This window comes from Cornus florida, unplaced genomic scaffold, assembly GCF_030987335.1.
Source record: "Cornus florida cultivar Cherokee Brave unplaced genomic scaffold, ASM3098733v1 CherokeeBrave_3.0.0_Hap2_Chr09, whole genome shotgun sequence".
Taxonomy (NCBI): Eukaryota; Viridiplantae; Streptophyta; class Magnoliopsida; order Cornales; family Cornaceae; genus Cornus; species Cornus florida.
Window position 1 is genome coordinate 47,941,281 of NW_026775579.1, and position 60,948 is coordinate 48,002,228.

Below are 60,948 nucleotides of genomic sequence, written 5' to 3' on the forward strand. Positions count from 1 at the left end.
CCTGTAGGCGTATAGAACAACTCCGAGACGACCGACCGGAGAGAGCCCATTCGCCATGGCATATAGTACTTAGGCAATAATACCAGTTGAGCACCAAGTTTGCATAGTTCGGAGCTTAGCATGGAATCAAGAGTAGAATGATCATGTGTTGAAATTCAACCTCAACCTGCTTGAAGAAAAGAGGAATACAGCAGCAATAAGGTTCGCATCATACCAGCAGACGCTTATGAACAGTCACAACAGAAAGGTGAGGTATAGGGGCTTTGCACCTGGTGATTTGGTTCTGAAAAGAAAAGTTGGAGTTATCAAGAAAATGGTGTCACCATGAGAAGGACCGTTTAGGGTTGTAGAAGTTATAGGAAAGGGGGCAAATGTTTTAGAAACCATGGCTGGAAGATTGGTTAACAAACCATGGAATGCAACCTCTCTAAAAAGGTACTACCAGTAGAAGTAGAATTTTATTTCGAGCAATGTTCGTTCTGACTTGCAGAATTCGAAAATGTATAAAATTTTTGAGATTCATGAAAAGAATTTGTTTTGTTAATTTTTTTTTATGATTAGCATTATTCTTACTAAGCAAAGTGAGTGGCAGCTGGCACTATGAGCCGAACACCAAACACTTGCTAAAAATAAAAAGCCAAGTGGCAAATGGCATTCAGCCAAGCGCTAGGCACGAAAGCGAAGTAAGTGGCAACTGGTACTATGAGCTGAACGCCAAACACTTGCTAAAAATAAAAAGCCAAGTGGCAAGTGGCATTCAGCCGAGCGCCAGACACTAAAGCGAAGTAAGTGGCAGCTGGCACTATGAGCCGAACGCCAAACACTTGCTAAAAATAAAAAGCCAAGTGGCAAATGGCATTCAGCCGAGCGCCAGGCATTGAAGCGAAGTAAGTGGCAGCTGGCACTATGAGCCGAACGCCAAACACTTATTAAAAATAAAAAGCTAAGTGGCAAGTGGCATTCAGCCGAGTGCCAGGCACTGAAGCGAAGTAAGTGGCAGTTGGCACTATGAGCCGACCGCTACTAAAAATAAAAAGCCAAGTGGCAAGTAGCACTCAGCCAAGCGCCAGGCACTTCAACTGAACGCCAAACACTTGTGATAAAAGGCAAATGATAACTCAGAAGCAACGATGAAGAAACTAACATGAGATATGAATTAGTCAAAAAATCTTCCATTCCATTAAATTCATATCCATTAAACATTTACAAAGATAGTTCTAGTGGAATGAGTAGAGTCTACAACGGAAGATGATACATTTGCAGGTAACTATCCAGTCCTATTCACACCCTCGGTCTCTTGCTCACGCTCGGCATTCCCCTTATCTTCATTAACTGCACCTCTCGGGGGGGAGAGTCAAGTTGGATGATCATTCCATCCAGCTGGGTTCTGCCCAGAGCAACAGGCGTAGGAGGAACCATGGTGGATAGAGGAGGAATATCCAGGGGTTGAACGACTGAAGGAACAGGAATAACACCTAAGGAAGTAATATCCTGGCACTCATAAAAAATATACTCGGTAGGAATGTAATCCGGATCAACATAAATTCTGGGGGGATCGATCTCCAGTTCCTTGTCGATATCTTTTGGATTGGTGCCTGAGCTGGTTTGACCTTCGGCAGAAAGACGCTCACTGTAGCCCTTCCTGTACCCCTCAGCATACCTAAGGGCTCCGATCTTAGAGAAGCGACTATGCAGAGCTGTCACTCTGCTATTGACCTTGCCGATGACGCCGAGTAAGGCATTGCGCTCATCTAGAGCCCTCTTCTTAAAGGCCATGCGCTCTGCCTATTCGTCATGAAGCAAGCGCTGAAGGTTGTCTCTTTCGGCCTTAAGCAACTCGCGTTCGGTCTGCCAGACACTCTTCTTAATCTGAAGGGCGTCCCTCTCATCTTGAAGGGAGTCTGTTTCCTTCTTCAGACTATCCCTTTCATTTTTTGCCTTGTTCAGCTGCACCATCAATTTAGCATTCTTAGTGCCAATGATATTATTCTCCTTGGTGGATGCATAAAGGCTGTTGGCGAACTTACGCACCTTAGCGTTGGCAGTCTCAACATGTTTTTGCAAGGCCATCATGCTAAACAGAGTCTGCAAAATAATATATGAGTACTAATTAAGCCGAACGTATGTCCAGAGGAATTGTAATATAAAGACATTTTTAAATGCAATCAGGAGGAGGGTAGGGAATTACCTCCATAGCAGCCAGAGGAAAGCGCCTGAAGACTTCCTTTTGAGACAGAGATTTGGCAACCTCAATGTCTTTGTGAGACCACATGTTCTTATAATAAGCTATGGCGGTTGGGCCTTCTCTGAACATGGTTTCGCTTGGCCTCACTACCGAGCCATCAGCTCGGACGATTCTGGGGGTCTACGGAGCCTCTCCAGAGGGGGAAGTGGTGGCTGTGCTGGACCCAAAAGGAGCAGTTATCTGACCTGAAAAGAGATGGGCAAGCCCGGCCCAAAAGTTCGAATCCTCCTTGTTAGAGGAACATTATCAAGGCTGCCTTCACTCTTAGGCTGAGGCCTTTTTCCTTGCTCTTTATCCTGAACGGATGCAGTGGGGGTAGAGGTATTCCGAACTTAAAGAGCAACATTCGGGTTGGCAGGTGGAACGGTGATGATCGGGCTGACAGTCACCACGTTCGGAGTGGTGTTGGAGGTGGTGGCAGATGAAGATGCCGAGGCTGGAGAAGAAGAAGCTGCGGAAGCAGCAACGACCCTAGGAAGATCCTTCTTTCTGCTGAAGGAAGGAATCCGAAGCTGACTCATGGTGGTGCCAAGGAGTGAAATATCTCTAAGATTCTTGGACGTAAGAAGTTCTGAACAAGAGGGGATTTCATTCAGAACGTGGTCCTTCAGATAAGTGAACCTATCCCTGCAAATGTTGAAACTGAGTTCATTATCTTGTGGGATACCCAAAGAATTGCAAAGAAACGAACAGAAGCGAGGGATGCAAGTTTCACAAGGGCAGTCCGTTTTATGGGTTCTGAATTTCTTGTAAGAAGATACAGAACATTCACCAAAGATGTTCAGGATAAGGTAGTCCTTGGCAGCCGGAGCGAACCAAGCCCCCTGAACCCCAACAATGCCCTTCTTCCACCCTTTCTCAGACTTAAGTTTGTCCGTACAGATGGATCTCTTCTCAATAGGGTAAAAGTGGTAATGTACATCCTCCAACCTGATCTTGCTGACCTTGTAACAGAGGAGAAGGTCAACTAAGTCAAGATCTAAGCCTCTGTCACGGTTCAGAAGCAGCAGAACGGATAGAACCCTAAGAAAATTGGGGTTAACTTGGAGAGGAGAAATATTTAGTCTATTGAACACATAACAGAAGAAAGGGTGTAGAGGGAATCTAATAATGTTGAGATGGTGAAGGGAAAACAAGGTTTCACCGGGAAGAAAGTCGGCACCAGTTTTAATATTTACATTTTTAGGGCATTCCCTAAGATGAATATCGGAAGTGAGATGGAGTTTCATGCGAAGAACATCCAAATCTATAGGAATGGTGAGAACGACTACGATCATTGGGGAAATATGCAAAGATTTAAAGAAGAAGAAAGAAGTGAAACTAAACTTGAGAGGATGGAGAGCTGCAAAGGATGTTGCAAGGAAACTGAAGATGAAGAACCTTTCATAGGATTCGTCGGAGAAGATTTGGTTTGACCAGAGAAGATTCGATTTGCCTACAGAGAATGGATTGTGCATGGATTGACAGCGAGATATGATAGGAACGACAAGGAAGGCTGTAGGTGTGAAGGAACGGTATATATAGAGAAAGTGGTCCCATCAACCGAGGTGTCAGGAAGTTAAAGAAATTTAAATTTCAAAAACATTGATTCTGAGGCTGATCGCTCGATGCCCCACATGATTGCCTAGAGCCGTTAAATCATCATTCATTCAGTAAATAATCACACCCTAATTAATGAGGGAGTGATTATGGGGGCAATTGAGGATACTAAAAGCGGCATGGGCTGGATCCAACTCACATGATGAATAATGGGCCAAGTAATTGACCCGGGCCCGAACCAAGCTTTCATAAGGCAGGCCCAATGTTGAAGAGTGAAGCTGAAGGCCCCTGAAGATGATCCAGCCCATTATTGCAAAAGCCTCGATGATGAGCCCAATGGAAGAAGTTAGTTAGGAATCTTCTAGGAAACTGTAAATAACCTATAAATAGAAGGAAAAGAGAGTGGAGAGGGGAGCAAAATTTCTTGAAGTGTAATGAAACTCTATCAAAATAGAGAGAGAGAATTCTTACATCTTCACATACCATAGGGAATGCACACCAGTAATCACAACAACAAGTATATAAATAAATGTCATCTAATCACAAATACACCAAATATGCTAATGAAATGCAATGTCATGCCAATGTCGCTCCCTATTTTCTAAAACAATTCCCTTTTTTCGTTCTAAACCGTTAATGCAATCCGGCCCATAGCACCTCTATGACACCAAGAGGGGAGGGTTGGCCAGCTTTCCCTGACCGCATGGCACCTCCATGGCGTCGTCTGGGCCTAGGTAGCTCAACCCCACTAGAGTCTCTCTCTAACTCCCACTAGATCACATTAACACCACGAACCACTAGGCGCCTTCTAGGCGTCCGGTTTACACAACCACTTTTAGAAAACACTTTTCCCAAAATAATTTCATTTGTTTTAAAACACTTTTCCCCTTTTTTTCTCAATAGATGCATGAATGTTTCATGCTTCTAATTATCAATTGAACTATAGGCTTTCACATATTACATTTACATCATCACCACAATTTAATAAGAATTTCTAAACATTCATTTGTTTTATTTATTCATAACCATAGCATCAATTTTTTAAAGTAATAAATAATAAATAAAAAATCATAGGAAATACAATATGTCAACACTAAACATGCTCATTCACCGTAATGAAAATAGTTATGTATATGAAATCAAATAACACATGGAACACATTTATTATTTTGATTACACATACTTACAACAACCACAAACTAGGTAATCAAAATTAGCATGCTTAGGATCAAATTTAAAGAAAAAATTCACAAAGGACCCAAGTAGTTATAGATTAGAACACCTCTACCTCAATGGAAGTGAAAACCTCCAAAATCCCTAAATCCAAACCCAAATTTTGAAATCCCTAGGCTTGGCTAAATGGTGCTTGGCTCCTATCAAATTGACGGCCTCGACGAGCTCTGCGACTTTGCTTCACAAGGTTCTACCAAATTCCAATTGGTATGAGAAAGATCAAGTCTTGAAATTGTAGAAGAAAAAAAATGGAAGCTACTGGACGAGAGAGAGATACGCAGAGAGAGAAAACTGATCTGGTCAATGGCCATTAGGCCTTTTGTGATGTTTAATATATTGGTGGGGCCCACTTACTTTTTGAAAAAGAAATATCTTATTATAACTTTAATATATATATATATATATATATATATATATATATATATATATAATCATAACCATTACAGAAGAGACTGGGCTTAGGAATGGTGGAATTGATCTTTGGGCTTGGTGGGTCCTTCTGAAAGTGGATTGACAGTCCAACAATGCTCTGGTCTAAGTAGGCCAGCCATGATGAAGCCCGGTTCACTTTCTACTCCTTCAATGGGGAAACTAAAATTTGTTGTACAATTCATCTTTTTCACAATTAAGCTATTAGTTGAATATTTTTTCCATACTTCATATATATATATTAGGAAAAGTCACGTACAATGCACGTGGCAAATGTTTATAACTTATAGAATTTTTGTTTTCATATATATATTTTTTAATTGTTAATTTGAAGCTTGTAACAATAAACTTTACAAAAAATTGCAATTTTATAAAAGTTGAGGGGCACAATGCAATAAAAAAATTTAAGGCAAGGCAAATTTAAGATTTTAAAGGAATTTTCGATCGTGATTGCATTAGCCATAAATAGTGGGCAATATTTGACAGCTGTCCTTTTTTTTTCCCCCTTTTTTTTGGAGACGAGAGAGTTTCTTACCTCTCAAAAACCCTAGTATATAATTACTAAGAAAATAAATTTTCGGAATTAACCAAAAAGAGAGAGAGATTTGAACAGCTGGCCAGTTTGAAATGTATTTAGTTTCCTAATTGATATCCAAAATGGAAACACTATTACCATTACGAAGAAGGAAACATGAAAATACTAAGCCAATCCCTACTCCAGTTCTTATAAGGAAAGTGTTAGGATTGTTATATATATGTGTGTCGCCCCTACTCATGAAAACACACACACACACACACACATTCTTTATCACAAGACTTTGCCAGAGGAAAGGAAAGAAAATAGAAGATGGAGATGGCCGTGATGGAGGCCAAGCCATTTCGACTGTTCGGAAAGGATATCCATGATGTACCTACGTCACTGCTAACCCAAATGTTCCTACCACTGTTCCGACTATTCAGAAGGGATATCTATAATGTATCTCCATCATTGCCAACCCCAACATCCCTACCACTATCACTGCCAACCCCAACATTCCGACCACCATCACTGCCAACCCTAACATTAATCCTACCACCATCACTGCCAACGTTAATCCTACCACCATCACTGCCAACCCCAATTCGGCAAGCCATTCATTCTACTAATGGCACCGACCTAGTTTTCTTGGTCAACAAGAAACTCACCCAATCCGACATCAAGAAGGATCTCAACAGGCTTTTTATCACGGAAGGCAAAAATAAATTGGATTTGAAATTCTTAAGTGAAGAGGAGAAAATGATAACAAAGATAAAGGGAAAAGATGGCGCTGTTAAGGTCACTGTGGTTAATCCAGAAGGTAAACATTATAACATGACATTGAAGAGGTGGACACATTTTCCTTTCGTTCTTATTAATGAGTGGAAAGATTTGGTTCGGAATAACCAACTTGAAGCAGAACGTGACTACATTGAATTATGGAGCTTTCGAGTAAATTCTCAGTTGCGTTTCGCTGTTAATATCAAGTGATCGAATATTATCATCATGCCCATGTATATATATATATATATATATATATATATATATATATATATTAGGAAAAGGCACGTGCGATGCACGTAGCGAATGTTTTTTTTTCTTTTCGTAAATGTGGTTGTATAAAAAGAAAAGAAAAATATGTACTGGAGCACATAGGGCATTCCCCCAGAATGAAAGCACACCTAAGTAGGAAAAGATACATACATCCACCCCGGAATAGACAAACAAAACAAGGAATCAATGGAAAATAATCCACTGCCCAAGCACATTAAATCAAAAAGAATCTAAAGCAAAATGTTTGAAATTGAGGTATTGTGTATATCCAACACCTCTAGTAATAGACTCCTAGGAACAACTTCTGGATCCGTAGGATTTCCATGTAACCTTGCATTTCTCTCATGCCAGACACCCCACATAGTAGCAGTAAACAAGGTTTTATGATAGCTCGCAGAACTAAGATCCTTATACTAATGAAATAAATCCTTGAGTGACACAAGAGTATCAAACTGGAGCATGTTCCACTGCAACCACTCACCTAACCATCTCCAGAATCTCTGTGAGAAGCAGCATCCAATAAACAAGTGATCAATTGTATCCAAGGCACTATGACATAATGTACATCTAGCCACCAAACAGAGTTTTCTTTTTTGAAGATTCACCATAGATGGTACTGTATTAAGTAAAACAAAAATTGCAGTTATGGACCATCTCGGTCTAGCTTTTCCCTAGCAAAACTGATACCAGTCCACTTTAGCTGAATGATTTTTAATAGCCAACCAAGCTTTCTTATAAGAAAATTTGCCATTATCCCATAGAAGTTTATCCGTATCAGTATATGTCACCACTGAACCTAGAAATTCTTTAAGCTGCTGTAAATCATGGTCTTGCAATCTGTTCAAATCCCAACCACCATTCCTCATTAAAATGTTCAAAACAGCTGTTTGAGGAACATTTAAAGACCTTAGCACTCTATGGCCCAACCTCTGAGCAACTGTCAAACCATTACACCAGGGATCTTGAAAAGAAAAAACTGAACCAGTTCCAATACAGAAACTAACATGTTCCAACATAATATCTCTCTTCTCCACCACAGATTTCCAAATAACTGAATGAGAGACTTTCAGAATAACAGTCCAATAATTTGAGTGAGGAATGTATTTTATAACTTATAGAATTTTTGTTTTCATATATATATTTTTTAATTGTTGATTTGAAGCTTGTAACAATAAACCTTACAAAAAATTACAGTTTTATAAAAGTTAAGGGGGCACAATGCAATAAATTTTTTTTAAGGCAAGGTAAATTTAAAATTTTAAAGGAATTTTCGATCGTTATTGCATTAGCCATAAACAATGGGCAACATTTGACAGTTGTCCTTTTTTTTTTCCCCTCTTTTTTTCGGAGATAAGAGTGAGTGTCTTACCTCTCAAAGACCCTAGTATAGAATTACTAAGAAAATAAATTTTCGGAATTACCCAAAAAAAAGAAAAAGAAAAAAGATTTGAACAGCTGGCCAGTTTGAAGTATATTTAGTTTCCTAATTGATGTCCAAAATGGACACACTATTACCATTACGAAGAAGGAAACGCGGAAATACTAAGCCAATCCCTACTCTAGTTCTTATAAGGAAAGTGTTAGCATTATTATATATATGTGCTCCGCCCATACTCATGAAAACACATACTCATACACACACGCATTCTATATCACAAGAACTTGCCAAAGGAAAGGAAAGAAAAAAGAAAATAGAGATGGCCGTGATGGAGGCTAAGCAGTTCCGACTATTCGGAAGGGACATCTAGGGCTGCAACTTGCGCGGGTTGGGCGGGTTGGACACTTAACTCGGGCTTAACCCAACGTATAAATCTTTAACCCAAGCCCAGCCCAAGCCCAGGTATAATTTCACCTAGTGAGCCCAAGCCTAGCCCATACTTAATTTTTAAAACACGGGCTAAACTCGGGTTCTTTATTCGGGTTATATTTTTGGGTTTTCTTGGGCTTTTAAATCAGACTCTCAATTTTATTAGTGCTTGGAGTTAGAGTAGTTGCATGAGTTTCAAAGTTACAATACATTACAAAACAAACCGAGTTCTCTCTTATCTTATATACGCACCATTCTTTTCTCAAAACAAAACTAAAAAAAACAATTTCTTTAGCCCTTCTATATGGTGGTAAAGATATCTATTTGATATTGAATTTTCTGATACTGTTAATGACATAAATAAATAAAAAAACAAATGTGAAGAATGTGAAGATAGTATCGCAAATTAAATTAAATTAAAAACTTTAAAAAATATATGAAAAAAAGTTGGTGATACATAGTCACAACATTCACTGAAGATGTTAATGGTAAAGATATCTGATTGATGTTCGGGTTCTTTCAGCACGTTGAACGGGCTTTAGCATTTCGGGCGGGTTCAGGTTGGGCTTCGGGCTTCAAAACAAATCTACCCGAGCCCATCCCGAATTAAATTCGGGCTCAATAAATTCAGCCCAGGCCTAGCCCATAACAAAAAATCATTGTCCAAGCCCATAAAAATGCGGGCTAGGCTCGGGTAAATTCGGGTTGGGCTAGCCTGAGTTATAGCCCTAGGGACATCCATAATGTACCTCCGTCATTGCCAACCCCAACATCCCTACCACCATCACTGCTAACCCTAACATTCCAACCACCATCACTGCCAACCCTAACATTCCAACCACCATCACTGCCAACCCCAACATTAATCCTACCACCATTGTAATACTTTTGATTTTCATCATTTTCTATTTTTAGAATTTTTCGTTTTTGGCAAGGGTATTTTCGTCTTTTCACGTTTTACGTGTTAGACACCGTTGGGTATGCCAGGTGTGTCAAAGAGTTGGTTGGGGCATTCCACTAAGTTTAGGACTCTTGGAAATGCGAGGGTTGCCATTTTGACATTTTTTTATTTTTCAGGTCGGACGGTCCCACGTGGGACCCGCCACCGGAATTGTCGCACATGAGGGTGTCGGTTGAGTCCATTTGCATTTCATTTATCTTATTTAATGTGTTTTATGTAGTATTTGTATGGTTTGTGTGCGCATGTGAGTGTGTGGTGGAAAAAGAAAAGAAAAGTCAAATAGAAAATGAGATTTTTGGTGGTGGGACCCATCACTTATACAATTTGTGGCCAAGAGACCATTTTGGTCTCATTCTTTCTCTCTCCCCGGCTATCTCCTTCTCTCACTCTTTTCTTTTGCTTTTTCTTTTATTTTCCTTCAATCTTCAATCCTTGATTTCTCCTTGACCGTTAGGAGTTTTTGGGTGCCGTTTGTGGCAAATCGAAGAGCTCGTCGAGATCTTCAAATTGATATAAGCAATTTCCGCTTTGATGCACCCTAGGGATTTCGAATTCTAGGGCATAAATCAGGGGTTTTTGCGTTCTTTGAGGTAGGGGTGTTTAATTCATACATTCTTACTCCTTTTTTGAATTTTTCTCGTATGTATTGTATTTTAACATGCCTATCTTGGATGAATTCTTGCGATAATTGTTTAATGATGTATATGAAATTGTGGGAGTATGTGTTAATGGATGTGCTACGATAATGCATGCTTATATGAAATTAATTCCATGTTGTACATGTTTATCATGTTAAATTATGGTTGACTGAAGGCATGTTATGTTTCTTTGGAATTTCTAGTAAAACATGCTATGTGGTTTAATTTTGAACTAGTGTAAAATGACAAATGTTGACATGATGCATCCATGCACCTCATCGGGAAGAAATGGGGAATGATGTTTTGAGAAAAATGAAATGGGGTTTTCAGGAAGAAGTTTTCGAATAAGGTTTTATGAAAAACCCGGTCGCCTAGGGGTTACCGAAGGGCCGTGGGGTTAGTGAGGCCTAGAAGGGACTACGAAAATTCTCTTTAGTTCAGTTGAGTTATCTGGGCCCTAAATGATGCCACGGGGTTACCATGGCCAAGGGATAGTGACCAATCCTCCTCTCGTGTCGCCAGGGGGTCACCGTGGGACGGGTTTAACTAACGGTTTGAAAATGAAGACGGATATGGTTTCGGAAAATGGGGAGAGACAGTGCACGACATTGCATCTCATTTCACGGCATCTTCTTTCATGACTTGGGTTATTGATGTGATTTTGTGATTATTTTCCCGGTATAGCATGATCCCGACTTCTTTATTGCTATTCATCGTGTGGATTCACGGGGTCTCAAGAGGTATGCCTTAAGCACTACCTACTGAGCAATTTGTTCACCCCTTATACTAACATTTTTCAGGACACGGCAAGGAATTGGCGGATGACAATCCACCACAGGCATAAAAGGACTTGAAGTGTATTTTGAAAGTATTTTGGAAACTTGAGCTTATTTTTGTATAATACCATGACATGGAATGTATTAAATTTGCTTAGCATGGTTTTGTGGTGGAACTTTGAGCTTGACTCCACTTTGTTGTAAATTGAGCCAATTATGAAAACTATGTATAGAACTTATGTAAATAAAGCAAATGATGTTATAATGTGATCAATTGTTGATGTTTTTATCCATGAATGTAGCATGATACATTTTATAATGTTTTAGGATAGGTTTAGATCATTTTCAGAGTTCCTATTACAACTAATCCTCATTTCCACAATGTCCAGCAACTTAGTAACAGGTCCAAGGCTTATTAGAGCCATTTCAGTCGACCGAAATGGCACTTCGGTCGACCGATTCTTTTTCAAGTCTCGAGACTTTCCATTTCGGCCGACTGAAATGGTACTTCGGTCGACCTGTCCAGAGGCCATTCCTGAAGCCTTTTCGGCCGACCGAAGCCCCACTTCGGCCGACTGAAATAATTACTTCTCTTCCGCAACTGGTACCATAACTGGTAGTTTAGGTAGAGGAGACGACGGCACAGAAGCGTCTCAAGCTGATTACTTGGTTTTCAAAGTTGATGCCAATAATGTTTGAGGGTGGTACGAACTGATGTGTGTTTTTATTTATCAATAATAAAATACCACTCGCAATAGAACGAATCCTTGTAGGATAGGGCTATGTTGATGGTGTCGAACCTCAAGGACTGTGGTGGTTTATCGAGTTTTCAATTAATTGCTATTTTAATTTAGAAAGAGGATTTGATTTGTTGTGGTGCAATAGCATAAACAGAAAATAAATAAAGTAAAAAGAAAAGATCAAGGGTAGATATACTTAGGGATTGACTTCACCACGATCCTCCTACTATGGTCAACTGTTCAATTTTGGGATTTCAACAATTTATATACCATATGAATTAAACTCAATAACATTTATTTAATTCGGTTTTAAAAAAAGATGTTTCATGAATCTCAATTAATTATAACTTATCTGCGGTTAGCATGGACTATCCATCTATCTACTTGTAATTAATTTTGTAGTATAATCCATCTTTCCTAAGCATAGCCTATGAAAATATTCATTCACAAAAAATGTTTGAACACCATTACATGATCTCCATTCTTATGTCCGGCAAGGCTCCGCCAGATACCATCCAATAAGAATGGGTTGAGAATAGTTTATAAATAGTTATATCTAAGACAAGGTAATAACTATTTAGAAACTATTAATTCATTAAAACACCAATTGAGTTGGCTCAATTGCTCAAAATCATATAATCAAAGTATTTGAATTATTAAATTCCCAAAGTATAAACAATCAAACCATAGTTATCGGATCGGGTTACATCAATGCCCTAAGAGAGGAATTAGCTACTCACGACGATGCCAGATATTATCTGTGTTGGTGCAGTCTTCATCGTCAAAGTCTGCACTTCTCTCTTGGGGACTTCCCTTCAAAACCCTAAAAGCCGCCGTGAGAGAGAGATTAATAACTATAAAAGAGATTATTTTCTGTGGCCTTCTCCTCTTCTTTTATAGTGGAGAACAAGTCCCAATCCCCTTTGGATTGGTTTTACAGCTTTTGGTAACAATTGGGCCCATAAGAAAATAAAGAGAGGTGAAAATATATAATTCCCGCATGTATTTTTAACTTTCAGGATGTCAAGGCTCGAGCCCTAGAGTCCCAGGCTCGAGCTTCAGGTACAAGGCTCGAGCTTTCAAGAACATACCTCGAGCCTAAGCGATTTTGACCCATTTAGAGTACGAATCACAAGATGGCTATTAGAGACAAAAATATTAGGCTTCGAGTCTTCTTTCCAGAGCCACTGAGTTTGCTCAATTTGGAGTTCTGAGTCAAAACTTATGCCCAAAATACTAAAGCGGGTTCAAAGTTTTCAGCAATGCTCAAGCCATGAGTGGTTGTGCTCGAGCTTTCTGAGTTGGGGCTCGAGCTTTGAAGCTTGGGCTTGAGCTCTAGGAGCAAAATTTGTCCACAACATCTTTTATTGATGGTGCTCGATCCCTCCTTCATGGTGCTCGATCCCAAGGTGTTGGGCTCGAGCTTTAGGGCTGTGGGCTTGAGCTCTAGGTGTTAGTGCTCGATCCCTGAGGCTTAGCACGAGGTCCTGGGAGCTTGAATCAACTTTTCACATTCCGACGCATCATGTGCTAGAGCTCTTAGGCAAGTGCTCGAGCACCCTGTGGTTAGGCTCGAGCTTTGAGAGTCAGGGCTCGAGCTTTCTTACCTTTGAAATTTCTTGTCTTTTTCTGCTGTGCTTGAGCCATAGAATTGAGCCTCGAGCTTCTGAACTTGAACTTTTCCAAAATTCACTATTTTGGCTCCCGGCTTTCTTCGGATGATCGGCAATTACGCGGTAAATTTCGTTATCATTCTTTTCATCATAAAAGCTCGGTTTTAACTGCTTCTTTGGGAAAACACCTAAAACATGAAATAAACATAAATTAGTATAAAACAAGATAGATGTATCACTTTAGGTCTTAACATACGTATATTTAGGGGCTCGAATATGTAATATTTAGCGCTAATCACGGACCCAGTAGAAGCTGATGATTACATGGATCAAGTGAAAAATCACTTGACTTCAATGGATGTGACGGATGATCACTTGAAAATCATCTTGGCTACCTATAAGTTTTCTAAGGACGCCAAGCTTTGGTGGAAGTCGGTCACCAATCAGCACAAGGTTAAAGAGATGAGTTGGGATGATGAGCGCTGGAAAGTGCGCATTTAAACCCCTTAAGCTTAAATATTCTAGGACCTTTATCTATCTTACTTTTCTGTTTTAGACTAATTTCGTGTTATTGCCCTTTTTAGGTGCTTATCCCCAAAATAAGCTAATTCAGCCAAATAAGGGCTTAAAAGAAGCTAACTCAAGCTGGATGGAAGAAAGGAGTAAAGTGGAAGCAGATTAAAGCAAAGTGTGAAAATTCAGCCGGTTCGATCAATCATAAGGATACTTCGATCGATCGAAAGTTCATCGATCTAGACTCTCCAATATGGATCCAAGCTCTTTTATCCTTATCCAAAGATCCCACAAAATTTGATCGATCCAATAATTCTCAGATCGATCGAAAAGATTTCATTTTATCCTGTTATACCACCCTACCTACCACTTTTGTCTCATTCCCCAAAATATCTCAGATTTGTCCTTATCCAAAAAGGCGCCGCCATTGGAGGATCAATCCAGCCAAAGTTTGATAGATCTCAGCCATGTTCAATCGATCACAGAACAGGTTTGATCGATCGAACCTTCTCAAATCCGAAAAAAATATATCTCCAGCCCATTAAAAGTTGTCTTAGTGTGCAATCATTGGAGGAGCCCTTGTGTACGAGCCTAGACCATTGGGTGTGACATTTGAGCTACCTATATAAGGAATATGAGCCACTTTTACATATATGCTTAGATAGATAGTTTTTAAGAGTCTTAGATACAATTCTTAGAGAGGAAGAAAATAGAAGATGAGGCTAGAGACATTCTTGAGAGGTTTTCCATCTTCCCCAAGAAGAAGAGCCCTTAAGGGTTGGAGGACACCATTCATGAGTGGCTAGACATCCTTTTGGGGCTAGAGTTAGCCCTAAGCATGCTTTCTTTACCTTGATTTATGTATTTTTGAGGGGATTTGTGTTGTAATACATGTTTTGACATATTTATATATATAGATCTTGTTTATTCAACGATTTGTGTGGTTTAATTCTTCCAATTGATCATTTTATTCTATCCATATGTCTATGTATGCTAGAATAGATGTTCATGTGTTTATCTCTATCTCTTGTGTTGTTGATGTATGTCTATGTGTGTTGATGCTATAGATCTAGAGATTGTCAAGACATAGTGCTTAATAGAATGCTCTTGTGGTTTTTTTGATGGTTCATACTCATTTTTTTGATAGATTGTGCCTCTCCCTTAGTCTAATTAGTTTAATTTCCATGTCATTATCTTAGATATAGTGTAGTTACCCTAGTTGTTAAATGGGAGGACAATCTATGCGTGTTGTTTGATGTTCCATACTTATGAATGCAAGTAGTATATTTCTCTAATTTTATGATATGTGTGGATTGTGAACTTAAGGGAAGGATTAATGGCTTAATTTGATTTATTGTGCTATTCATTGTGTTGTTTAGACAATATACACTTAATTGGTCATCTATGCTTATTAAAACAACCACACACACTCACTATTATTGCAACATATGTTTTCCCCCTCATTAATTGTGAATTGAATGTATAGAAAGGTGATGCTTAGTGGTGATCTCTAAATCCCAAGATCTCTCTCTCTTGTTTTCTCTATCCTTTAATTACTTGTTTATTATTGATCTTGTTTAATCTTAATTGTAGCTTAATCAACCAAACAACCTACCTTTGATCACTCGACCTACTAACCCTAAGCATTGTTCCATTACTAGTAGCCCTTCAATCCCTTGGGACGATCCCTACTCACCCTTGCAATATTTTTAGTTAATAGTAGTAGTGACATTTATAAATGTAAAACTTGTCTACATTGCACATTCACTATCTTTTGCACATCTTTAAGTGTTGGTGCGGCGACAATAGTTTGATGATTTTATCAAGGGCAACATGTCGGTAACAGAATATGAGAACAAGTTCACGTCTCTTTCTCGCTTTGCTCCAGAAATAGTGAGAAATGAGGTTGATAAGACAAGGAAGTTTATTTCTGGTCTTCATTACCAAATGGGGCCATTGATCAGAACACAATATTTCAAGGTTTATGCGGAGGTAGTGGAAAGGGCATTGATGTTAGAAGCAGAAGCAAAAGATAGAAATGTGGGAAGAGAACAGTGGAAGCAAAAGAGAAATGCAGGATCATTTTCAGAGGGGCCATCATGGAAGAAGAATAAGGGCGGTCCATCTCAGTCTCAAGGACAGCAGTTTGCACGATCCGCTCCTATTACCACTATGTTAACAGGGTCTACTAGGAGTGGTGTCATCTGTTATCGCTGCAATCAGCTGGGTCACTACAAGACAGAGTGTCTACAGACATCTGTTAATTTAGGGGTTTGCTTTGGTTATGGCCAATAGGGCCATAGGGTTAAGGATTGTCCGAATCGGGGAGCAAGCACAGGTAATGGCAGTGGGTCACAGTAGAGGCCATTACAGTCAGCTACAGCTCAGTCAAGTTTCAGACCACCGCCACCACCACAGCCTGTCATGTCTTCTCAGGGTTCATGGCCAGTTAAGAGGGATACTCCTACTATGTCAACGCAACAGTCAGGTGTTCAGATTGGCGGTTCACAGGTACAGGCACCACAGAGGCCTGTCTGTGCAGTTTTTCAGGCCGATACGCCTTCTGGTCCCTCAGTTCTCCGAGGTATCTTCCCAGTTTGGTTTTTGGGCTCGTGTTTTGTTTGATTCTGGTGCATCTCATTCCTTCGTAGCATCATCATTTGCACTTGTATTGAGGTTAGAGGTAAATTTCTTAGATCGCGCGTTATGTGTTGATACGCTAGTTGGGGTTTCAGTGTCCTTGAGCAGAGTTGTGAGGGATTGTTCCATCGTGATAGCCGGACGGATTTTTGGGTTTGACCTCATCCTCCTAGAGATAACTAACTTTGATGTCATTCTCGGGATAGATTGGTTAGCTTTATTTCGGGCTAAGATTGATTGTTTCAGAGGCAGAATCACAGTTTGCACTCCTGAGGGAGATTGTTTATTTTTCATGGGAGATTGGAGTGATTCCCAACTTTCATCGCTTTACGGAGTTCGTGGAAGAAGTCATGGTGATTACTTCTTGGCTAGTCTTTTAGTCGAAGAAGATGATGTTGTGGGAAAGGATTATCCGGCAGTTGTTTGTGACTTTTTGGATGTTTTTCCGGAAGACTTGACAGAGTTGCCTCCACATCGAGAAGTGGAGTTTGCTATTGATTTGATACCCGATACCGCGCTGATTTCTATGGCACCATTTCGTATAGCATTAGTTGAGTTAAAAAAATTAAAGAAACAACTCGATGATTTGAGGATGAAAGGTTTTATCCGATATAGTGTGTCACCGTGAGGCGTACCGATCTTGTTTGCTAAGAAGAAAAATAGTTCTTTGAGGTTGTGTATTGATTACCAGAAGTTGAATCATGCCACCATCAAGAATAAATATCATTTGCCAATGATAGATGATTTGTTTGACCAGTTGAAGGGAGCCAGTTGCTTTTCAAAGATTGACTTGAGGTCAGACTATTATCAGTTGCTGGTTAGGGATGAGGATATCCAGAAGACGACTTTCCGTACTTGGTATGGACATTATGAGTTCTTTGTTATGCCTTTTGGCTTGACTAATACGCCAACGACATTCATAGACCTAATGAATCGCGTCTTTCACGATTGCGTGGATCGGTTTGTGGTAATTTTCATGGATGACATCTTTGTGTACTCACGATCTCAGGAAGAGTATGAGATCCATTTGAGTACTATATTATAAATTTTGCGGGAGCACCGATTGTACGCCAAATATGAGAAGTGTGAATTTTGGCTACAAGTGGTGAAGTTTTTAGGACACGTTGTTTCGAAAGGTGGAGTATCAGTGGATCCATTGAAGATAGAAGCAGTTTTGAATTGGGAGCCTCCCAAGAATGTATTTGAGATCCGGAGTTTCCTCGGTCTAGCGGGTTATTACCGTAGATTTGTGAAGGACTTTCCCGTTTGGCAGCGCCTATGACTCGCTTGACCCGGAAAGGGATCAAGTTTAATTGGAATGAAGCCCGTGAATCTTCTTTTCAAGAGTTGAAGACAAGGTTGACTACAGCTCCAATATTGGTGATACCCGAGCGTGGCTTGGGTTATGTAATCTATTGTGATGCTTCACGTGACGGTATGGGTTGTGTACTAATGCAGGATGGTAGAGTAGTGGCTCATGGGTCTTGACAGTTAAAGACTCATGAGTACAACTACCCTACTCACGACTTGGAATTGGCAGCAGTTGTTTTTGCTTTGAAGTGTTGGAGACACTACTTGTATGGTGAGAGATTCGAGGTGTTTTCGGATCACAAAAGTCTCAAGTACCTTTTCTCCCAAAAGGACTTGAACAACAGACAGAGGCGATGGGTTGAGTTCTTGGAAGATTATAACTTTGATTTGTACTATCATCCGAGTAAGGCAAATGTGGTAGCTAATGCCTTAAACTGGAAGTCTCGTGGAACTTTAGCTGGATAAGCCATTCGGAAGTGGAAGATACTTGAGGATCTGGCAGAAATGGGATTGCATTATTTTTATGATGATGTTTGCAGTGAGTCGGCATTTTTGTTTAGTCTTGTGGCTTAGCCTACTCTTGTCGGACGAGTGATTGAGTCACAGAGACAGAATCTGGATTTAGATGCCATTCATGTTTTGATCTCCAGTGGTGAGACAGTGAAAGATTGGACTTTGCATGCCGATGGAGATCTACGGTTCAAGGGTTTGTTGGTTGTTCCCACAGTTTGTCGTAAGGACGTCCTACGGGAGTTTTACACTTTCCGCTTTGCAGTTCATCCAGGTGGTACTAAAATGTATCATAATTTGAGACATCAGTATTGGTGGAATGGAATGAAGAAAGATGTTGCACAGTTTATGGCTAAATGCCTTACCTGTCAGCAGGTGAAGGTCGAACATCAAAGACCAGCGGGCTTGTTGCAACCATTGCCTGTAGCGTAGTGGAAATGGGAGCAGATTGCCATGGATTTTGTAACAGGTCTTCCAAAGTCCCAGAAGGACACTGAAACTGTATGGGTCATCATTGATAGATTGACCAAGATGGCCCATTTTTTGCCTATTAAGGCAACAGATGATGCAGACGCACTTGGTGTGTTATATGTGAAGGAGATTGTAAGGTTGAAGTACTAGTTGCTATTATTTTAGATATGGATGCCAAGTTTACTTTGAAGTTCTGGGAAGGACTTCAAGTAGTGTTTGGCTTAGCATTGCACCTTTATACAACATTTTATCCACAGACGGACGGCTAGTCAGAATGTACCATCCAGATTTTGGAGGATATGCTTCATGCTTGTGTACTTGATTTGGGAGGTAATTGGGAGGATCACCTTCCACTTATTGAGTTTGCCTATAACAATAGTTATCAGGCGAGCATTGAGATGGCTCCATTTGAGGCGTTGTATAGCGGACCTTGTAGGTATCCAGTTTATTAGACTGAGGTAGGCGAGACAACCGCCTTAGGACCCGACATTGTACTTGAGACTACTGAGAAGATCATATTGATTAGACAGAGATTGCTTATAGCTCAGAGCTGACAGAAGAGTTATGCGGATAAGCGGAGACGACTTTTATCTTTTGAGGTGGGAGACCACATCTTTCTACGGGTTTTTCCAGGTTTGTTGAAGTTTGGGAAGAGTGGCAAGCTATCGCCACGATTCATTGGACCTTTTGAGATCTTGGACCGTGTAGGAGAGATTGCCTGCAGACTTGCATTGCCACCACAGTTGGATAGGGTTCACAATATTTTTCATGTGTCGATGCTACGAAAGTATGAGCCGGATCTATCTTACATTTTGAGTTGGTTTGATGTGGATATCGATGAGGATGTTTCCTATGAAGAAGGACCAGTTTAGATCATTGACACACGACAGAAGGTGTTAAGGGACAAGACGATACCGTTAGTAAAAGTTCTTTGGAAACACCACGGAGTCAAGGAGGTTACTCGGGAGCTTGAACAAGGGTATTTTTAAGTATCCAGCATTGTTTTCCCCGATAGGTATGATTTCGGGGATGAAATCCTTTTAAGTTAGGGAGATTGTAATATTTCTGATTTTCATCATTTTTCATTTTTTGAATTTTCCCTTTTTAGCAAGGGTATTTTCTTCTTTTCACGTTTTGCGTGTCGGACACCGTGGGGCGTGTCGGGTGTGTCAGAGAGTTGGTTGGGGCATTCCACTGAATTTATGACTCTTGGAAGTTTGAGGGTTGCCATTTCGGCATTTTTCCATTTTTTGGCCGAACGGTTCCGTGTGGGACCCGCCAACGGAATTGTCGCGTACGGGGGTGTCGGTTGAGTCCATTTGCATTTTATTTATCTTATTTAATGTGTTTTATGTAGTATTTGTATGGTTTGTATGCATGTGTGTGTGTGTGTGGTGGAAAAAGAAAAGAAAAGTCAAATAGAAAATGTGATTTTTGGTGGTGGGACCCACCACTTATACAATTTGTAGCCAAGAGACCATTTCGGTCTCATTCTTTCTCTCTCCCCGGCTATCTCATTCTCTTACTCTTTTCTTTTCTTTTGTTTTTTCTTTTCTTTTCTTTTAATTTTCAATCCTTGAGTTTTCCTTAACCGTTAGGAGTTTTTGGGTGCCGTTTGCGGCAAATCGAAGAGCTTGGCGAGATCTTTAAGTTGATATAAGCAATTTCGGCTTTGGTGCACCCTAGGGATTTCGAATTCTAGGGCATAAATAAGGGGTTTTTGCGTTTTTTAAGGTAGGGGTGTTTAATTCATACATTCTTGCTCCTTTTGTGAATTTTTCTTGTATATATTGTATTTTAACATGCCTATCTTGGATGAATTCTTGCAATACTTGTTTAATGATGTATAAGAAATTATGGGAGTATGTGTTGATGGATGTGCTACGATGATGCATGCTTATATGAAATTAATTCCATGTTGTATATGCTTATCATGTTAAATTATGGTTGAATGAAGGCTGTTATGTTTCTTTGGAATTTCTTGTAAAGCATACTATGTGGTTTAATTTTGAACTAGTGTAAAATGACAAATGTTGACATGATGCATCCACGCACCTCATCGGGAAGGAATAGGAAATGATGTTTTGAGAAAAAAATGAAATGAGGTTTTCGAGAAGAAGCTTTCGAATAAGGTTTTATGCAAACCCGGTCGCTTAGGGGTTACCGAAGGGCCGTCGTGTTAGTGAGGCCTAGAGGGGACTAGGGAAATTTTTCTTAGTGCGGTTAAGTTATCTGGGCCCCATATGACGCCACGGGATTACCATGGGTTAGGGACAGTAGCCAATTCTCTTCTCATGTCACCAGGGGGTCACCATGGGACAAGTTTCACTAACTGTGACGGCCTAAGTTTTTTAACCCGGTGCGTCAGTGATGAACCGAAAGTGATCCGATAACGAATCCGAATAGCGGAAGCTAAAGGTAAACCAAGGTCTCTAGAGATAGGAGTCACTCCTAAGACACAAATGTGACCCTCCATGAGGTCACGGAACTTAAAGAGGACAAAAACGGAAACAAAGGTCAAAAAGGACAAAATTTGCTATCAAAGGGGCAAAAAAGTCAATTCACTATTAAAAGGAGAAACTTGACTCTAAACAAGTCAAACACGGTTAATATAACCTAATCTAATCATTTTGAAACATTCCAAGAGGTTCCATAGACTTTGGCTAAGAATCCCACAAAATGCCCCGTCCCGGTTGAAGTGAAACTGACACTGCTTCACTAAAACATACATAACTCCAACTTTGTTTGGAATTTGAGAATGAGATTGGTACCATTGGAAAGCTAACTCAAAATCCTTCAGTTTAGGGTTAAGAATCACCCCATTTGGATTAGAAACGAAGAAGTTATGACACGTTGAAGTCGGATGATCAGTGTTGAAACTCAACAGAGGCAAGGCTCGGGTTTTAGCTATTTCGGTCAACCAAAATGAAGTTTCGGATGACCGAATTGAAGATGCTGAGACCTAAAATCATGAAGAAAAGGTTCCAATTGCTTCGGTAGACTAAAATAAAGGTTCGGTCAACCGAAATGACCCTTGAATAGTGTTTTTGGCAACTGAAATTTGATGTTACTGTGCAAACACGAAACCATTTGACATCGGTAGACCGAAATGAAGTTTCGGTCTTCTGAAACACTTCGAAAACCTGTTGCTAAACCTGCTATGTGTCCAAGATACTAAGGTCTAAACTCTACTTTGAATCCCTTCATGAATTGGTTCAAAATGCATGTGAAAAACTGATTTTTTCATGAAGTTTGAGTGTGTGAACATACTAACATCTTTGATATGGATCCTTGAATGCAAATTAATGGCCCATGGCCTCATACACAACATTTACAAGATTTTCACATGTCAAACCTCAAAATTTGATTAAGAGATATTTGAAGCAAAACTTTGTTACCAAAGGTGTCTAAGTACAAAAGTAGGCATGCTTGGCCCTTGGCCTATTTACATACATATTTAAAATTTCAAAAGCAAATATTTGAGTGTTATTACATATCAAGAAAGATACTAAAGCTCCAAAAGTACTATACACCCATGGTATTCAAAATATGATATCAAAAGTCAAGTCATGCTAAACACTTGCATGTTAATATACAAAAATGCTTCAAATAGCTCAAAAGCTTCTAAGGATGATGAGTATCCATGAACATGGTCTCCTTACCTGAAAAATAACCCAAACCACTAGGGTGAGTAATCAAGTTACTCGTAGGAGAAGCATATGCGTATACCCTAAAGTTTCAATATCATTGCATGATCAATATAGACGAATACAAGGGATCATTCCACTTAACGTCTATGTTCGAGGTGTTCTAAGGAATCATCTTAAACTAACTTAAATGATTCTTGAGCAACACAAATAATTATCAATGTACTCAACAACATCAATTCGCCAATAACAAGAATTTCAAGCTACAATTAAGCATTGGTTGTCAACTTGAAATTTAATGCGAAAACAAGTAATGGAAGACTTGGATATCACATCTCGGGCTTAACCAAGATCAATACGGTTATTCCGGGTATTAACCCACTTGGAAGACTACCCTGGTGCACACTATCTCAATTGGGGAGAACTCATACCTCCCGCACTAAAGCCAAACTTTAGCCATGTCACATGTAACAATGTCCCAAGAGATTCCAAAATATATATCAAGTTCAAAACTTATATATATATAATAAGGCATACAAACCACCTTCCATGCACAAGTATTTTGAAACCATACAAACCATGTCTTAGGGTTCCAAATTTAGAATAGCATGCCAAATGACAAATTCACCTCATGATATTATGCACAATACAATATCACAAATTTATTAATTCAAGTCATGCCTCAATAACAAGCTCTATTTACTAATTATCAACATTTAGCAATAGGCTCATCAATTAATCACAATTTGTAATTTATAAGAATATAGAATTATTATCACAAAAATATAGCAATTCAAGTCAATAAGAATTGCATATAATACTAATAATTCTACTAGAATTCTATATTACTACCACATGTGAATTTACTAGAAATTAGCATCTACTAAATTATATAATCCTTCTACACGTGGTTTACACATATCATACATGCTTAAATCAATAAACCCTAAGTCAAGAAGTGAGGGTTTCCTACAATATACAATACTATTATATCAAAAGCATGTACACAGTATATATTAAACCACTAAGACTATAAAACACTTAGAATATAAACATATTACCACCCCTACCTCAATAGAGAATTGAATCTCTATAATCCAAACTACCAAGCACAAAATGGAAAACAAGGTTAGGATTCTTGAAGAGGAGAGTGATGGGAATCTTTTCTCTTCTAAGGTCAAAAGTCTAGGGTGAGTGGAATAGTGCCAAATGTGAAGTCAAAGCTCTATACTAAGCTTTCCTCTAATGGAGTCTTTGCTAGGGTTCATGAGAGATAATGAAATGAAGAAGGTAAAGTGTAAAAATGGTGAGTGGAAGGGCTAGAAATCCTCCACTCTCTATGTGTTCTTGCACTACCTCTCTCACACACACAATGCAAGACTAAATGGTGAACCTACACTTGTCACTAATCCAATGCCCCTTCCAAGACTTAATCCTAGACCCACACTTGTCAACAATCAATGGTTACATGTGCACCAATCTAAGTCCAACATATGGATGAATCTCCACCCACCAAATGTCAAGAAGTCATGGTGCCAAGTCTCTTCACCTAAATGCCAACAAATGGCTCCATGAGAGTGTGACACTTGTCACACCTTCCAAAAATTACAAAATGGTCTTTTTTCAAAATATCTTCCAAAATAAATTACAAAAAGGTCCCCAGAACAAAAAATAATTATTCTACATAATTACACTAAAACCCTAAAAGTTATAAATAATTACACTAAAGTATGCATTCATGCCCTTTACAAGAAAAGTACTAATCTAGCATGCTTTTCAAGAAAAGTAAAAATACCAATGTCATGGAAATCAAATATCATGAATGCATGCAAAATCGGAATCAAATCCGAGCACAACAAGTGAGGTTATGTAAGGAAAAATGAAAAGCGACTAAAAGACGAAATAAGGAAAAGACAAAATAGGAAAAAGACGAAAAAAGAAAATCATCGAAAATGGAAAAGAAGGAAAAAGACCGGGTCATTACAACCTACCCTCCTTAAAAGGATTTCGTTCCCAAAATCGAGTCGTACCTGAAAGAGAGAACAAATGGGGATACCGAGAGCGAACCTTCTGTTTGAGCTCTCAGGTAGCCTCCTCAACGCCGTGATGTCTCCACACGACCTTAACCATTAGAATGGTTTTGGTCCGCAAAACCTACTCCCGTGAATCAAGAATCTGGAATGGACCCTCCTCGTAGGTCACGTCCTCATCAACAACAACATCTGTCCACCGTAAAACATGCGATGGATCCAGCTCATACTTCTGTAACATAGAAACATGGAAAACGTCGTGAACCCTATCCAGGTCCAGCGGCAATGCCAAATGATAAGCAACTTCACTGACGCTCTCCAAAATTTAAAATAGTCCAACGAACCTAGGAGAGAACTTGCCTGTCTGTCTAAATCTCAAAAGTCCCTTCCATGGAGAAATCTTGAGAAAGACGTGGTCCCCTACCTCAAAAGACATGGATTTCCTCCTCTTATCAGCATAACTCTTCTGTCTGCTCTGAGCTGTGGCCAACCGCTGTCGAATCAACTTAATCTTCTCTGTAGTCTCAAAGACAATATCGGGACCTAAGGCGACTGTATTACCTATCTCGGTCCAACAAATTGGAGATCTGCAAGGTCTGCCATACAACGCCTCAAAAAGGTGCCATGCCAATATTGGTCTGGTAACTGTTGTTGTAGGCAAACTCAACCAAGGGTAAGTAGTCTTCCCAACTACCCCCAAAATGTAAGCTCGTAGCATATCCTCCAATATCTGAATGGTACGTTCTGACTGACCATCAGTCTGAGGATGGAATGTCGTGCAGAAATGAAGCCCCGTGTCAAGAGCCTCCTGAAAACTCTGCCAAAAGTGAGATATGAATTTGGGATCCCTATCCGAAACAATGGATACTGGAACCCCATGAAGCCTGACAATCTGCCCCTCATATAGTCCACTAAGTCTCTCTGCGTCATCTGTCACTGCCATAGGCAAAAAGTGAGCCGTCATAGTCAATCTATCAACAATGACCCAAACGGCATCATTCCCTGCCTTGGATCTCGGGAGTCCCATCACAAAATCCATAGTGATGTGCTTCCACTTCCACTCTGCCACTGGTAGTGGTTGCAACAAACCTGCCAGTCTCTGATGCTTTGCCTTCACTAGTTGACAAGTAAGGCATTTAGTCACGAACTGAGAAACGTCCCGTTTCATACCTTTCCACCAAAACTGTCTCCGCAAATTGTGATACATTTTCGTACCACTAGGATGAACTGCGAGTCGAGAATGGTGAAAATCCCGAAAAACAACGTCATGACAAGACAAAGGGAAAAACATCCTCCCTCTGTACCTGAGACCACTGTCTGAATGTAAGGTCTAACACTTTACATTCCCGCCGCCTGAAATCTGCTCGTGGATGGACTTCATCTCCTCATTCTCCTGCTGTGCCTCAATAACTCTGCTAACAAGAGCCGGTTGGGACACAATGCTAAACAAAATAGCCGGTAAAACATCCTCATACAATTGCAAACCAAGATCTGCAAGCTCTTCTAGCATCTTCCATCTATGAATGGAAATGCTAGCAAGAGTACGCCGTAACTTCCTACTTAATGCATCAGCCACCACGTTGGCCTTCCTCGGATGATACTGCAACACAAAGTCATAGTCCTCCATGAACTCAACCCATCTGTGCTGTCTCAAATTCAAATCCTTCTGAAAGAAGAGATATTTGAGACTCTTGTGATCGGAGAAAACTTCGAACTTCTCCCCATACAAATAGTGTCTCCACCCCTTAAGGGCAAAGATAACAGCTGCCAACTCTAAATTATGTGTTGGATAGTTCAACTCATGAGTCTTCAACTGTCAAGACCCATAAGCTACCACCCGTTCAGTCTGCATTAGAACACAACCCAAACCTTCTCGCGAAGCATCACAATAAATCACGTAACCCAAACCACGTTCAGGTATGATCAAAACTGGAGCTGATGTCAACCTGACCTTCAACTCCTAAAAAACAAAATCACAAGCCTCATTCCATATGAACTTGACCCCCTTGCAAGTAAGTTGAGTCATAGGTGCAGCTAAACGAGAGAAATCCCGAACAAATCTCCTGTAATAGCCGGCTAGGCCAAGAAAGCTCCGAATCTCAAACACTATCTTCGGACGCTCCCAATCCATTATAGACTCAATCTTCGACGGATCCACAACAACATCACCCCCTGACACAACGTGTCCAAGGAACTTCACCTCTGGTAGCCAAAATTCGCATTTCTCGAACTTGGCATACAATTGGTTATCCCTAAGGATCTGTAAAACTGCTCTCAAGTGATACTCATGCTTCTCTCTTGAAGCTGAGTATACGAGAATGTCATCAATGAACACCACCATAAATTTGTCAAGATAGTCACTGAATACACGGTTCATCAAATCCATAAAAGCTGTTGGAACATTGGTTAAACCAAATGGCATCACCAGAAACTCATAATGGCCATCCCGTGTACGAAAAGCGGTCTTGGATATATCCTTATCCTTAACCCTCAACTGATAGTAACCTGATCTTAAATCAATCTTCGAAAAGCATGTCGCTCCCTTCAACTGATCAAACAAGTCATCAATCCTAGGCAAAGGATATCTGTTCTTGATCGTAGCTTGATTTAACTTGCGATAATCGATGCAAAGTCTCAAAGACCTATCCTTCTTCTTCGCAAAAAGAACTGGTGCTCCCTATGGTGAAGCACTAAGATGAATAAAGCCCTTAGCTTTCAAATCATCTAGCTGACCTTTCAACTCATCAAGCTCTACCGGTGCCATACGGTACGGTGCCATAGAGATGGGTGTCGTGCCAGGAATGACATCAATGGCAAAAACCACTTCCCTTAAAGGAGGTAACTCCATTAGCTTCTCTGGAAAGACATCAACAAAATCTTCAACAATTGCCGAAAAAACACGGCCCAAACTGCTATCCTCGTCAACTAGCAAACTAGCCAAGTAGGATCTATGGCGCCTCCAGTCACCAATGCTGAAAACCATAGCCGGGTGGAAATCACTTCGATCTCCCATAAAATGGAAACAATCTCCCTTGGGAGTGCAAACAATCACCCTCCCACGGAAGCAATCGATTATAGCCCGAAATAATGACAACCAATCCATCCCAAGAATGACATCAAAACCCATCATGTCGAGAACAACAAAATCGAACTCCAAGGTCTGCCCAGCTATCTCAATAGCACAACCCCGACAAACATGATCCAAAGACACTGGACCCCCTACTGGTGTGTCGACACAGAGAAAACTGTCCCGAAGTGTGACCTCCAGACCCAATGAATGTGCAAATGATGCAGAAATGAAAGAATGCGATGCACCCGTGTCAACAAGAACCCGTGCCCAAGAACTGAAAACTGGAAAGATACCTCGAACTAAAATGGTGCCTGTGGAAGCATCCGCCTGTGGAAGAGCATAGGCTCGTCCCTAAGTCCCTGAGCCCTGCTGTGAACTGCCATGATAGCCTGACTGATGTGTAAAAATAGTAGGTGTAGAACCCCTGGCTGGATAAGTCCTAACCGGCGCCACTGACTGTGGTGCCTGAGGAATTCTGAAACCAGACTGAACCCCTGCAGATTGTGCCGGTACCATCTGTGAATCTGTGCCACTACGTGGCTTATTTAACAATCTTGGACAATCCTTCTTGAAATGACCTGGTTTCTTGCAATAGAAGCAAGTTCCCTGCCCTGTCTTCGTAGAAACTGAAGTCTGACTGGCCTGTGGATGAAGCTGTGGGCAGCGAGGCTTGATGTGCCCCAGCTGCTGACAATGGTAACAAACCACTCCCTGATCTGATCCCATAGATACAAGAATTGTGGGTGCAGAACGGTTCTGCTGTGATGCCCCCTGTGAGTGAGTATTGTTCCCTGCCCTGGCCTTCTTCCACTGACTCCCGGAAGATGATGGATTATCTCCGCGAGGCTGCTTGTGTGAACCCCTGATCCGTAACTGATCATGTTCCTCTGCCTCAGCTAGCATAGCCTCTGAACCACCTCCCTGTAAGTCCTCAAATCAAGAATGGAGACCTGTGGCCTGATGTTAAGATGTAGTCCATCCTAAAACTTCATTGCCCTAGCCTCGTCTGTCGCTACCACATCCTCGGCATAATGAGAGAGAGAAGTAAACCGTGTCTCATACTCAATGACACTCATAGTGCCCTGATAAAGACCTGCAAACTGTGCCCTCATCTCCCGCCTCATAGCCCTCGGAAAAAAGCGCTCGAAAAATAGATCTCTGAACTCATTCCAAGTCATCAACTCAACATTGTGGAGATTGGACATAGACCTCCACCAAATATCTGCATCACCTATGAACAAAGAAACAGTCAAGGAAATCCTCAACCTGTCCGTGGGTACCGCCATACTGTCTAACTTGCGAACCATAAGGTCTAACCAAGCTTCTGAGACTAGCGGATCTAAACTCTCTGCAAATGGATCAATCTTGACCCTCTGTAATCACATACCAGTGCCTCATTGACTATCAGTGCTGGTGCTGAAATCTGTACCCCTGCCACCTGCCTGCGTATCAACTTCTGTAGAGATTCAACAATCCCCTAATTGATTCCCTGAGCCACTCGCTCCTCATAAGTCAGTGCTCGTGGCGGATTAGCATCTACGTCACGAACTGGAATCCTGGGCCTCCCCAGACCCCGTGTGAACTCGGTGTCAGCCACCTGCTCCTCAATGCCATGACGTGAAGACTCTCCACGTGTGACAACCATGATGCTAAATGCACGAAGGAAATGTGGTCAACAATAACACAAGTTATTATGACCAAGTGCAACTCACACTATGAATGCACTGAACACAAAGCAAGACAAGATATGCAATATATTGTCATGCTAAAATAATTAATGAAATTTCTTAAACAGTTAAGCACTTAAGCAGATAAGCATACATGTCAAACAAATGTGCTCTTAACTATATAGGCATATATGCATAAAGACATGTCATACTATTAAGCATGTTATCACGAAACACCTAAATATGTTATAAAGTCAAAACATGTTATCAAAAGCATGTGAATGCATCAAAGTACATCAACAAAAGCATGATATGAACCCAAAACCTGTCGTCCTAAGGTGTTCAAACCTAGGAGCTCTGATACCACTTGTGACGGCCCAAGTTTTTCAACCCAGTGCGTCAGTGACGAACCGAAAGTGATCCGATAACAAATCCGAATTGCGGAAGCTAATGGTAAACCAAGGTCTCTAGAGATAGGATTCACTCCAAAGACACAAATGTGACCCTCTATGAGGTCACGGAACTTAAAGAGGACAAAAACGGAAACAAAGGTCAAAAAGGACAAAATTTACTACCCAATGGGCAAAAAGGTCAATTCACTATTAAAAGGAGAAACTTGACTCTAAATAAGTCAAAAAAGGTTAATACAACCTAATCTAATCATTTTGAAACATTCTAAGAGGTTCCATAGACTTTGGCTAAGAATCCCACAAAATGCCCCGTCCCGGTTGAAGTGAAAACTGACACTGCTTCACTAAAACATACATAACTCCAACTTTGTTTGGAATTTGAGAATGGGATTGGTACCATTGGAAATCGGACTCAAAATCCTTGAGTTTAAGCTCAAGAATTACCCCATTTGGATTAGAAACGAAGAAGTTATGACCCGTTGAAGTCGGATGATTAGTGCTGAAACTCAACAAAGGCAAGGCTCGGGTTCTAACTATTTCGGTCAACCGAAATGAAGATGTTGAGACCTAAAATCATGAAGAAAAGGTTCCAATTGCTTCGGTAGACCGAAATAAAGGTTCGGTCGACCAAAATGACCCTTGAACAATGTTTTTGGCTACTAGAATTTGATGTTACTGTGCAAACACGAAACCATTTGACATCGGTCGACCGAAATGGAGTTTTGGTCGACCGAAACACTTCGAAAACCTGCTGCTGAACCTACTATGAGTCCAAGATACTAAGGTCTAAACTCTACTTTGAATCCCTTCATGAATTGGTTCAAAATGCATGTGAAAAACTGATTTTTTTATGAAGTTTGAGTGTGTGAACATACTAACATCTTTGATATGGATCCTTGAATGCAAATTGTTGGCCCATGGCCTCGTACACAACATTTACAAGATTTTCACATGTCAAACCTCAAAATTTGATTAAGAGATATTTGAAGCAAAACTTTGTTACCAAAGGTGTCTAAGTACAAAAGTAGGCATGTTTGGCCCTTGGCCTCTTTACATACATACTTAAAATGTCAAAAGCAAATATTTGAGTGTTATTACATATCATGAAAGCTACTAAAGCTTCAAAAGTACCATACACCCATGGCATTCAAAATATGATATCAAAAGTCAAGTCATGCTAAACACTTGCATATTAATATACAAAAATGCTTCAAATAGCTCAAAAGCTTCTAAGGATGATGAGCATCCATGAACATGGTCTCCTTACCTGAAAAACAACCCAAACCACTAGGGTGAGTAATCAAGTTACTCGTAGGAGAAGCATATGTGTATACCCTAAAGTTTCAATATCATTGCAAGATCAATATAGACGAATACAAGGGATCATTCCACTTAACGTCTATGTTCGAGGTGTTCTAAGGGATCATCTTAAACTAACTTAAATGATTCTTGAGCAACACAAATAATTATCAATGTACTCAACAACATCAATTCACCAATAACAAGAATTTCAAGCTACAATTAAGCATTGGTTGTCAACTTGAAATTTAATGCGAAAACAAGTAATGGAAGACTTGGACATCACGTCTCGGACTTAACTAAGATCAATACGGTTATTCCGGGCATTAACCCGCTGGGAAGACCACCCTAGTGTGCACTATCTCAATTGGAGAAAACTCATACCTCCCGCACTAAAGCCAAACTTTAACCATGTCACATGTAACAATGTCCCAAGAGATTCCAAAATATATATCAAGTTCAAAACTTATATATATATAATAAGGCATACAAACCACCTTCCATGCACAAGTATTTTGAAACCATACAAACCATGTCTTAGGGTTCCAAATTTAGAATGGCATGCCAAATGACAAATTCACCTCATGATATTATGCATAATACAATATCACAAATTTATCAATTTAAGTCATGCCTCAATAACAAACTCTATTTAGTAATTATCAACATTTAGTAATAGGCTCATAAATTAATCACAATTTGTAATTTATAAGAATATAGAATTATTATCACAAAAATATAGCAATTTAAGTCAATAAGAATTGCATATAATACTAATAATTCTATTAGAATTCTATATTACTACCACATATGAATTTACTAGAATTTAGCATCTACTAAATTATATAATCCTTCTACACATGGTTTACATATATCATACATGCTTAAATCAATAAACCCTAAGTCAAGAAGTGAGGGTTTCCTATAATATGCAATATTATCATATCAAAAGCATGTACACAATATATATTAAACCACTATGACTATAAAACACTTAGAATATAAACATACTACCACCCCTACCTCAATAGAGAATTGAATCTCTATAATCCAAGCTACCAAGCACAAAATGGAAAACAAGGTTAGGATTCTTGAAGAGGAGAGTGATAGGAATCTTTTCTCTTCTAAGGTCAAAAGTCTAGGGTGAGTGGAAAAGTGCCAAATGTGAAGTCAAAGCTCTATACTAAGCTTTCCTCTAATGGAGTCTTTGCTAGGGTTCATGAGAGATAATGAAATGAAGAAGGTAAAGTGTAAAAATGGTGAGTGGAAGGGCTAGAAATCCTCTACTCACTATCACTATGTGTTCTTGCACTACCTCTCTCACACACACAATGCAAGACTAAATGGTGAACCTACACTTGTCACTAATCCAATGCCCCTTCCAAGACTTAATCCTAGACCCACATTTGTCAACAATCAATGGTTACATGTGCACCAATCTAAGGCCAACATATGGATGAATCTCCACCCACCAAATGTCAAGAAGTCATGGTGCCAAGTCTCTTCACCTAAATGCCAACAAATGGCTCCATGAGAGTGTGACACTTGTCACACTTTCCAAAAATTGCAAAATGGTCATTTTTCAAAATATCTTCCAAAATAAATTGCAAAAAGGTCCCCAGAATGAAAAATAATTATTTTACATAATTACACTAAAACCCCAAAAGTTATAAATAATTACACTAAAGTATGCATTCATACCCTTTACAAGAAAAGTACTAATCTAGCATGCTTTTCAAGAAAAGTAAAAATACCAATGTCATGGAAATCAAATATCATGAATGCATGCAAAATCGGAATCAAATCCGAGCACAACAAGTGAGGTTATGCATGGAAAAATGAAAAACGACTAAAAGACGAAATAAGGAAAAGACAAAATAGGAAAAAGACGAAAAAAGAAAATCACCGAAAATGAAAAAGGAGGAAAAAGACCGGGTCATTACAATCTACCCTCCTTAAAAGGATTTCATCCCCGAAATCAAGTCGTACCTGAAAGAGAGAACAAATGGGGTTACTGAGAGCGAACCTCCTGTTTGAGCTCCCAGGTAGCCTCCTCAACACCGTGATGTCTCCATAAGACCTTAACCAATGGAATGGTCTTGGTCAGCAAAACCTGATCCCGTGAATCAAGAATCTGGAATGGACTCTCCTCGTAGGTCGCGTCTCATCAACAACATCTATCCACCGTAAAATATGCGATGGATCCAACTCATACTTCCTCAACATGGATACACGGAAAACGTCGTGAACCCTATCCAGGTCCGGCGGCAATGCCAAACGATAAGCAACTTCACTGACGCGCTCTAAAATTTGAAATGGTCCAATGAACCTAGGAGACAACTTGCTTGTCTGTCTAAATCTCAGAAGTCCCTTCCATGGAGAAATCTTGAGAAAGACGTGGTCCTCTATCTGAAAAGACAAGGATCTCATCCTCTTATCAGCATAACTCTTCTGTCTGCTCTGAGCTATAGCCAACCGTTGCCGAATCAACTTAATCTTCTTTGTAGTCTCAAAGATAATATCAGGACCTAAGGCGACTGTATCACCAACCTCGGTCCAACAAATTGGAGATCTGCAAGGTCTGCCATACAACACTTCAAAAGGTGCTATGCCAATACTGGTCTGGTAACTGTTGTTGTAGGCAAACTCAACCAAGGGTAAGTAGTCTTCCCAACTACCCCGAAAATGCAAAATGCAAGCCCGTAGCATATCCTCCAATATCTGAATGGTACGCTCTGACTGACCATCAGTCTGAGGATGGAATACCGTGCTGAAATGAAGCCCCGTGTCAAGAGCCTCCTGAAAACTCTGCCAAAAGTGAGATGTGAACCTGGGATCCCTATCCGAAACAATGGATACTGGAACCCCATGAAGCCTGACAATCTGCCCCACATACAGTCCACTAAGTCTCTCTGCGTCATCTGTCACTGCTATAGGTAAAAAGTGAGCCGTCTTAGTCAATCTATCAACAATGACCCAAACGGCATCATTCCCTGCCTTGGATCTCGGGAGTCCCGTCACGAAATCCATAGTGATGTGCTCCCACTTCCACTCTGCCACTGGTAGTGGTTGCAACAAACCTGCCGGTCTCTGATGCTCTGCTTTCACTTGTTGACAAGTAAAGCATTTAGTCACGAACTGAGAAACGTCCCGTTTCATACCTTTCCACCAAAACTGTCTCCGCAAATTGTGATACATTTTCGTACCACCAGGATGAACTGCGAGTCGAGAATGGTGAAAATCCCGAATAACAACGTTACGACAAGACAAAGGGACAAACATCCACGCTCTGTACCTGAGACCACTGTCTAAATGCAAGGTCTAACCCTCTACATTCCCGCCGCCTGAAATCTGCTCGTGGATGGACTTCATCTCCCCATCCTCCTGCTGTGCCTCAATAACTCTGCTAACAAGAGCCGGTTGAGCCACAAGGCTAAACAAAATAGCCGGTGAAACATCCTCATACAACTGCAAACCAAGATCTGCAAGCTCTTCTAGCATCTTCTATCTATGAATAGAAATGCTAGCAAGAGTACCCCGTGACTTCCTACTCAATGCATCAGCCACCACGTTGGCCTTCCCCGGATGATACTGCAACACAAAGTCATAGTCTTCCATGAACTCAACCCATCTACGCTGTCTCAAATTCAAATCCTTCTGAGAGAAGAGATATTTGAGACTCTTATGATCGGAGAAAACTTCGAACTTCTCCCCATACAAATAGTGTCTCCACCCCTTAAGGGCAAAGATAACTACTGCCAACTCCAAATCATGTGTCGGATAGTTCAACTCGTGAGTCTTCAACTGTCAAGACCCATAAGCTACCACCCGTTCAGTCTGCATCAGAACATAACCCAAACCTTCTCGCGAAGCATCACAATAAATCACGTAACCCAAACCATGTTCAGGTATGATCAAAACTGGAGCTGGTGTCAACCTGACCTTCAACTCCTGAAAAGCAAAATCACAAGCCTCATTCCATATGAACTTGACCCCCTTGCGAGTATGTCGAGTCATAGGTGCCGCTAAACGAGAGAAATCCCGAACAAATCTCCTGTAATAACCGGCTAGGCCAAGAAAGCTCCGAATCTCAAACACTGTCTTCGGACGCTCCCAATCCATCACAGACTCAATCTTCGACGGATCCACTGTAACACCACCCCCTGACACAACGTGTCCAAGGAACTTCAACTCTGGTAACCAAAATTCGCATTTCTTGAACTTGGAATACAATTGGTTATCCCTAAGGATCTGTAAAACTGCTCTCAGGTGATACTCATGTTCCTATCTCGAAGCTGAGTATACGAGAATGTCATCAACGAACACCACCACAAATTTGTCAAGATAGTCACTGAATACACGGTTCATCAAATCCATAAAAGCTGCTGGAGCATTGGTCAAACCAAATGGCATCACCAGAAACTCATAATGGCCATACTGTGTACGAAAAGCGGTCTTGGATATATCCTCATCCTTAACCCTCAACTGATAGTAACCTGATCTCAAATCAATCTTCGAAAAGCATGTCGCTCCCTTCAACTGATCAAACAAGTCATCAATCCTAGGCAAAGGATATCTGTTCTTGATCGTAGCTTGATTTAACTTGCGATAATCGATACAAAGTTTCAAAGACCCATCATTCTTCTTTGCAAAAAGAACTGGTGCTCCCCATGGTGAAGCACTAGGACGAATAAAGCCCTTAGCTTTCAAATCATCCAGCTGACCTTTCAACTCATCAAGCTCTACCGGTGCCATACGGTACGGTGCCATAGAGATGGGTGCCGTGCCGGGAATGACATCAATGGCAAAAACCATTTCCCTTAAAGGAGGTAACTCCATTAGCTCCTCTGGAAAGACATCAACAAAATCCTCAACAACTGTCGGAAAAACACGGCCCAAACTACTATCCTCGTCAACCTGCAAACTAGCCAAGTAGGATCTGTGGCGACTCCAGTCACCAATGCTGAAAACCATAGCCAGGTGGGAATCACTCCGATCTCCCACAAAATGGAAACAATCTCCCTTGGGAGTGCAAATGGTCACCCTCCCGCGGAAGCAATTGATTGTAGCCCGAAAGAATGACAACCAATCTATCCCAAGAATAACATCAAAACCCGTTATGTCGAGAACAACAAAATCGAACTCCAAGGTCCGCCCAGCTATCTCAATAGTACAACCCTGACAAACACGATCCAAAGACACTGGACCCCCTACTGGTGTGTCAATACAGAGAAAACTATCCCGAAGTGTGACCTCCAGACCCAATGAATGTGCAAATGATGCAGAAATGAAAGAATGAGATGCACCCGTGTCAACAAGAACCCATGCCCGATCCGCCACAGGCATAAAAGGACTTGAAGTGTATTTTGAAAGTATCTTGGAAACTTGAGCTCATTTTTGTATAGTACCATGACATGGAATGTATTAAATTTGTTTAGCATGGTTTTGTAGTGGAACTTTAAGCTTGACTCCACTTTGTTGTGAATTGAGCCAATTATGAAAACTATGTATAAAACTTATGTAAATAAAGCAAATGATGTTGTAATGTGATCAATTGTTGATGTTTTTGCCCATGAATGTAGCATGATACATTTTATAATGTTTTGGGACAGGTTTAGATCATTTTCAGAGTTTCTATTACAACTAATCCTCATTTCCACAAAGTACAGCAACTTAGTAACAGGTCCAGGGCTCATCAAAACCATTTCGGTCGACCGATTCTTTTTCATGTCTCGGGACTTTCCATTTCGGCCGACCGAAATGGTACTTCAGTCGACCGGTTCAGAGGTCATTCCTGAAGCCTTTTCGGCCGACCAAAGCCTCACTTTGGCCGACCGAAACAAGGCTGCCTTTTCACCTTTGATCCTTCTTGGTTTTGAATTATCCCCAAGCCTCATAATGTTATTTTTAAAGCCTTCTTGAAGCTCATTTAAGATGTAATGTTGATGTGTTAACCTTAGACATGACGGAATTTGGCTTAGGTGACCTCGGGTTCGGGTAAGGACCCGGTTAATAGTTCAAACCTACGGGTTCGGGTTGTTACAACCATCACTGCCAACCCCAATCCGACAAGCCATTCAATCTGCTAATGGCACCAACCTAGTTTTCTTGGTCAACAAGAAACTCACCCAATTCGACATCAAGAAGGATCTCAACAGGCTTTTTATCACAGAGGGCAAAAATAAATTGGATTTGTAATTCTTAAGTGAAGAGGAGAAAAGGATGACAAAGATGAAGGGAAAATATGGCGGTGTTAATGTCGCTGTAATTGATCCAGAAGGTAAACATTATAACATGACATTGAAAAGGTGGACACATTGTCCTTACATTCTTATTAATGAGTGGAAAGATTCGGTTCGAAATAACCAACTTGAAGCAGAACGTGACTGCATTGAATTATAGAGCTTTTGAGTTAATTCTCAGTTGCGTTTCGCTGTTAATATCAAGTGATCGATCATCATCATGCACATGTATATATATATATATCCTAGGAAAAGGCACGTGCGATGCACGTGGTGATTGTTTGTAACTTATAGAATTTTTGTTTATATATATATATTTTTTAGTTGTTGCTTTAAACCTTGTAACAATAAACCTTACAAAAAATTGCAATTTTATAAAAGTTGAGGGGGCATAATGTAACAAAAAAAAAAAATTTTAAGGCAGGGTAAATTTAAAATTTTAAAGGAATTTCCGATTGTTATTGTATTATCCATAAACAGTGGGCAACATTTGACAGCTGGCTTTTTTTTTTTTATTTTTTCCCCCATTTTTTTTCGGAGATAAGAGTGAATGTCTTACTTCTTAAAGACCCTAGTATACAATTACTAAGAAAATAAATTTTTAGAATTACCCAAAAAAAGAAAAAAGAAAAACATTTGAACAGCTGGCCAGTTTGAAGTGTATTTAGTTTCCTAATTAATATCCAAAATGGACACACTATTACCATTACGAAGAAGGAAACGTGGAAATAGTAAGTCAATCCTTACTCTAGTTCTTATAAGGAAAGTGTTAGGATTGTTATATATATGTGCGTCACCCCTACGCACAAAAACACATACTCACACACACACGCATTCTCTATCACAAGACTCTACTAAAGGAAAGGAAAGAAAAAAGAAAATGGAGATAGACATGATAGAGGCCAAGCCGTTTCGACTGTTCGGAAGGGACATCCATGGTGTACTTCCGTCACTGCCAACCTAAATATTCCTACCACCGTTTTAATTGTTGGGAAGGGACATCTATAATGTACTTCCGTTACTGCCAACCATAATATCCCTACCACCATCACTGCTAACCCCAATCGGTAGGTCATTCAATCTGCTAATGGCACCGATCTAGTTTTCTTGGTCAACAAGAAACTCACCCAATCCGACGTCAAGAAGGATCTCAACAGGCTTTTTATCATGGAGGACAAAAATAAATTGGATTTGACATTCTTAAGTGAAAAGGAGAAAAGGATGACTGAGATGAAGGGAAAAGATGGCGGTGTTAAGGTCATTGTGGTTGATCCAGAGGGTAAACATTATAACATGACATTGAAGAGGTGGACGCATTGTCCTCTCGTTCTTATTAAGGGTGGAAATATTTGGTTCGGAATAACCAACTTGAAGCAGAACGTGACTACATTGAATTATAGAGCTTTCGAGTTAATTCTCAGTTGCGTTTTGCTGTTAATATCAAGTGATCGATCATCATCATGCACATGTCACACACACACACACACACACACACACACACACACACACACACACACATATATATATATATATATATATATATATATATTAGGAAAAGGCATGTGTGATGCATGTGGTGAATGTTTGTAACTTATAAAATTTTTGTTTTCATATATATATTTTTTAATTGTTGATTTGAAGCTTGTAACAATAAACTGTAAAAGAAATTGTAATTTTTTATAACTCTTTTCATATTAATTAATAAATATTATATATATATATATATATATATATATATTAATAAATAAATACTGAAATATTTTGAAATTGATAAAATAGATAATTTCTGGTAGAGTTTTATAAAAATTATTTAATTTTCTGTAAAAATATTCATAATAAATAGATAAATACACGTTATATGTGATAGAGTTTTATTGAAAATAAAATAGCTAATTTATAGTACAGTTTTATAGAAATTATTTTATTTTGTTTAAATATATTCTTGTCTGATAAAATTTTATTTTATTAAAAAACTTATAACAAATAGATGATGTGATAGTTTTATAGAAAATAAAATAGCTAATTTGTGATTGATTTTATAGAATTTTTTATTTTCTTTAAATATATATACTTGTTTAATTATATTTTCTTTTATCAAAAAAACTAATAATAAATAGATAAATAAGTAATATGTGTTAGCGTTTTCTAGAAAATCTTTTAAAAACTCTTTTTATATGAATTAATAAAAAAATTATATATTAATAATTCTTGCCTAATTATATTACCTTTTATTATAAAATAAAAAAAAAAACTCATAATAAATGGTAATTTGAAGTAGAGTTTTAGAAAATATATTTTATTTTTTTATATCAATTAATAATTAATTTTTATACTAACAATTCTTGTCTAACTAGATTTTCTTTTATTTAAAACTCAAAATAAATAAATAAATAGATAATTTGTGTTAGAGTTTAATTGAAACTATTTTAAAAACTCTTTCTTTATAAATTAATAAATGTTTTTTATATTAATAATTCTCATCTAAGTAGATTTCCTTTTTATTAAAAAAACTCATAATAAATAGATAAATAGGTAATTTTGTTAAGAGTTTTATAGAAATTCTTTTAAAACCTCTTTTTATAGCAATTAATAAATAATTTTTTATATTAATTATACTTGTCTAATTAGATTTCCTATTATTAAAAAAAATCCTAATAAATAGATAAATAGGTAATTTGTGTTAGAGTTTTATAAAAACTCTTTAAATATATCTTTGTTTAATGTGATATTGTTTTATTGAAAATAAAATAGGTAATTTGTTATAAAATTTTGTAAAAATTATTTTATTTTCATAAAATATATCTTCGTCTAATTAAATTTCATTTTATTATGAAACTAATAATAAAAGCTAATTTGTAGTAAAGTTTTAGAAAAATTATTTTATTTTATATATCAATTAATAAATATTTTTTATATTAATAACTCTTGTCTAATTAGATTTTCTTTGATTAAAAAATTCATAATAATAAATAGAGAAATAGGTTAATCTGAATTTTATTAGGTAGATTTTAGAGATTTATAGAGATTTTTATTTAATAAAAACTTTTTCAGATCAATTAATAAATATTTTTTTATATAAATAAATAAATACTGAAACTCTTTGGTAGAACTTCTGAAATTCTGGACTTTTGAGTCTATGCCCCTCTGAATTTCTCTCTGAAATTCTGAATTTTTAGAATTCTCAATTTCTGTACCCTTCCTCCTTCCTCTATGTCTCGATTTATAGGCTTCTTGGATTAATAGGATGATGACACGTATCCTCTCCTGTTAATGACATAATAATAACTGCCAGGCCGGTTATTTTGTGATAATTATCCATAAAAAATAACTATATTTTTTATATCAATTAATCAAAATTTTGTTGTGATTGATTTTATTAGGTAATTTTTAGAGTTTTACAGAAATTATTTTTATAAAAATCTTTTTATATCAATTAATAAATATTTTATTGTGATTGATTTTATTAAGTAATTTTTAGAGTTTTATACAAACTATTTTTATAAAAAATATTTTTATATCGATTAATAAATATTTTTTAAAATAAATAAATAAATACTGAAATATTGAAACTCATAATAAAAACTAATTTGTAATATGTGATGTGATAGAGTTTTAAAGAAAATAAAATAGTTAATTTGTGGTAGAATTTAGGTAATTTGTATTAGTGTTTTATATAAATTCTTTAAATATATCATTGTCTAATGTGGTAGAGTTTTATTGAAAATAAAATAGGTAATTTATGTAGAATTTTATATAAATTATTTATTTTCTTTAAATATATATACACCCATGTTTAATTAGATTTTTTATTTATTTATTAAAAAACTCAAAATAAAAGGTAATTTGTGGTAGAGTTTTAAAATTTTTTTTTTATATATTTTATATCAATTATTAAATATTTTTTATATTAATGATTTTTATCTAGTTATATTTTCTTTTATTAAAAAACTCATAATAAATAGATAAATAGGTAATTTGTGTTAGAGTTTTATATAAATTCTTTTAAAAAATTATTTTATTTTTTGAAATATATATTTTTGTCTAATTAGATTTCTTTTTATTAAAAAATTCATAATAAATAGATAAATACAGGTTATATGTGTTGGGGTTTTAATTAAAATAAAATAGATAATTTGTGGTAGAGTTTTACAGAAATTATTTTATTTCTTATAAAAATATTCATAATAAATAGATAAATACAAGTTATATGCCATAAAGTTTTATAGTTTATAAAATAGCTAATTTTTGGTATAGTTTTATAGAAATTATTTTATTTTGTTTAAATATATTCTTCTCTAATTAGATTTTATTTTATTTAAAACTTATAATAAATTGATAATGTGATAGAGTTTTATAGAAAATAAAAAAGCAAATTTGTGGTAGATTTTATAAACTTTTTTATTTTCTTTAATTATATTCTTGTTTAATTCTATTTTCTTTTATTACAAAACTTATAATAAATAGATAAATAGGTAATATGTGTTAGAGTTTTATAGTAAATCTTTTAAAAAGTCTTTTTATAAGAATTAATAAATATTTTTATATATCAATAATTCTTTACTAATTAGATTATCTTTTATTAAAAAGAAAAACTCATAATAAAAGGTAATTTGTGGTAAAGTTTTAGAAAAATTATTTTATTTTTTATATCAATTAAAAAATATTTTTATATTAATAGTTCTTGTCTAATTAGATTTTATTTTATTAAAATACTCATAATAAATAAATAAATAGGTAATTTGTGTTAGAGCTTAATAGAAACTCTTTTAAAAACTCTTTTTATATCAATTAATAAATATTTTTTATATTAATAATTCTTGTCTTATTAGATTTCATTTTGTTAAAAAAACTCGTAATACATATTTAAATAGGTAATTTGTGTTACAGTTTTATAGAAATTCTTTTAAAACCTCTTTTTATATCAATTAATATATAATTTTTTATATTAATAACCCTTGTCTAATTAGATTTCTTTTTATTAAAAAACTCCTAATAAATAGATAAATAGGTAATTTGTGTTAGAGTTTTATAGAAACTTTTTAAATATATTTTTGTCTCGTATGATTGAGTTTTATTGGAAATAAAGTAGGTAATTTGTGGTAGAGTTTTATAGAGATTATTTTATTTTCTTTAAATATATCATTGTCTAATTAAATTTTATTTTATTAAGAAACTCTTAATAAAAGCTAATTTGTGGTAGAGTTTTAGAAAAATTATTTTACTTTATATATCAATTGAAAAATATTTTTTATAGTAATAATTCTTTTCTAATTAGATTTTTTTATTAAAAAAATCATTATAATAAATAGATAAATTGGTTAATTTGAATTTTATTAGGTAGATTTTAAAGTTTTATATAGAAACCCTTTTAAAACATCTTTTTCTATAAATTAATAAGTAATTTTTTATATTAATAATACTTGTCTAATTAGATTTTCTTCTATGAAAAAACTCATAATAAATAGATAAGTAGGTAATTTGTGTTAAAGTTTTATAGAAATTCTTTAAATATATCTTTATCTTGTGTTATAGAGTTTTATTGAAAATAAAATAGGTAACTTGTGATAAGTTTTATAGAAATTAGTTTATTTTCTTTAAATATATCCTTGTCTAATTAGATTTCATTTTAATAAGAAACTCATAATAAAAGGTAATTTGTGGTAGAGTTTTTGAAAAAATTATTTTATTTTATATATCAATTAATAAATATTTTTTATATTAATAATTATTATCTAATTAGATTTTCTTTTATTAAAAAATTCATAATAATAAATAGATAAATAGGTTAATTTGAATTTTATTATATAGATTTTAGAGTTAATAGAAATAAATAAATAGGTAATTTGTGTTAGAGTTTAATAGAAACTCTTTTAAAAATCTTTTTATATCAATTAATAAATATATTTTATATTAATAATTCTTGTCTAATTAGATTTCCTTTTTATTAAAAAACTCATAATAAATAGTTAAATAGGTAATTTATGTTAGAGTCTTATAGAAACTATTTTAAAACCTCTTTTTATATTAATTAATAAATGATTTTTTATATTAATAATACTTGTCTAATTAGATTTTCTTTTATAAAAAAAACTAATAATAAATAAATAAATAGATAATTTGTGTTAGAGTTTTATAGAAACTTTTAACTATATCTTTGTCTAATGTGATAGAGTTTTATTGAAATTAAAATAAGTAATTTGTGATAGAGTTTCATAGAAATTATTTTATTTTCTTTAAATATATCCTTGTCTAATTAGATTTCATTTTATTAAAAACTCATAATAAAAGCTAATTTGTGGTAGAGTTTTAGAAAAATTATTTTATTTTATAGATTAATTAATAATATTTTTTATATTAATAATTCTTGTCTCATTAGATTTTTTTATTAAAATTTCATAATAATAAATAGATAAATAGGTTAATTTGAATTTTATTAGGTAGATTTTAGAGTTGTATAGAGTTTTTTTTTTTTTCATTTTATAATAACTCTTTTCATATGAATTAATAAATATTATTTTATATAAATAAATAAATACTAAAATATGCACATTTAATAATAGTATAGATATAGATAAAAACTTTTTCTATATCAATTAATAAATATTTTTTATATAAATAAATAAATACTGAAACTCTTTACAGAGCTTCTGTATTTTATTCTGAAATTCTAGATTTCTAGAATTCTCAAATTCTGTACCCTTCCTCATTCTTCCATGCCTTTATTTATAGCCTTCTTGGATTAATAGGATGATGACATGTGTCGTCTCCTAATAATGACATAATTATAATTGGGTCGAGCCGGTTATATAGTGATAATTATCCATAAACAATAATTATTTTTCTTATATCAATTAATAAATATTTTATTGTGATGGATTTTATTAAGTAATTTTTAAAGTTTTATAGCGACTATTTTTATAAAAACTATTTCTATACTGTTAATATATCAATTAATAAATATTTTTTTATATAAATAAATAAATACTGAAACACTGAAATTCTTTGGACATTTAGTAATAGTGTAGAGTAATAGTGTAGACATAGATATATATGCTACGGAGAAAGTTATTAACTTGTTATGTACAATAAAAACTTGTTATTGTGATTTATTACCTCCATGAAATTAAATACATAAAATAAAATAAAAAATTCAGGTTATGACTGGCTTTGCAATCAATCATAACAATTACTACAATTGTATGATATTTCTTAAAACGTATCTGCATATGTAGAATCCATATTTGGCAAATTATAGTAGTTAGAGGAATTGATTTCTTTACTCCATAACAAGAACATTAATAAATTCTAGTTTTCATTGAAAGACATTGCAAGTGAATAACATTAATAAAAAGAAACAAAAAAAAAAAAACACGCTCTGCTCAATCTTTACATTTACCAGAGTCTGAGAGTTCCTTGATACTTAAAATAACTGTTAATGTGAACCCAATATGCCTATTACCACAAAGCATCCTTCCCATCAGAGTTAACGAAATTCAGCTTTCAGCATCATTCGATCATCGGCATTCGAAATATAATGTTACTTTGTAAGGTCTAATGAAGAAAAACAACCCCAAAAGGCCAAAGAGTCGCGAAATTGTCATACAATTCAACCTTTGATACGCCTCAACGCAAGATAGGCCAGCAACCTGTACCCGAAAAACATGACAAGGAGGACGCCCACGCTCATTGCCGGATGAATCTGACCTTCCAAGTCTTCTTCAATGAATTTGCAGCTCGGATTGTTGCTGCTTCCATAGCGGTTGCAACCGAGTAGAGACGAGATTTTCTCCCCTTCCCCATATTGTACATGAATAAAAAGCCTATAAGAGTAAAAAGTGCTGGAAATGTACTTAATCCAAGTTATGTAAGTTGGCATTTTGTGCACATAAAACCCTCCTGTCAGCACAAATGCTAGCATCGTGACAGTCACTATAGTTGCGGCCTGTTTGGCATCCATGATAGCTGCACCAAGAGCTAGTCCAAGCCCTTGAGACACCAAAACATAACCGAGGAGAACCACTAGGGTTAAAAGAAAAGCCCCCACATCCGGTTTTAGCCCCGTCATCCAATAGACAATGGTGAAAGACATTGTAGGGAGGATGAGCTCCATGGGCAGGTCTCCAACAATGCGTGCCATGAAGTAGGAGGAGAGCGTGTACATACCAGAAGCGCGCTCCTTCATGAAGATGGCGCGTTCCTGTGGGAAGGCAAAGACCGCGTTGAAGGATGGGAAGACACCCCAGAAGATGGCAATGAAGAAGAGGAGGCCTAGCCTGTCCTGAATGTCCTGATAGTCTGAGTGCCACCACATGAAACCGGCTAGGAACGAGGCTGCAAGGACTTGGAAGATCCTGAGAGAGTTGAAGGTCTCGTGTCTTCGCTCCTTGAGGCTTCTTTGGAGGAGAATGGTGAACTGATCAAACCAAGTGACAATGCTTCCTCTGGTGCTTCTTCTGCATTCGTCATGAGGATGGGTTTGGGTGAGCTTAGTCATGTCATTGGGAGCTATAACTGTGTTGGTGTCCATACATGCAGCTTTCACCAATGGAGCTAGCAAATTGTTGTAAGCAGACACAAGTGATTGCTTGATATTGGGTTTCTCTCTTTCACTTAGTCCATCAACTTGGCATACACCTACACAAAGTTAAAAGAAGATGATGACATTAAGTACTCAAGAATAGTACATATATATATATATATATATTACAATAGTCTATATAGAGATAGGGAAAAGAACTGATAAATATTGGAACAAATTGAGGTTTTTTGTAGGTGACTAGCTTGGTTCTGCAGATACCAATACATTCCTATGACATAACTCAAAATGCCCACTACATACTACTACAAAATTGTACTATGAAGTGAAGATAATAGTCTAAGGATTTATCATATAGTCCTAATTAGGAAATATGTATTACAACGAAAAAAATATGGAAAAATATTAAAAGTGACGGACCATCACTGACTTTAATTTCCTGATTGATAAGCAAACTAAAGTATTGTCAATGAAAAAAAATAAAAAAATTCACCAAAACCACTAATTCATTGTGCTATCGAGACACATCCATAATCCTTATATATATACATACATTAATATATATATATATATTTGTGGGTAAGGTTTCAAATTAGTTGAAAATATTTCACTGGGTAATAAAAGATTCGGTTTTATATTGGAGTTCACAATCAAGCAAGAGGGATAAGAAGTATAGGACTCTCAAAACCATAGTCTACAACATCACCACTAGAACTCAACTCTACATGAAAGTGTTCTCTTTATAAGACAGACGTACACGCATTCACTAGCATAACAGATTGTGTAGCATGATGGAAAAGGAAAGACATATGCACCATTATAGAAAGAATAAAAATGTTCATAGAGATCAATTATTAAAATGGTCAAATCCAACTAATTTTGATTCAAACTTTACAGAGCATAGTGGCTATCGCACTTGAAATTAAATAATGAATATTATTTATTAGTTTAGTAATTTGACATCGTAAGTAGTAGTGGAGTGTGGACATATATTATTATTATATATATATATATATATATATATATATATACATATATAGCAAGTAATAAGTAGCACAACATAGCAAATTAAAGCTGTCCAATGTTGGTGGTAGGGTGGGAGTCCACTCAACTTATTGCTGCATTCCTATTCCTTATGGGTTGGGCGGCCATCCCCCATTGTTTTCTTTCTTCTCAATTCAAACCCTAAATGTTCACTTTGGTGCCAAGAATACAGACCATCCTAACACGTGGGTGTTATCAATTAATATATCCTAGTTTGACATAAGGAAAAGTCATCTGCGTGTGTGTGTGTATATATATATATATATATAAAGAGAGAGAAGCTCCGTAAGTTGAGTCTAAGTGTGACAAGTGTATGTAAAGGAATAGTTGGAAAAAAAGAAAAAGAAAAAGGAAAAAGAAATTGCGCAACCAGTGATGGATAGACACACACATATATTATAAGTACATATTAGTCAAGGCACTATCTAATGTCTTTCCCTTTTGGACATGTATGATGCAACAATTAATCCTTGACGTGGACGAATATTAGATGTGACTCAAGTTATAATCATTCATTAATTTTATACACCTTTGTCTTCCACCAAAATTGGAAAAAACTATATGTAGTCCACAAAAAATAATTTGGCAAATCAAATATCTAAGATCACCCATTAATCATGTACACATATATATGTGTGTATATATAAGGAGGGACTATATATATATATATATATATTGAGGAAGCTAGTGGAACTGTCAACTTCTTGTTGCTAGAATGTCCTAAAAGATGTATGCTTTCTCACGCGCAATCTCATCACATTTTTCTTAATCCACATTACCATAATTGTGTCCACTAATAAATAAATAGTAAATTAAGCATCATCCAAGTGTTTTAAAGGTGCATACGTTTAAGGCTTTCACAATCTTTATAAAGATAATGCCAAGTCAACACACCCCCACATTCACTTTGCATCTCTATTTTAAAACCATGGACTTGGTTCCACCAATGTTCTCTTAGGAAATTAAAAAGATTGATAAACATGCATCAAATAAGAGAGCACTTTGTATCTGAGCCTTGAACTCCAAATCCAAGGTTTTTAGGTGGAAAATTATACGCAACGGATAGTCGATTGCCTCACATATATAATTGTAGGGCCCACCACATATGTTGTTGTGGGGCCACAACTACTGAGATGACACCCGTTTATCACTAGATACACAATATTTAGTGACACTGTTAAACTCTAAAAATTACTGGACCACATTTGTAAAATACTATTGCAATAAAAGTATTTTAAATTATTTGATTCATGATATCATGGGTTACGTATGTGTTTGAAGCACTCATAAAAAAAAATTTGACCACACGTAAAGCGACCTTTCGGATTATACGAATAATTAAATTTATGAAACTCGATAGTCTCTCTCTACTAATATTATATATAAATTAAACTTAATTTATATAAATACTACTTAATAATTTTACTTGCTCCTTATGGGACAATGAGATGTATTTGATATGAAAGCCAACACAACCTCCATACCTAGTAAACTAAAAATCTTCAATAAATGGTAAAGATCTTATAGAAAAGGATACAACAAATTCCAAGTATGGAGTCTAGGAAGGGCATCACACCAAATACAGACCCCAAAGTCCAAAGATAAGTGTGTGCGGGCGCGTGTGAGAGAGAGAGAGAAAGGATCCTCTTCCCAAAGCACACCATAACATGTCACCATCACAATCCTCCAATAATAGGTCAATTCAATGATGCTATGTTTTGAACTTATGTTTCTATCTCTCATATAATATACTCAAAATAATTCAATATTTTATAATAAAAAAGTAGGTAATGTGAATATATGTAATTGGATTTTATGCATAGTCCATGAGACCATTATTCCCTATATTATATAACTATATAATTATAGTAGGTCCCATCCATTTATTACTTTCAAATACATATTTTTGGATAAAGTCACAATGAGGGCGTTCACTATGAACGTTCACATCCTGGTTCCATTGAATCTATTAAATAACATTATCAATTCAATCCAATGTACTAAATTTGAAACTCACGGTATTGGATGTCACATCAAATTTATTTGAATATTACATATGATGTACATACACATATTATATGCGTACGTATTACATGTGTACGATTCAAATAAATTAATATATTATATTATTTTATATTCGTACACTCAATATCTATTCTTCATCCACACAAGTCATTTTCATGAATACACTGCCCATTGGGAAAGCACCAAGCACTAAATGTTTGGCAGATTACCTTATTATATCGTTTTTCCTACATTTCCAACTTAGTATCTAAATCGATGCATTGAAATACCCGTGTGCTCTTTATAAAACTAGATCGGATCTATCTAATCGCACCCTCCCGAGTTTTAAGACACGCACATTAATAATCTCGAAAATCCTAAAGTGGAAATTCTGCTATAAATACACTAGAAGCTCGTATATTGTTATTATTATTTAATAATATTATTATATATATATATATATAGAATAAATTAAGTTAAGTTGGCCAAACTCAATTTATATCGACACGTGGGGTTGCGATAGAACATTATTTTCCCACTAACTCAAATCTAAACATATATATATATATATATAAATCCACATCTATGTTCATATGTTTAATACTTTCTTCTTCTCTCTTTTTGTTGCTTTTTCTTAAGTAAAAAAGCTAAGTTGATTTTATGGAGAGGACAAAAAAATCAAAGTAGACCATGGTCAAACTTGGTATATTGATAAGATGAAGATGGAGAAGTAAGTGGGGCATCCTGTTTTAATTGGAGAGTTCAGGCTGTTTGTGGCTGCTCAGTCATTGGACCACTGCACTTTTTGCTATTTTAATCACTCGTAATGACTTCACCATTCAATGCTATATATTTTTCTTTCTCATGAGTTGGTTTGAGCATTTAAGTTAGATTTTGAATAAACAACTGGGAAAAAAAAAAAAAAGGGAATGGAAGTATATTAATCTTGTTGGTTTAAGTGGGTATGTGTAATAAGGGTCATTGTGGGTCATTTATCTTATATCGGATTCAGATGAAAGTTTGAGTGGATATAAATGGGTGAGTGTGCAGTACTACCCAATAGCTTGAGCTTTTGAGTAAGTGGACAAACGTTCATCTGTTACAGTTGGTATTAGAACTAGATCAGTCCTTAATCCGGTGTCACGATAAGCCTCTGACCCGAATGGAGTCCGAGTTTTCACCCAGGGTAAGCAGGGTGGTCCATTGGATCCGAATAGAAAAGTGGTTGAGTATAAATAAGTGGGCAATTTTTTTATAGGGGAGGGGCAAGTGTGAGTAGAACTAAGAAAAAAAAAGTATATTAATTAGGAGGGAAGAGAAAAAGGATTGATTAAATATATAGGAGGGAAAAGGAATGATAAATTGTTTCAAATTGTTTGGATAATTATAAAGGAAAAAAACCTTTCTGTCTTCTTTATTTATATATATATATACACACACACACTCAAAGATTATGGAGTAAACAGAAAGAAAAAAAAAATTGTAATTCCATTCTAATAGTATTATTTATTGGCATATAACAAGCTCCACTATTTCTCTTACTTTATTTCCTTACACTCTATTTTATCTAAAATTTCGGATTTTCAAAAGGTAGAAGTACAACTATTATTCGAATTATATATAAATTAATATAACCCAAAAGTTCCTTTCCATTTTAAGTATATATATAACCCTTTAATGTTTTAAATTTTTTTTTAATTCTATCTCATTTTCCCTTCCAAAATTTTTCCATTCCAAACACACCGCAAGGGTCTTAAAAATGAAAATGAACTAAGCCACCATACAAAACTATATACAAAATGAGATTCAACCACTAGTGACTAACGATATTGTTACCGGAGTGAATTCAAACAACCCAATCAAAAAACACAAATATATACACACATATAGAGACAACGTTTATATATGCGCGCTGTCAACTTCTAACGTGAAAAAAAGTTATACATGCCACTAAACTAGAGGCTGAGGCTGTATATACAAACAAAACATATACATATACATATATATTTTTGTGAATGCATATATATTTGCATATACATATAGAGAGAGAAATATTACGTACCATTAGCGAGATCAAGCAGGAAATCCGCAGGATTCATTGGAAAAGACGGCGAGAACCCAACAGACTCAAAGTAGCTGATGGCCTCACTCCCTTTCCCAAAATAGATACACCTCCCCTCCGCCAGCACCACCACCTTCTCGAACATCTGGTACACCCTACTCGACGGCTGGTGCACCGACGTCACCACCGTCCTCCCCTTCCTCGCCACCGCCTCCAGCGTCGCAACCACCCTGTACGCCGCCGTCGAGTCCAACCCCGAAGTGGGTTCGTCCAGAATCAGCAGACTCGGATTCACAAGCATCTCATGAGCTATACTCACCCTCTTTCTCTCTCCTCCGGACACACCCCTCACAAACGCATTCCCAATGATGGTGTTCTCGCATTTCGAGAGACACAGTTCGGCGATCACCGACTCGGCGAGAGACACTTTCTCTCTCCTCGAGAGGGACTTGGGGAGGCGGAGGAGGGAGCAGAAGACTAGGGTTTCGCGGACGGTGAGGTGGGGGTAGAGGACGTCGTCCTGAGTCACGAACCCGGTCCGTTTCAACACGGATTTGCTGGGTTTGCGGTTGTTGGCGAGGACTGATCCGGTGAAGCCGTGACCATTAAGTCTCCCTGCAAGCGCGTTCAAGAGCGTTGATTTGCCGCTCCCTGATGGGCCCAGGACGGCCAGGATTTCTCCTGGGTACGCCATTCCTGTGATCCCGTTCAAAATCGTTCGTTCTTGAATTGTGGCCGTTGATCTTTCATCGGAAGATGTAGTGGGCCCACCTGTGAACATCTGTGTAATACAGCTCCTGCTCTTGTTCTCTTTCTTTACCTTGTAACAGACGTCCATGAACTGTAAACACACATACAGTAAAAAAAAAAAGTCAACTCAATAGTCAAACGGGTCATTACATTTTCATGCGAAAGTCAACCTGTATATGTATATGTGTGTGTTTTGTGTGTGTATGTATGTGAAGTTGATATATATATATATTTATATTTACCTTGAGGGTGATGGGAAAACATGAAGCCATTATGGATTGAAAGTCACGAGGATCATGAGGGGAGTGTTTGGGGGGTTGTGGATTGTCGGATGAGTCTCCATTATTTGTAGTTTCTCTTCCAGCAAACCGTGACATTTTTTTTTTTTTCCTGGGATTTTCTCGAGAAAGAAGGGAAGAGAAAAGTAGATTGAGAAAATAGTGACGGAAAATTTGGATGTAAGAGAGAGGGAGAGAATGGGGTGAAGTAATAGTAGAGAGGATGGAGAGAGACCTGAGGGGGTATAACACAAGCCCTATTTATTTAAATTTTTAAGCTCCCAATGCTTGCCACGTCAAACTGATGAACCAACAGCACATGTGCTACGTGGCAGCCTCAGGAACCAGCTGGTCCTTCTTAAGGTGGGCTTCAGCAAAAGTTCTGCCCATTTTAAGCACTACCAAATATCTCTGAGAAAGAGAGAGGATTCTCTCCCTAAAAACATAAAGTTTTCTAATTTTTTGAGCCCGATCTTCTACAGTAGAGTTGAAAAAAAAAAAAAAAAAATCTTCTACAGTAGAGCGTAAATAATTTATGTCGTTTCAAATCATGTAATAATTTATCGTGTATACTGTGAATCAACAAAAAGCAGCAAATCACCTCTTCTGTACTGTCCAACCATTAGGTGGTTTGATCCTGAATTGTCGAGGACAAAATAAAAAAAGTATCATGAAATCAAAGAAGTGTTTTGGAACATTTTTTTTTAGCAGGAGACAGATTTCAAAAAAGGATCAGTCATGGGATGATTCAGATTCAACACATGCAGTGGTACAATATATAGTGAAAGTATGATAAGAATGCAGTTAGTGGTACGTTTGAGATTGTTTTATTGAAGCAATGCAATTCACTAATGTTACGTTTGGTGTGCAAAAATAGTTTATAGAAATGAAATAAAATAGAATGCTCATTCCAACTACTCTTTTGTTTGATATGTAATTTTAAGTGTGAATGATCATTTCATTTGAATGAAAATTCATTCGCGGGAATAAAAATTAATTCCACAACTAAACTTATGGAATAAGCATTCCAGTCCTAAGTAAATTTTTTTTTAAAAAAAAATCAACTTCCCAAAAAATTAGCGTATTCCAATTCCAAAAACCACCACTACCATTCACCACAACCACCCCCGCATTTCACCACCACCACTGTAATGACCTGGTCATTTTCATTCCTTTCATTTTTCTCAAATTTTACCGATAAATTTTTTTTTCGTTGAATTTTCTTTTTTGAGTTCGGTTACTCAACACTTAGTGTCGTCTCGAGTGCTCGGAAATGGCTCCGAGACTCTTTTCTTTGCATTGACAACTTCCTTTAAGGACCGAGTCATTTCTACATTTTCATTTTTTGAACACTATTCACTTTTCGTCTTTTTCCCGTTTGTCACTTTGTTGGCACAACCTCACTTTTCGTACTCGGATTTGATTCCGATTTTGCATGCATCCACGATATTTAAATTACATATTATGTATTTTTACTTTTGTAAAAAAGTATGCTAGTTGCTTACTTTTATGTAAAGGGCATGAATGCATAATTTTTTCAGAAACATTCTTGATTTTTGGGGTTTTAGTGTAATTAAATAAAATAATTATTTTTTATCCTAGGGACCATTTTGCAATTTAAATTGGAAGATATTTTGGTAAAGGACCTTTTTACAATTTCTGAAAAGTGTGACAAGTGTCACACTCTCATTGGCCCACTTGTAGGCATCTCATTGGTTGTCCTTGGAAGCCTTGGATGATGACATGTGGAGGGTGATGATTCACTCACTTGTTGACCTAGAATATGCACACTTGTTGGCTTAGATGGTTGATAAGTGTATGCTTAATATTAAGCCTCGGATGGTTACTTAGGATGGTGACAAGTGTAGGCTCCATTTTTAGTCTTGCAATAGTGTGTGTGTGTGAGGTAGTGTAAGAATACACAGTGAGTGGAGGATTTCACCAAAATTAGTTTCGGGTTTTCATTTTAATTTTATTCTATCTCCTTCCTCTCAAACCCTAACCTAGCCACCATTGAAGGAAAAGCTTGGCTTAGAATTTTAGGCTTCATTTTGATTCTCTTCCACCACCTTTGACCATAAAGCTTGGAATACAAAAACTTTGCTTCACTTTCCTCTTCATAACCCTTAAAGGAAAACTTGAAATTCCTTTGTTTCCCTTGGATTCAATAGGAACAATCCTCTTGTGAGATAGGGCGTGATTAAGGTTTATAGTCTAAGTGTTTTGATTGTTTGTAGTTTACTATAAATTGTTTACATGTCTTTTACTTAATTTTAAATTAGTAGGCTGTTATGCCTTACATAAAATTAAGTTAGGACATAATTTTCTTAAATGCCATGACTTGATCTATAACTTGTATTAGTATAAAGTCATTTGGAGTTATTTTAGAATCTAGAGATTTAATTGTTTAGAATTAATTAATTTCTATTTAATTGTTTGACTTACTTAATTAAGTTTTTGAGTTAATATATGTGATTACCATGATAGTACCATTAACATATAATTATTTGGAGTTATTTGAAGTTGATTTAAATTTTAAAGAAATTAATTAGTTAGTTTAATTAATTTCTATTTAAGTGTTACATTCATTTAAATTGATATTTGACTTGATATATGTAATGAGTAATGTATGTTCTTTAACATATATTAAATTAAGTCTATTCGAAATTGATTTGAAATCTAGAGACTTTTCATATTAGGTTGATAACCTCTTGAAACTTAGTATGTTTAATTACCTTGTGAGCATATTATTAATTTGATGTAGAATTGTACTTTTGGCCTCTTAAAATAGTAATTGGACTCAGCATAATATATAATATCATTATCTTGTTTAGCTTGTTTAAGTATATCTTATGTAGGTATATAGCTTGTTTAGAATATTACAATTGATTACCTTGAAAGGTAGATACTAAATTATAGCTTATTTAGTACTTGTGGCTTAAGATAGTAATTTGGTACAATTGTTGTAAAATATTCTTATTTTGTATATAAATTACATATTGAAGACTTGACATGTCATATGTTATTTAAACTTGAATTCTAGGACATGGTTTGTGTGGATTCAACCTTACTTGTGCATGGAATGTGGTAACTTGCATTTGATTTTGTGTAAGTTTTGAACTTATTAATTTTGAAAAGCTTGTGAGGACATAATTTATGTGATGGCTAGGGTTTGGCTCTAGTACGGAGACAAGAGTCTTCTAAGTCATAAATGCGCACTAGGTGGTACCTTGTGGGTCGTAATTACCCGAAAATACTTGCTTGGTCTAACGACCGTATGTCCTAATCTTTCCACTATTTGATTTCGTATTTAATTTTAAGTTGTTAATCGTGGATTACTTGTAACTTGAGAATTGATGCTTCCCTTATGTATTTAGATCACATTTAGCATACTTGAACTTGTATCTTCGTTTGTGTATCTAAACTCTATCTAGTATACCTACGCCTTGTATGTCTGATTTGTGTAATCGAATCTTATTTTTTGTGTACTTATGCCATGTATACTTATCTTATGCATAATTTCTTTCAACTTGTATACTTGTGCTTGATACCGGATTCACGAGTTTTCTATATTAATTGTAGATTTGTGTATGTATGCTTGGACATTGCATAACTTGTTTAATATGTTTTAACATACTTGTAAATGTATGCTTATATGCCGTATATCATGTTTCAACCTTGTTTTGTATAATTAAGCATGTATACTTGTCGTGGTTCATTTCAATTGCATGAGTAGCTTGAGATGATCCCTTAGTCCCACTTTTGACATAGTCGTTAAGTGGTATGACCCTTTTGAATTGTTTCACATTAATGTGAAGATCTTGTAAAAAGTTAGGTCCTTGCATACTCATTCCCTATGAGTAATTTGTTTACTCACCCCAAAGTTATCGGTTTGTTTTCAGGTACGAATGTCTTGGTTTGGGATGCATAACTTCCCAAGGTCGTTTCGATGGATTGAAGTTCTTTTAAGTGTATTCATGTTCATATGCAAGTGTTAGCATGTTTGATTTTTACTTTTAAAGTTATAATGCATAGTTAGGTTAAAATGTCATTTTTTGCCTTGGACTTGTAATGTGTGCCTAAGCACACTTTTTGACGTTTATTTCATGTATATGATATGTGGCCAAGGGCTAAACTTTATTTAAAATCCATGTATATTGAAAAATGTTAAATTTTACCTTTAATGAGAAAAGTATAAAAACTAGGGTTTTAGCATGTCATTTTTGCACCAGTGCGTGCATTGCGTGTGAAATTCATCATTTGGCATTCATTTATCATATATGAGGTGTGGCCAAGGGCCAAACACCTTTTTTGTTTTAGGTTTTGCAATTTAGTTTCATATATTGTATTTTTGGAGTAAAATAGGAAAATTCGAGCCTTTAAGGGTTCATTTTCAAATCGGGTGGTGCAAAGTGTGCACGAGTACCTCCACTAGAACTCATTTATAATGCATGAAGTGTGGCCAAGGGCCAAATGGTCTTTTGATTGCATTTAGGTACAGTTATCGCATTTTTTGCCTTTGAATGACATTTTTTCCTGCACGGGGCTTTGGGTAGGTCATATTTTGCATCTGTGGTATTTTTAAGCTGTGGATCATTGTAGTATGTCCCAATAAGTAAGTTACATCTGCGTGTATGATCATTTCCGGGCAAAACTCCTTCCCTGGTGAGATGAGCCTCCTATGGACTTATTTCACTTTTCTTTTGTAAAAACCGTGCATAAGGGCATTTTGGAGTTTTCATATGAAAAATAAAGTTTTCTTTTGGCATGGTTGGTTAGAAAACATAATTTTGGGAGGGGTTTATTCTTTATATTTTTTTTTCAAAAAGGTCCCAAAAGTCCTCAAAATTGCATTTAAAGTCCAAAAATCTGTTATGTTTGTCTGCTAGACGAGCGCTCGTCCATGGGGGACGAGCGCTCGTAGTTAGGGCAGTGGGTACTGCCCTAGGCATGCCCATTTACGAGCACTCATCACCCTTGGACGAGCGCTCGTCCGTGTGTGTGTGTGTGTGTGTGTCTTGGTTCAGCATTGTACCTCCGACTTCAAATTGTATTATCTTCTTCGTTTTAACTCCGATTTGCTCCGTTCTTGAGTCTAAATTGACCGCATCGAAATATGATTTCCAATGGTACCAAGTAGAGCTTCAGATTCCATTTGTACATCAAGATATTCAAGTTTTAGTGAGGTAGTGTCAGGATTTGGTTCAAACCGGGATGGGGTTTCCCTCCTTCGACTTCGGGACTTGATATATTTGTCATCTGGACTCCAAATCAAGTGATTCTTGAGTTCATCTTTATTAATTTTTTGTTTTATTTCCAATGGTGTGCATGGTGGTACCCATTTCAGTTTAGAATGACCATTTTGCCCTTTGTCCATTCCTTGGAGGGTTTTGAAACCCTAACTCCGGTCTTGCTTCCTCTGAGTCACGGGACTCCTCAGAAGGTCGTTCTTATGTCTTAGGGATGATGTACATCTCTATAGGCTTGTTCATGTTTAGCTTTCGTATTTTGGATCCGTTTTAGGTCATCACAGGACACACTGGGTTTATAAAATCCAGGATCGTCACAACCACCAACTTCCGCCACTATCACCACCACCACCACCGCTTACCGCTTTTCACCACTATGCCATCACCTTTCACCACCACTACAACATTCTACCACTGCCATCGCCTTTCACTAAAGCACCCCACCTTCTACCACCACCTTTACCATCGCTACTTTCCACCACCACCACCTCCACTACCACCGCCATTACCTTCCACCACTACCGCTTTCCACCTACACCATTACTGTTTTTCACCTCCACCACCAACGTAACTTCCATCCACTACAACTACTGTCATCATTTATTTTTTAAAAAAATTATAGAAGAATGTCATTTTGTTAATTTAATTTATTTGTTACTAAGATGAATATTTTGAAAAAATAAATTTGTAATTTATTTTATTCTAAATTTTAAATTATTTCAATCAAACACTAGAATGATTATTATCATTCCATTCTTACATATTTCATATTTATAACCAAACAATAGAATGGGAATGGTCGATCATTCTCATTCCATTTCATTCTCACTTGCATTTCATTCTATTCCTATTCTCATTCCATTCCATTTCCACTTGCGTTTCATTTCATTCATACATACTAGACGCAGCATAAAAGATGCATTCACAATAAGTGTAGCTAGTTACTTAATTCATCTAAATATTAATATGGATGAATTTGCAGTTTAAATTTGTACATATGTGTGTGTGTGGGTATATATATATATATATTATTCTGCCAAACTAAAGGAGGGAGACACAAACAAGAATAAACCCGTTCAAGGAACTGGACGATCTACATGCTACTAATTGGGAGTTCGATCACAGCTACCCAATAATTTAAAATTGATTCAAAAATTCATAACCTCTAAGGAGCAAAATCTTAGGTGACACCATGCATGACATAATCACTGGACGTTGATGCATGGCATAATATCATATGTTTATACATAAATGTCTATCATCTATGATCTTAACTATATATGATATGCATGTCGCATGAAGAGTAGTTGTAGACTACCATACATGATATATTAAAATTTTCACATGTATACACATGAATGAAGGAATGTATCCCATTGCATCAATGAGTGACCAATCTACAAGCTACATCTAAATAATTGTTGATAGCATTTCACATACATATAGTATATTAGTAATTTAGTATGTAGTTAATAACTTAAGGGCTTAAATCATAAAAAATAAAAAAAAATAAAAACCCCATTACTTTCATTTTTTTATCATAAAATTTTAACTGGTTTGTAAAAACTTCAACAATATTACAAAGTTATTATTTTGTCCCAACTCTGCTATATTGGGCGGTTAATCTAATGCGTGGTTAACAAGTGCTTTGGCAATCAAAATTTAGTGACGAAAATACCCCTAGAGGAACATGTGCCAAACAAGTGCTATCAATTTATATTTGTTATTCCTAAAATATCCCCAAGCATCTTCAATGAAAACACACCCACAATTTTGTGCAAGCGGATAATATTGTAATTTGTAAAATATAATTTTTTGTTTTTTTTAAATAAAGTGGAATATCATAAAGATAATTTAGTCATTTCACAAACCTTAACGATTCATTGACATAATTGGAACAAAGTGATAACTTTGTAATCTTATTAGAGTCTTTACAAATGAATTGAGATTTTATGATTAAAAAATAAAAGTACATAGTATGAGTTTTATGATTTCAGCCATAACGTAATATACATAACGTAACATATATCCGTGTGTGTGTGTATATATAATACTACAGAGAGATAGAGAGATGCTTGTTTTTTGTTTTTTGTTTTTGTTTTTGTTTTTTTTCCCGGATAAGAGAGATGCTTGTTTAGGTAAGAAAATAGAAAAGGTTACCGGAATATAAGCCTTTTTGGCATACCTTCAAGAGGGAAACACGTCAGGGTATGGCTGTTCTGCATACGTTCTAATCCTGCACTCTGCTGTTGTGGGGTTCCGCTTATGTTGACCGTGACGTAAGTGCTATCCATATTGCTTGGACCCAATTGGTCAACCAGATCAAGGGTGTCTGATCTTTCACTCTTTTAAGTGTTGGACTAGCCTTCTTTACTTCACTTATTTAAGCCGTGGTGATGATGATGGTGCACAAAGATAATGGTGGTGGTCCCCATTTCCTCATCTATTAAGGGGATTCGTGTCGGACTCACCGTGGTTTTCGGGAAAAAGAGAGTGATACGTGTCAAGTGAACCGCTGTGATTGCGTGAGCATGGAACGTGCTGCCCACTCATACCACCAAATCTTTCCTCCACTCACTTTTGTTCCCTAGTTTGTTATTTATTTATTTTTCTTAATGGTTCGGAACAGTTGAAGGTGCGTGAGTTATCACGTGAATGACGCGTGGCAAGGAACCGAATTGTTTTGTCAATCTGCCATTGGACCCGTTATCCAATAATTGTTTTAAAGAGTTAGTGTGATACTTTAATTTTTTTTATATATTAGTTTTCCGAAAAATAATTTAGAGTCACTATTTGTTGCCAGTCTTAGAATTTCTATATACACCATCATTGTTGTTTACTTACGAAAGTAAATTATCCACAAAATATTAATTCATAGTCTATAATAAATATTAAATGTGGTCCTTGTCTATCGTTCAATGAATAAAAAGTTTATAAATTTAACAATTTGCATATAAAATTTAATAAAAATTCGTGAATTGAAGATAAATTTGATTTCAGAATATCACTTAACGCATAAAATATGATATGATTTTTTTTTAGGATTTAAGATTTAGAAGGCAAAAAAAACTCATGCATTTCGATACGAAACAGTGTCCCGCACTTGACCTACGAGGTTTAGGACTTGGGAGATAATTATATACAAACCTTGGATATTACTTACAAAACTTAATTTATCAATTTAGGTTGAGTCAATCTATAATAAATGACATGTCTAACCGTGATATAGGGCCTAAAAATTAACGCACTCTAACTCAAAATAGTGACCCACACAATATTTTGGTTAGATATGCACCACGGTATATGAATTGTTTTTGTTTGAAGACATACATTTTTATTTTAATAAAATATAAAATAAAATTTAAAGATAATATAGGTGTATAAAAAAATTAAATGGACCTTTCAAGAAAGGAGCATTTATTTTGGAATATAGGAAAACGGAATAGGGATACCTATATTGTAATATACAGTAAATTTTAGAAACTGAATCACCTCCCATGGGAGGGGATCCTGTCCTCAACCTATACAACAACACTATGTGACGTACAATTTAATGCACAGGACGCACTCTAGAGGTTCTGTGAGTGCATCTAATAATTGACTTAACTAAAGGAAGGAAATGGAAATGGAAATGGAAATGGAAATGGAGATGGGATAAAAGAAG

The 60,948-nt window shown here is 36.6% G+C and overlaps 1 protein-coding gene across 1 annotated transcript; it reads right to left on the reverse strand.

Moving 5' to 3' along the window:
• Positions 1–44,650: 44,650 nt before the first annotated feature.
• LOC132273835 (ABC transporter G family member 25) lies at positions 44,651–52,656 on the reverse strand. Its single transcript, XM_059774916.1, has 3 exons — positions 52,000–52,656; positions 51,008–51,848; positions 44,651–45,995 (listed from the first exon to the last, which is right to left on the reverse strand). Exons 1-3 carry the CDS (start codon positions 52,132–52,134, stop codon positions 44,968–44,970), a joined length of 2,004 nt encoding a protein of 667 aa, XP_059630899.1. The 5' UTR covers positions 52,135–52,656; the 3' UTR covers positions 44,651–44,967.
• Positions 52,657–60,948: the final 8,292 nt, after the last annotated feature.

Bases quoted from the DNA above. Each gene is read 5' to 3' on its own strand.
- LOC132273835 (XM_059774916.1), bottom strand. From the start codon at position 52,134: ATGTCACGGTTTGCTGGAAGAGAAACTACAAATAATGGAGACTCATCC. The intron at 51,849-51,999 runs GTAAATATAAAT...GTGTGTTTACAG, and splicing joins GTTTTCCCATCACCCTCAAG to TTCATGGACGTCTGTTACAA. The intron at 45,996-51,007 runs GTACGTAATATT...AACTTTGTGTAG, and splicing joins CCTGCTTGATCTCGCTAATG to GTGTATGCCAAGTTGATGGA.